The 70,150-nt window shown below is 45.2% G+C and overlaps 4 protein-coding genes, 1 long non-coding RNA gene and 1 pseudogene across 7 annotated transcripts in view; all 6 read left to right on the top strand.

Moving 5' to 3' along the window:
- The window catches only part of LOC110507277 (extracellular calcium-sensing receptor-like), a 5,207-nt gene extending 1,009 nt beyond the window's left edge, over window positions 1-4,198 (top strand). The window contains exons 3-6 of one of the 2 annotated variants that reach the window (XM_090223908.1): window positions 1-737; window positions 1,126-1,353; window positions 1,586-1,709; window positions 3,825-4,198. The exon at window positions 1-737 is cut by the window's left edge and continues 52 nt beyond it. In XM_090223908.1, coding sequence (XP_090080034.1) covers window positions 1-737; window positions 1,126-1,353; window positions 1,586-1,709; window positions 3,825-4,003 — 1,268 coding nt within the window. In that variant the 3' untranslated portion in view covers window positions 4,004-4,198. Of the gene's footprint in view, window positions 738-1,125; window positions 1,354-1,585; window positions 1,710-1,848 lie in introns of both variants that reach the window. The other variant, XM_021587161.3, reaches the window with a different exon arrangement.
- Window positions 4,199-9,257: 5,059 nt separating this feature from the next.
- Window positions 9,258-14,382, top strand: LOC110507276 (extracellular calcium-sensing receptor-like). Its single transcript, XM_090223933.1, has 5 exons — window positions 9,258-9,601; window positions 9,900-10,200; window positions 10,298-11,530; window positions 11,763-11,886; window positions 12,026-14,382. The coding sequence occupies exons 1-5, from the start codon at window positions 9,306-9,308 to the stop codon at window positions 12,940-12,942; spliced, it is 2,871 nt and encodes a 956-aa protein (XP_090080059.1). The 5' UTR covers window positions 9,258-9,305; the 3' UTR covers window positions 12,943-14,382.
- Window positions 14,383-23,538: 9,156 nt separating this feature from the next.
- On the top strand, window positions 23,539-31,053 carry LOC149971317 (uncharacterized). Its single transcript, XR_016492507.1, has 2 exons — window positions 23,539-24,451; window positions 26,550-31,053. It is a non-coding gene; the product is annotated as an uncharacterized LOC149971317 (long non-coding RNA).
- A 6,692-nt stretch (window positions 31,054-37,745) lies between these two features.
- Window positions 37,746-42,907, top strand: LOC110508047 (extracellular calcium-sensing receptor-like). The gene is made up of 6 exons (XM_021588494.3): window positions 37,746-37,963; window positions 38,261-38,561; window positions 38,659-39,447; window positions 39,704-39,931; window positions 40,164-40,287; window positions 40,427-42,907. The coding sequence occupies exons 1-6, from the start codon at window positions 37,746-37,748 to the stop codon at window positions 41,341-41,343; spliced, it is 2,577 nt and encodes an 858-aa protein (XP_021444169.3). The 3' UTR covers window positions 41,344-42,907.
- A 14,654-nt stretch (window positions 42,908-57,561) lies between these two features.
- Window positions 57,562-59,076, top strand: LOC110507228 (vomeronasal type-2 receptor 1). Its single transcript, XM_090223899.1, has 3 exons — window positions 57,562-58,395; window positions 58,551-58,770; window positions 59,054-59,076. Exons 1-3 carry the CDS (start codon window positions 57,562-57,564, stop codon window positions 59,074-59,076), a joined length of 1,077 nt encoding a protein of 358 aa, XP_090080025.1.
- A 336-nt stretch (window positions 59,077-59,412) lies between these two features.
- LOC149971316 (extracellular calcium-sensing receptor pseudogene) lies at window positions 59,413-60,433 on the top strand (annotated as a pseudogene). Its single transcript, XR_016492508.1, has one exon. The product of XR_016492508.1 is annotated as an extracellular calcium-sensing receptor pseudogene (transcript).
- Window positions 60,434-70,150: the final 9,717 nt, after the last annotated feature.

The raw sequence follows: 70,150 nt of genomic DNA, 5'->3' as shown, positions 1-70,150 counted from the left end.
CCTTCTTCAGAACCATCCCCAGTGACTTCTACCAGAGCAGAGCCCTGGCAAAGCTGGTCAAACACTTTGGATGGAACTGGGTGGGAGTGGTGAACAGCAACAATGACTATGGAAACAACGGCATGGCCACATTCTTGGAGGCATCGTGGCATGAAGGGGTCTGTGTAGAGTACCAAGAGTCCATCCACCGCACAGACCCCAGAGAGAAGCTCCTAGAAGTCGTCAAGGTCATCCGGAGGGCCACAGCCAGGGTGGTGGTACTGTTCTTGACCTTGGGGGAACTCATCCCCCTGATGAATGAGATGGCCCTGGAGGGAGACCCAGGGCTTCAGTGGGTGGGCAGCGAGGCCTGGATCACAGCCAGACTGCTGACGGAGAACAAGTCCTACGGCTTCCTGAGGGGGGCGGTGGGCTTTGCCATCAGGAATGCCAGGCTGGATGGTCTGGAGGGGTTCCTACAAAAGGTGCACCCCTTCCAGGCGCCAGACAACACCCTGCTCAGGGAGTTCTGGGAGACTGTGTTCCAGTGCTCCTTCGAGGGGGGCAGCAGCACACTGTGCACAGGAACAGAGAGCTTAGCAAAGCTGAAGAACCAATACACTGACATGTCAGAGCTGAGAATATCCAGTAAAGTGTACACAGCTGTATATGCGATTGCACACGCTCTACACAACCTACTGACAGACTTAAAGAATGACACAGACAGCGGCAGAAGACCAGTCTACACACCACAGCAGGTGAGCAAGCCACAGATACGACAAAACATAAATAACATATCATATGAATCATCCCACTCTCTGTGTCTCTCTCTGTGTCTCTCTCTGTGTCGCTCTGTCTCTCTGTCTCTGTCTAATTCTCTCTCTCACTGTCTCATTGTCTTTGTCTGTCTCTCTCTATCTCTTTCTGTGTCTCTCTCTCTCTCGCTCTCTCTCTCTCTCTCTCTGTCTCTTTCTAAGTCTCTCTCTGTGTCTCTCTCTCTGTCTCTCTCTCTCTGTCTCCCCCTGTCTCTCTATCTCTGTCTCTCTGTCTATGTCTCTCTGTGTCTCTGTCTCTCTGTGTCTCTGTCTGTGTCTCTCTCGTTCCCTCTCCCTCTCTCTCTCTCCCTCTCCCCATGTTGTTGAGCAGGTCCTACAGTACCTAAAGGAGGTGAGGTTTAGAGTAAAGACAGGAGAGGAGATCTGGTTTGATGATAATGGAGATGTGGTGGCATTCTACGACCTAGTGAACTGGCAGCAGGAGGAGGATGGGACCCTGCAGTTCCATGTTGTGGGGCTGTATGATTCCTCGATGCCCCCTGAACAGCGCATTACCTTCAACAAGGGAAAACTGGTCTGGGCAGGGGGCCAGGCAGAGGTAGGACTAAATACATGTTGAATATGTGGCAAAAGCATAACACATGCAAACCTCAAACCACTGCAAATGTAAAACATGCATTCTATAATGTATACATAATCCACATAGTCTATCTCAATTGTCTTCTTTTGCATTGGTAATATAACTTCTATAAGTAGTGACATTAAAACATTTCTGCACGTTTATTTATATAAAATACACCAATATTCAGACATCTTGTATTTCTCTACAGACACCTGCAGCAGTGTGCAGTGAGAGCTGTCCCACAGGCACTCGTAAGGCTGTACAGAAAGGAAAGCCTGTATGCTGTTATGACTGTGTACCATGTGCGGAGGGAGAGATCAGTAATATCACAGGTAATATATAATGCATTTATTGCTTCCTTCAATACTTTTAAGTTCTGTCACTGCCCAACAAGACTAATAGATATCAAAAAACACATGACACAGTGACACACTGATTCATGGAATGAATGACGTTCTAATCCTTTTACAGATTCTAACGGCTGCTATCGATGTGACTTGGAGTATTGGTCCAATGAAAAAAGGGACCTCTGTGTGTTGAAACCAGTTGAATTCCTCTCCTATGAAGAAATGATGGGCATAGTTCTGGTGTTTTTCTCCTTACTTGGGTCCGGTGTTACTACTCTGGTAGCTGTGGTGTTTTCAATTCATAAGGACACTCCCATCGTCAGGGCCAACAACTCTGAGCTGAGCTTCCTGCTGCTCTTCTTCTTGACTCTTTGTTTTCTGTGTTCTCTTACTTTCATTGGCCGGCCCTCTGAATGGTCCTGTATGCTGCGTCACACAGCGTTTGGGATCACCTTTGTCCTCTGCATCTCTTGTGTTCTGGGGAAAACGATAGTGGTGTTGATGGCCTTCAGGGCTACACTTCCAGCCAGTAATATCATGAAATGGTTTGGTCCTACACAGCAGAGACTCAGTGTTCTTGCTTTCACTCTCATACAGGTCCTGATCTGTGTTCTTTGGTTAACAGTCTCCCCTCCTTTCCCCTACAAGAACATGAAGACCTATAAGGAAAAGGTCATTCTAGAGTGTGATGTGGGTTCAGCTATTGGTTTCTGGGCTGTATTGGGGTATATAGGACTCCTAGCTCTCTTGTGCTTTGTGCTGGCTTTTCTGGCTCGAAAGCTTCCTGATAACTTCAATGAGGCCAAATTCATCACCTTCAGCATGCTCATATTCTGTGCAGTCTGGATTACCTTTATCCCAGCTTATGTCAGCTCTCCTGGGAAGTTCACTGTAGCTGTGGAGATATTTGCTATTCTGGCCTCCAGTTTTGGTTTACTATTCTGCATTTTTGCTCCTAAATGTTTCATTATATTGCTGAGGCCAGAGCAAAACACCAAGAAACATATCATGGGGAAGACATCCAATGACATACGATATTAAAGAAACATATTTTGGGAAAGACGTCAACCAAAGCCCTTTAGGATGAATACTGACCATTGGCCTATTCAAAGTCTTTCTATAATAAACACAGACACATCATACCTAAGTCAGTCATGGGTTAAACTCATCCACAGACACATCATATCTAAGTCAATCATGGGTTAAACTCATCCCCAGGCTCAATTGATACCAAAAAATAGAGCCTGGAAACACTGTGCAATGAAGTGTTACTTGAAAGGGGAAGGGTTCAAATCAAGGATAGAGAGAGCCTGCTACAGTTTGACTATGAAAACTACAGAAAACCTCACAATGATCATATGACTTTTAGGAAGCCCCAACTGATTCTGAGTTTGGGCATATTTCTTATTTTATTTATTTCACCTTTATTTAACCAGGTAGGCTAGTTGAGATGAAGTGCTCATTTACACATGCGACCTGTCCAAGATAAAGCAAAGCAGTGCGACACAAACAACAACACAGTTACACATGGAATAAACAAACATGGAGTCAATAATACAATACAGTGTTTGCAAATGAGGTAGGATAAGGGAGGTAAGGCAATAAATAGGCCATAGTAGATACATAATTACAATATAGAATATAAACACTGGCATGATAAGATGTGCAGAAGATGAGTGTGCAAGTAGAGATACTGGTGTACAAAAGGAGCAAAATAAGACATTTGCATGTGAGAGATGGACGTGAACTCACTTCCTTGTTTAGCCTAATTAGTTTGCAGAGGGCAGGTTATAAGGGTTTTGTTGGACGGTGAAGGATTGAGATATCAGCCAATGTAAATCCGCTCCTGCCATGGGCTCCATTCCGGTCTCTTCATGAGACATTGTAAGAGACGGTTCGAAAGAGAAAGAGCCGGCTGGTAGACGAGATCTGTCACAGGTACATGGATGTTAAATAAGTTCTGAACACACATCCAGCAGCACATTATGCCAAGCAGCCATATCTACATATCTAGGAAAGTCAAGACAATAATTTTGACATAGGCTATGTTTCTCACTGCTCTACCCCAGCAGTCACTGACAGCCTGCTGTGCTTCCACAGGCCCCCTCAGTGACCCCCTCAGTGACCCCCTCAGTGACTGCTTCCTTCCAGTCCAGGTCCAGATCAGGAGCCCACACACAAGCCCCTTACTGTGCCTCTGTCTCAAAGGCCTGCTCTGGACAAGCATGGCCTACTATCTCATCAAAAACAACATTGACTTCTTAAACCTCTCCTCATAGGCCTGTGGGCCACAACCCAATGTGTGTCAATACACCAATGGGCATGTGGCATTCATACCACCATCAACACATAGCAAGGCCTCAGTGAAATGTCTTATAAAGAATATATGTCTGTACTGCATGTATGGTGTAATATATTGGCTACCCTTCATGTAATATTACTGTTGTTGTCATAAACAATTCAGCTGTCTAATATCTCTAGATCTCCAGTCTTACTTGAATTTTCACAGCGCTAGAGAAAGACACAAATAAATGAAAATGCTAGAATGGTAATTTTTATTTAATCGATGTTTGTGATTTTGTGAAACCTGTGCTGGTTGAAAAATATGTATATGTGGGGCATGGTCTTCAGACAATCGCATGGAATCTTTCGCCGTAAAGCCTTATTGAAATCTGACAACGCAGTTAGACTAACAAGAAGTTACGCTTTTAAATGATGTAAGACGCTCATGTTACTCTTAGCATATGTTTGTTAATATTTAATATTCCGAATATTTATTTGAATTGCGAGCCCTCCAATTTCACCGGAAGTTGTCGGCTTGTTTTCCTCTAGTGGGACAGCTAGCCCTAATGAATTCTAAGCAAGTCAGTTAATTCCTTACGGATCATTGGGAAGCTAGCGTCCCACCTCGGTGAAATTGTAGAGCGCGAAATTCAAATGACAGAAATCGGAATATTAAACATTCATGAAAACTGAATTGTCATACATCATTTAAAAGCTTATCTTCTTGTTAATCCAGCCTCATTTCATCAGATTTCAAAAAGCATTTATGGCGAAAGCACACCATGCGATTATCTGAGAACTGAACCCCACACACAAGAGCATTGCATACATTTTCCAACCAAGCAGAGGCAGAAAGTCAGAAATAGAGATAAAATAAATCACTTCCCTTTGACGATCTTCATCTAGTTGCAATCACAAGGGACCCAGTGTCACAGCTGGCTAAAGGACTGGACCAAGGTGCAGCATGGTAAGCGTACATTTGCTTTTTATTAAAAATTACGTCGACAAAACAAAGAACAAAACCAAACCGTGAAGCTTTGGGCTTTGTGCCCTGAAAAAAGTTAACTTCCCACAAAACAGGTGGGGGAAAAGGGTACCTAAGTATTGTTCTCAATTAGAGACAACGATAGACAGCTGTCCCAGATTGAGAACCATACCAGGCCAAGACATAGAAATACAAAACATAGAAAAAAGGACATAGAATGCCCACCCTAGTCACACCCTGGCCTAACCAAAATAGAGAATAAAAAGCCTCTCTATGGCCAGCGCATGACACCCAGGTACATAACAAATGGTCTTTTTGTTTGAGTCCTTCTTTATAAGTCAAAAAAGTATGTTTCATTGGTGTTTCATTGGTGCGCTTGACTCAGTAATCCACCGGTTTCCATCATTCAAAATGCATTCAAAATGCATACAAATGAATCCTGTAAGTTACCAATAAACTTCTTCCAAACATATCAAACAACGTTCCTAATCAATCATCAGGTACCCTAATATGTAAATAAACAATACAATTTAAGACAGAGAATACCGGAGACCATTGCCGGAGATAAAAAACGAAGTGCACGCCCTCACTGGAACACGCAACTGTAACGGCTTTCTTCCTGGGAAGGAGAGGCCGACCAAAACGCAGCGTTGTTTGAGTTCATGTTAATTTAATAAGGTAACTCAAACATGAACAGGATACAAAACAATAAACGTGAAAACCGAAACAGTCCTAACTGGTGCATAAAACACAAAGACAGGAAACAACCACCCACAAATCCCAACACAAACCAGGCTACCTAAATATGGTTCCCAATCAGAGACAATGACTAACACCTGCCTCTGATTGAGAACCACATCAGGCCAAACATAGAAATAGACAAACCAGACACACAACATAGAATGCCCACCCAGCTCATGTCCTGATCAACACTAAAACAAGGAAAACACACAAGAACTATGGTCAGAACGTGACAGTACCCCCTCCCCAAGGTGCGGACTCCGACCGCACAACCTAAACCTGTAGGGGAGGGTCTGGGTGGGCATCTGTCCGCAGTGGCGGCTCTGGCGCTGGACATGGACCCCACTCCATAATTGTCTTAGTCCACCTCCTTAGCGTCCTTTGAGTGGCGACCCTCGCCGCTGACCTTGGCCTAGGAACCCTAACAAAGGGCTCCACTGAGGGGCAGCTCGGGATTGAGGTAGCTCAGGACCGAGGGGTAGCTCAGGACCGAGGGGCAGCTCAGGACCGAAGGGTAGCTCAGGACCGAGGGTAGCTCAGGACCGAGGGTTAGCTCAGGACCGAGAGGTAGCTCAGGACCGAGAGGTAGCTCAGGCTGACTGGCGGCTCTGGCAGATCCTGGCTGACTGGCGGCTCTGGCAGATACTGGCTGACTGGCGGCTCTGGCAGATCCTGGCTGACTGGCGGCTCTGGCAGATCCTGGCTGACTGATGGCTCTGGCAGATCCTGGCTGACTGGCGGCTCTGGAGGCTCCATGCTGACTGGCGGCTCTGGCGGCTCCATGCTGACTGGCGGTTCAAGCGGCTCTGGACAGACGGGAGACTTTAGCGGCTCTGGACAGACGGGAGACTCTAGCGGCTCTGGGCAGACGGGAGACTCTAGCGGCTCTGGACAGACAGGAGACTCTAGCGGCTCTGGACAGAGGGGATACTCTAGCAGCTCTGGACAGACGGGAGACTCTAGCTGCTCTGGACAGACGGGAGACTCTAGCAGCTCTGGACAGACGGGTGACTCTAGCAGCTCTGGACAGACGGGCAGCCCAGGCAGCGCAGGGCAGACGGGCAGCTCCGGCAACGCTGGAGAGGAGGAAAGCTCTGGCAGCGCTGAGCAGAGGAGCTCTGGCGCCTCTGGACTGAGTGGCTCTGGCGCCTGTGGACTATGGGGCTCTGGCACCTCTGGACTGAGGGGTGGAAGCTCTGGCAGCGCCGGACAGGCAGGAGACTCCAGCTGCGCTGGAGAGGAGGAAGGCTCTGGCAGTGCTGGACAGAGGGGCTCTGGCACCTCTGGACTGAGGGGCGGAAACTCTGGCAGCGACGGACAGGCGGGACGCACTATAGGCCTGATGCGTGGTGCCGGCAGTGGTGGTACTGGGCCGAGGACACCCACCTCAGGGCGAGTGCGGGGAGGAGAAACAGGGAGTACTGGGCTCTTGACACGCACAGGAAGACTGGTGCGGGGGGCTGTCACCGGAGGGCTGGTGCGTGTAGGTGGCAATGGATAGACCGGACCGTGCAGGTGCACTGGAGCTCTTGAGCACCGAGCCTGCCCAACCTTACCTGGCTCGATGCCCACACTAGCCCGGCCGATAAGAGGAGCTGGTATGTACCGCACCGGGCTATGCACCCGCACTGGAGACACCGTGTGCTCCACAGCATAACACGGTGCCTGCCCGGTCTCTCTCGCTCTCCGGTAAGCACAGGAAGTTGCCGCAGGTCTCCTACCTGGCTTCGCCATACTCCCCGTGTACCTCCCCAAAGAGATTTTTGGGGCTCTCTGGCTTCCTACCGCGCCGCCGTGCTCGCTTCGCCAACCTCATTCTCCTGTAACCTTCCTCGCACTGCTCCATCGAATCCCAGGCGTGCTCCGGCACTCTCCCAGGGTAGACCGCCCACCTTTCTATCTCTTCCCAAGTTGTATAGTCCAGATTCTGCTCCCATGTCCCGAAATCCTGACATCGCTGCTTCTCCTGCTCCTCGTAATGCCGCCTCTCTGCTTTCGCTGCCTCCAGCTCTGCTTTGCGGTGGCGATATTCCCCTGGCTCTGCCCAGGTTCCCTTTCCGTCCAACTGGTCCTCCCATGTCCATGAGTCTTCTGATGCTGGCTGCTTCTCCTGCTGCCGCTGCCTGTTATCACGCTGCTTGGTCCTGTTGTGGTGGGTGGTTCTGTAACGGCTTTCTTCCTCGGAAGGAGAGGCGGACCAAAACGCAGCGTTGTTAGAGTTCATGTTAATTTAATAAGGTAACTCAAACATGAACAGGATACAAAACAATAAATGTGAAAACCGAAACAGTCCTAACAGGTGCATAAAACACGAAGACAGGAAACAACCACCCACAAATCCCAACACAAAACAGGCTACCTAAATATGGTTCCCAATCAGAGACAATGACTAACACATGCCTCTGATTGAGAACCATATCAGGCCAGAGATAGAAATAGACAAACCAGACACACAACATAGAATGTCCACGCAGCTCACGTCCTGACCAACACTAAAACAAGGAAAACACACAAGAACTATGCTCAGAACGCGACAGCAACAAACACTACAGCCAAAATGGGAGCCAATTACTAATACTTCAAATTCTAGCTCATTTTTCAACTGAAACTCTTTCTAAAGACTGTTGACATCTATTGGAAGCCCTAGGAACTGCAATCTGAGAGGTCTTCCTTTTATATTCCCATTCCCAGCCATTGTATTCAGTGGTGAGCTCAAAAAATAAAATTCTGGATGGATTGTCCTCAGGTTTTCGCTTGCCATATTAGGTCTGTTATACTCACAGACATTACTGTATCAGTTTTGGAAACTTTAGAGTGCTTTCTATCTATATGCATATCCAAGCTTCTTGCATTGCCCAATGGGACTCCCAATGGGACTCATTGCCCAATGGGACTCCCAATCACAGCCAGATGTGATATAGCCTGGAATCAAACCAGGGACTATAGTGACACCTCCTGCTCTGTAACGCAGGGCCTTAGACTGCCGCGTGACTCAGGAGCCAAATAAACAACTGGCAAAGGTTGGCTACTTTGAAGAACCTCAAATATAAAATATATTGTTTAACACTTTTTTTGGTTACTACATGATTATGTGTAATTTCATAGTTTTGATGTCTTCAATATTATTAAAAAATGTAGAAAATATTAAAAATAAACAAAAAGCCTTGAATATGTAGTTGTGTCCAAACGTTTGAATGTTACAGTCTGTTGAAGTGTGTCAAATATGTTTGAGAACACTATGTTAAAAGCGCTGTGTGGGCTTGTCCCTAGGATTACCAAAAGACAAAGAGCTGGATCAGTGGTTCACCATTCAGGGCCTTATTTGCGACCATCAGGTTACGTACCCGGGACAAACCATGAGCTAGACAAAAACCTTGTCTATGATGAGAGAGGGAGTTGGGATACTGACAGAGGCTGCACTTATCTATCCACTGCTTGCTCAAATTAGCAGCGTAACCCAGCCTCTGTCACTATCCCACCTCCCTCTCTCATCCTGTACCCCGGGGACACAATAAACACTAGAACCACATCCCACTCGTTGAGAGGGAGTGTATGGGCAGTTCCAGCGTCTTATGGGGCACTTTCACCTCTATAAAAGAGGAACCCTTCGGTCTGCCCTCACAGACACAGCTGCCCTGCTGAAGGCTGGCATGGCACTGAGTACAGGAGTGGTTCTTCTGCTGCTGGTGGTGGTGATCAGGGGTATGGCTGCTCCTGCACCAATCTGCTCTCTGCTGGGCCAACCCGCTCTGCCTCTCCTGTCTGCCGAGGGGGACATCAACATTGGGGCAGTGTTCCCTCTACATAGGAATGCCCTCTTCAAGGTCCATTCATTCACCTCCAGACCAGAGAAAACACCCTGTATAAGGTATGTGTTGAAAAAAACTGTCTGTGGGAACTTTTAGCTGTTAGGGAATATTTCTCATCAAGATAGATTTTTTTTTGTATCTCACTGAAATTAGGCACAGTGCTTAATAACACTATTGTATATGATCTATGCATTTTTTTTTTTTAGACGAAACAAGTATACACATTTTTTCTGTTATACTAAACACAATACTCAACTCATCTCGAAAGAGTATATCAGTTTTGGTGGTATATGTGATTGTGGCATATGCGATTCCTGTCTTCAACTAGATTATTTTTGGTTTGTTACCGCTGTCTAGTTTCAACCAACGTGAGTTCCAGTTTGCACAGACCCTGATCTTTGCCCTGGAGGAGATCAACAACAGCAGTGATCTGCTCCCAGGGCTGTCTCTGGGTTACCAGGTCTATGACTCCTGTAGCTCTGCCCCTCTGGCCATCCACTCAGCCCTGGCCCTGATGAACAGCCCTGGGCCTGAGGACAGCCTGGGAGACCCTTCCTCCTGTTCCAGATCTCCAGCCGTGTTGGGTATTGTTGGGGAGTCAATATCCACATCCACCATCGGAATATCATCCCTGGTCGGACCATTCAACATCCCTGTGGTGAGACACCTTCTGGTTGTGGCTCTTTAGAGGTAGTTTCATCAATGTCAGCTATGTATGAAAGATCAATTCAAATCTTCCCGTTTCTTCCACACAGATCAGCCACTTTGCCACCTGTGCTTGTCTGAGTAATAAAAAGAAGTTCCCTTCCTTCTTCAGAACCATCCCCAGTGACTTCTACCAGAGCAGAGCCCTGGCAAAGCTGGTCAAACACTTTGGATGGAACTGGGTGGGAGTGGTGAACAGCAACAATGACTATGGAAACAACGGCATGGCCACATTCATGGAGGCAGCGTGGCATGAAGGGGTCTGTGTAGAGTACCAAGAGTCCATCCACCGCACAGACCCCAGAGAGAAGCTCCTGGAAGTCATCAAGGTCATCCGGAGGGCCACAGCCAGGGTGGTGGTACTGTTCGTGGGCTTGGGGGACATCGTCCCCCTGATGAATGAGATGGCCCTGGAGGGAGACCCAGGGCTGCAGTGGGTGGGCAGCGAGGCCTGGATCACAGCCAGACTGCTGACGGAGAACAAGTCCTACGGCTTCCTGAGGGGAGCGGTTGGCTTTGCCATCAGGAATGCCAGGCTGGATGGTCTGGAGCAGTTCCTAGACAAGGTGCACCCCTCCCAGGTGCCAGACAACACCCTGCTCAGGGAGTTCTGGGAGACTGTGTTCCAGTGCTCCTTCGAGGGGGGCAGCAGCAGGCTGTGCACAGGAGCAGAGAGCTTAGCAAAGCTGAACAACCAATACACTGACATGTCAGAGCTGAGAATACCCAATAAAGTATACACAGCTGTATATGCGATTGCACACGCTCTACACAACCTACTGACAGACTTAAAGAATGACACAGACAGCGGCAAAATACCAGTCTACACACCACAGCAGGTGAGCAAGCTCCAGATTCAACGAAACATAAATAACATATCTTACGAATCATTCCACTCTCTGTGTCTCTCCCTGCGTGTTTCCCTCTCTGTGTCTCTCTGTCTCTCTCTCTCTCTCTCTCTCTCTCTTTCTCTCTCTCTCTCTCTCTCTCTCTCTCTCTCTCTCTCTCCCTCTCCCTCTCTCTCTCTCTCTCCCTCTCCCCATGGTGTTGAGCAGGTGCTAAGGTACCTGAAGGAGGTGAGGTTTAGAGTAAAGACAGGAGAGGAGATCTGGTTTGATGATAACGGAGATGTGGTGGCGTGCTACGACCTAGTGAACTGGCAGCAGGAGGAGGATGGGACCATGCAGTTCCATGTTGTGGGGCTGTATGATTCCTCGATGCCCCCTGAACAGCGCATTACCTTCAACAAGGGAAAACTGGTCTGGGCAGGGGGCCAGGCAGAGGTAGTACTAAAGAAATGTTGAATATTTTGCAAAAGCATAGCACATGCAAACCTCAAACCACTGCAAATGTAAAACATGCATTCTATAATGTATACATAATCCACATAGTCCTTCTCAATTGTCTTCTTTTGCATTGGTAATATAACTTCCACAAGTAGTGACATTAAAACATTTCTGCAAGTTTATTTATATAAAATACACCAATATTCAGACATGTTGTATTTCTCTACAGGCACCTGCATCAGTGTGCAGTGAGAGCTGTCCCACAGGCACTCGTAAGGCTGTGCAGAAAGGAAAGCCTGTATGCTGTTATGACTGTGTACCATGTGCGGAGGGAGAGATCAGTAATATCACAGGTAATATATAATGCATTTAGGGCTACCTTCAATACTTTCAAGCTCTGTCACTGCCCAACAAGACTAATAGATATCAAAAAACACATGACACAGTGACACACTGATTCATGGAATGAATGACGTTCTAATCCTTTTACAGATTCTAACGGCTGCTATCGATGTGACTTGGAGTATTGGTCCAATGAAAAAAGGGACCTCTGTGTGTTGAAACCAGTTGAATTCCTCTCCTATGAAGAAATTATGGGCATAGTTCTGGTGTTTTTCTCCTTACTGGGGTCCGGTGTTACTACTCTGGTAGCTGTGGTGTTTTCAATTCATAAGGACACTCCCATCGTCAGGGCCAACAACTCTGAGCTGAGCTTCCTGCTGCTCTTCTTCTTGACTCTTTGTTTTCTGTGTTCTCTTACTTTCATTGGCCGGCCCTCTGAATGGTCCTGTATGCTGCGTCACACAGCGTTTGGGATCACCTTTGTCCTCTGCATCTCTTGTGTTCTGGGGAAAACAATAGTGGTGTTGATGGCCTTCAGGGCTACACTTCCAGCCAGTAATATCATGAAATGGTTTGGTCCTACACAGCAGAGACTTAGTGTTCTGGCTTTCACTCTCATACAGGTCCTGATCTGTGTACTTTGGTTAACAGTCTCCCCGCCTTTCCCCTACAAGAACATGAAGACCTATAAGGAAAAGATAATTCTAGAGTGTGATGTGGGTTCAGCTATTGGTTTCTGGGCTGTATTGGGGTATATAGGACTCCTAGCTCTCTTGTGCTTTGTGCTGGCTTTTCTGGCTCGAAAGCTTCCTGATAACTTCAATGAGGCCAAATTCATCACCTTCAGCATGCTCATATTCTGTGCAGTCTGGATTACCTTTCTCCCAGCTTATGTCAGCTCTCCTGGGAAGTTCACTGTAGCTGTGGAGATATTTGCTATTCTGGCCTCCAGTTTTGGTTTACTTTTCTGCATTTTTGCTCCTAAATGTTTCATCATATTGCTGAGGCCAGAGCAAAACACCAAGAAACATATCATGGGGAAGACATCCAATGACATACGATATTAAAGAAACATATTTTGGGAAAGGCGTCAACCAAAGCCCTTTAGGATGAATACTGACCATTGGCTTATTCAAAGTCGTTCTATAATAAACACAGACACATCATATCTAAGTCAGTCATGGCTTAACCTTATCCCCAGGCTCAATTGATACCAAAAAAAGAGCCTGGAAACATTGTGCAATGAAGTGTTACTTGAAAGGGGAAGGGTTCAAATCAAGGCAGGATAGAGAGAGCCTGCTACAGTTTGACTATGAAAACTGCAGAAAACCTCACAATGATCATATGACTTTTAGGAAGCCCCGACTGATTCTGAGTTTGGGCATATTTCTTATTTGATTTATTTCACCTTTATTTAACCAGGTAGGCTAGTTGAGATGAAGTGCTCATTTACAAATGCGACCTGGCCTAGATAAAGCAAAGCAGTGTGACACAAACAACAACACAGAGTTACACATGGAGTAAACAAACACGGAGTCAATAATACAATACAGTGTGTGCAAATGAGGTAGGATAAGGGAGGTAAAGGCAATAAATAGGCCATAGTGGAGAAATAATGACAATATAGCAATTAAACACTGGAGTGATAGATGTGCAGATGATGAATGTGCAAAGGAGCAAAATATGAAGTTTACATGTGAGAACTACGTGCATTCTTCCTGATTTCCCGAACTCACTTCCTTGTTTAGCCTAATTTGTTTGTAGAGGGCAGGTTCTAATGGTTTTGCTGGACGGTGATGGGCTGAGATATCAGCCAATGTAAATCCGCTCCTGCCATGGGCTCCATTCCTGTCTCTTCATGAGACATTGTGAGAGACGGTTCGAAAGAGAAAGAGCCGGCTGGTGGACAAGATCTTTCATGGGTACATAGATGTTCAATAAGTACAAAAAGTCCTGAACAAACATCCAACAGCACATTATGCCAAGCAGCCATATCTACATGGGTGTGGTCGCACATTATGAAAGTCAAGACAATAATGAAGCAGAAAGAAACTGTATTATTTTGACTGTTTCTCACTGCTCTACCCCAGCGGCCACTGACAGCCTGCTGTGCTTCTACAGGCCCCCTCAGTGACCCCCTCAGTGACCCCCTCAGTGACCCCCTCAGTGACTGCTGCTGTCCAGTCCAGGTCCAGATCAGGAGCCCACACACAAGCCCCTTACTGAGCCTCTGTCTCACAGGCCTGCTCTGGACAAGCATGGTCTACTATCTCATCAAAAACAACATTGACTTCTTAAACCTCTCCTCATAGGCCTGTGGGCCACAACCCAATGTGTGTCAATACACCAATGGGCATGTGGCATTCATACCACCATCAACACATAGCAAGGCCTCAGTGAAATGTCTTATAAGGAATATATGTGTATTTTCCATGTATGGTGTAATATATTGGCTACCCTTCATGTAATATTACTGTGGTTGTCATAAACAATTCAGCTGTCTAATATCTCTAGATCTCCAGTCTTACTTGAATTTTCACAGCGCTAGAGAAAGATACAAATAAATGAAAACGCTAGAGTGGTCATTTTCTATGAATTGTGTGACTCGCTTCAGCTGGCCAAATGTATGTAGTAGTAGTAGAATGAATAGTAATAGTAATTCAAATCAAATCAAATTTTAGTCACATGCGCTGAATTCAACTGGCCTGGACTTTACGATGAAATGCTTACTTTCAAGCCCCAAACCAACAATTCAGTTCTAAGAAATATGGATAAGAATAAGAAATAAAATTAACAAGTAATTAAAGAGCAGCAGTAAAATAACAATAGTGAGACTACATACAGGGGGGTACCAGTAAAGAGTCAACGTGCGGTGGCACCGTAAGTTTAGCTAATATGTACATGTAGGTAGAGTTATTAAAGTGACTATGCATAGATGATAACAACAGAGAGTGAGGTAATATGTACATGTAGGTAGAGTTATTAAAGTGACTATGCATAGATGATAACAACAGAGAGTAGCAGCGGTGGAAAATAAGGGTTCTCTTATGGAGTAGGTCAAAGAACAATTTTGGAACACCTGGGAACGGGAGGAGGAGAAGGAGGAGAAGTAGATGTAGTAGCTGTAGGCCTAGTGGTAGTAGTAGTGGTAGTAGTAGTGGTAGCAGTACTAGCAGTAGTAGGCCTAATATTAGTAGTAGTGGTAGTAGCCTTAGTGGTATTAGTTGTAGTAGTGTTAGTAGCCCTAGTGGTAGTATAGTTAGTAGTGGTAGTAGGCCTAGTGGTAGTAGTAGTAGTGGTGGTAGCCCTAATCGTAGTAGTGGTAGTAGGTCTAGTGGTAGTAATAGTGGTAGTAGTGGTAGTAGGAATAGTAGTGGTGGTAGCCCTAGTGGTAGTAGTGGTTTAGGCCTAGTGGTAGCAGTAGTAGTGGTAGTAGGCCTAGTGGTAGTAGTAGTAGTGGTAGTAGTGGTAGCGGACCTAGTGGTAGTAGTAGTAGTGGTAGTAGCCCTAGTGGTAGTAGTGGTAGTAGGCCTAGTAGCAGCAGTAGTAGTAGTAGTAGTGTTAGTAGGCCTAGTGGTAGTAGTAGTAGTGGTAGTAGTGGTAGTAGTGGTAGTTGGCCTAGTAGTAGTGGTAGTAGTATCCCTAGTGGTAGTAGTGGTAGTAGGCCTAGTAGTAGTAGTAGTGTTAGTAGTAGTAGTGGTAGTAGCACTAGTGGTAGTAGTGGTAATAGGCCTAGTAGTAGTAGTAGTGGTAGTGGGCCTAGCAGTAGTAGTAGTAGTGGTAGTGGTAGTAGTAGTGGTAGTGGGCCTAGTAGTAGTAGTAGTAGTAGTAGTAGTGGTAGTAGTAGTAGTGGTAGTAGCCCTAGCTGTAGTAGTGGTAGTAGGCCTAGTAGTAGTAGTAGTAGTAGTAGCCCTAGTGGTAGTATCCCTAGTGGTAGTAACCCTAGTGGTAGTAGTAGTAGTAGTGGTAGTATTGGAGTGGTAGTAGCCCTAGTGGTAGTAGTAGTAGTAGGCCTAGTATTAGTAGTAGTAGTGGTAGCGGTAGTATGCCTAGTAGTAGTAGTAGTGGTAGCAGGCCTAGTGGTAGTAGTAGTACGTGTGGTAGTATTAGTAGTAGTACTAGTGATAGTGGTAGTGGTAGAAGTAGTAGTGGTAGTAGGCCTAGTCGTAGTAGTAGTAGTTTTAGTGGTAGTAGTAGTAGTAGTAGTGGTAGTAGTCATAGTGGTAGTAAAGGTAGTAGGCCTAGTGGTCGTGGTAGTAGTAGTGATAGTAGGCCTAGTGGTAGTAGTAATAGTAGTGGTAATAGCTATAATGGTAGTGGTTTAGGCCTAGTGGTAGTTGTGGTAGCAGGTCTAGTGATAGTAGTAGTGGTAGTAGGCCTAGTGGTAGTAGTAGTAGTAGTGGTAGTATCCATAGTGGTATTGTTTGTAGTTGTAGTATTTGAAGTAGTAGTGGTAGTGCTGGTAGTAGTTGTAGTATTAGGCCTAGTGGTATTAGTAGTAGTTGTGATAGTCGTTGTGGTAGTAGACCTAGTTGTAGTAGTAGTTGTGGTAGTAGCCCTAGTGGTATTAGCCCTAGTGGTATTAGTAGTTGTGGTGGTAGTAGTAGTTGCAGTATTAGCCCTACTGGTAGTAGCCCTAGTGGTAGTAGTAGTTGTGGTAGTAGCCCCAGTGGAAGTAGCCCTAGGTGTAGTTGCCCTAGTGGTAGTAGCCCTAGTGGTAGTTGTGGTGGTAGGCCTAGTGGTGGTAGTAGAAGTTGTGGTAGTAGCCGTAGTGGTAGTAGCCCTAGTGGTAGTAGCCCTAGTAGTAGTAGCCCTAGTAGTAGTTGTGGTAGTAGGCCTAGTGGTGGTAGTGGAAGTTGTGGTAGTAGGCCTAGTGGTGGTAGTTGTAGTAAGCCTAGTGGTAGTTTACCTAGTGGTAGTAGTAGTTTTAGTAGTAGTGTAAATTGTAGTTGTGGTAGTAGGGCAAGTGGAATTAGTAGTTGTGGTAGTATACCTAGTGGTGGTAGTGGTAGTAGGCTTTGTGGTAGTTTACCTAGTGGTAGTAGTAGTTGTTGTAGTAGTGGTAGTAGTAGTTATGGTAGTAGGGCAAGTGGAATTAGTAGTTGTGGTAGTATACCTAGTTGAAGTAGTAGAAGTAGTAGTAATTGTGGTAGTAGACCTAGTAGTAGTAGTAATAGTAGAGGTAGTTGGCCTGGTGGTAGTACACCTAGTGGTAGTAGTGGTAGTATGCTTTGTGGTAGTAGACCTAGTGGTAGTAGTAATAGTAGAGATAGTTGGCCTAGTGGTAGTAGACCTAGTGGTAGTAGTAATAGTAGAGATAGTTGGCCTAGTGGTAGTATACCTAGTTGAAGTAGTAGAGGTAGTAGTAGTTGTGGTAGTAGACCTAGTAGTAGTAGTAATAGTAGAGGTGGTTGACCTAGTGGTAGTTGTGGTAGTATGCTTTGTGGTAGTAGACCTAGTGGTAGTAGTAATAGTAGAGGTCGTTGGCCTAGTGGTAGTAGACCTAGTGGTAGTAGTGGTAGTATGCTTTGTGGTAGTAGACCTGGTGGTAGTAGTAATAGTAGAGATAGTTGGCCTAGTGGTAGTAGACCTAGTGGTAGTAGTGGTAGTATGCTTTGTGGTAGTAGACCTAGTGGTAGTAGTAATAGTAGAGATAGTTGGCCTAGTGGTAGTAGACCTAGTGGTAGTAGTAATAGTAGAGGTCGTTGGCCTAGTGGTAGTAGTACTGGTAGTGGTTTTAGGCCTAGTGGTAGTAGACCTAGTGGTAGTATTAATAGTAGTGGTAGTTATGGTGGTAGTAGGCCTATAGTGGTATTAGTTGTATTAGTGGTAGTGGTAATATTTGTAGTTGTAGTAGTCCTAGTGGTAGTAGTAGCAGTTGTAGTAGTGGACACAGGTCTGGTGGTAGTAGAGGTAGTGGTTGTAGGCCTAGTGGAATTAGTAGTAGTAGTGGTAGTAGGCCTAGTAGTAGTAGTAGTGGTAGTAGTTCTAGTAGTAGTAGTGGTAGTAGTTGTAGTAGTACTGGTAGTAGACATGGTGGTAGTGGAGTTAGTTGTTTTAGTAGGCCTAGTGGTGGTAGTAGTAGTGGTTGTAGTAGTAGTGGTAGTAGTAGATGTTGTAGTAGCCCTAGTGATATTAGTTGTAGTTGTGGTAGTAGGACTAGTTGTAGTGTTAGTAGTTGTGGTAATAGGCCTAGTGGTATTAGTAGAATTAGTGGAAGTGGTAGTATTTGTTGTGGTAATAGGCATAGTGGTAGTAGTGGTAGTAAGCCTAGTGGTAGTAGGCCTAGTGGTAGTAGGCCTAGTGGAATTAGTAGTAGTTGTGGTTGTAGGCCTAGTGTTATTAGTAGTAGCTGTGGTTTTGGTATTTGCCTAGTTGTGGTAGTTGTAGTGGTAGTTGGCCAAGTGGTAGTGGTAGTAGTGGTAGTTGGCCTAGTGGTAGTTGGCCAAGTGGTAGTGGTAGTAGTAGTAGTAGGCCTAGTGGTAGCATTAGTAGTGGTAGTTTGCATAGTTGTAGTAGTAGTAGTGGTAGTTGTAGTGGTAGTAGGCCTAGTGATAGTAGTGGTAGTAGACCTAGTGCTAGTTGACCTAGTAGTAGTAGGCTTGGAAGTAGTAGGCCTGGTGGTAGTAGGCCTAGTGGTAGTAGTGGTAGTAGACCTAGTGCTAGTTGACCTAGCGCTAGTTGACCTAGTAGTAGTAGGACTAGTAGTAGTAGGCCTAGTGGTAGTAGTGGTAGTAGACCTAGTGCTAGTTGACCTAGTGGTAGTAGTTGTTGTGGTAGTAGGCCTAGTGGTAGTTGGCCTAATGGTAGAAGTGGTAGTGGACCTAGTGGAAGTAGGCCTAGTTGTAGTAGTGGTACCCGAAGGAGGATGGCGATGTGGAGTGAGTTACTGTGGGTCTCTATGATGCCTCGTTACCGGCAGACAGGCAACATACTATCAACAACAGCTCCTTAGAATGGACACAGAATTTTGTAAATGCATGCTAGGTGTTGTCGGCTGTCATTTATAACAGTATACAGTGTAAATGATTGTGTCACATTGGTCCCTAATGTAAACAACCCGTTAATCATTGCAGGTGCCAGTGGATATAGGACTCCTGGCTGTCTTGTGCTTCATGTTGCTTTTCTGGCTCGAAAGCTGCCTGATAACTTCAGTGAGGCCAAATTCATCACCTTCAGCATGCTCATATTCTGTGCATTCTGGATCCCCTTTATCCCAGCTTGTCTCAGCTCTCCTGGGAAGTTCACTATAGCTGTGCAGATATTTGCTATTCTGGCCTCCAGTTTTGGTTACTGTTCTACGTATTTGCTCCTAAATGTTTCATTTAGCCGGAGCAAAACACCAAGAAACATATCATGGGGAAGACAACATTATAATGTTTTTAACATATTTTAGAAAATGCCTACTATCTGAGACAGTATTTCTCAAATGTTCTGTAATTATCTATGAGGACAACAGCTGCTGCATGTTTCCACCTTAATAAACAAATGTCACTTGTGTGTTTTTAGTGTTGTGTACATTTAAATACATCACAGTCAACAAGAGAATTGATTATTACCTTTGGTCAAATAATGGATTTTCAAACATGAACATGAGGACGTTGTCGAAGATGGTCAGGCTATCTCAAGATGTCAAAGTGTAAACAAAATCACAGGGCAGGATGACAAACAGACAGACAGACAAACAGGAAGACAGACTACCTGCTGCAGACATGCAGGACCTTAAACAAACACACACACACACCAACAAACACACACACACACAGTAGGATGACTCTCTACAGGTACAGAGGAGCTGCTGCTAATACCACAGAGTTCAGCCCCAGTGGAGGCAACACCTCAAGGCCCCTATCTCATCCTCTAACACAACAATAACAGTAGCAGCTTCCCTTCCAGGGACACAGTATCATATACAGATACCGTCAAATATTGGCCATCTTTGCATGACTCACTATTTATTCTAAAGTAAGTTGAAGTTGAAATAGAAACATTTGGTGTTTACATTTGATTTAAAAGTGCACAGGACCAACAGCAAAGGACCTTGTGAAGAGGCTGGAGGAAACAGGTACAAAAGTATCTATACTCGAAGTAAAACGAGTCCTCTATCGACATAACCTGAAAGGCCGCTCAGCCACTGCTCCACAACCGCCATAAAAAAAGCCAGACTACGGTTTGCAACTGCACATGGGACAAAGATTGTACTTTTTGGAGAAATGTCCTCTGGTCTGATGAAACAGAAATAGAACTATTTGGCAATAATGACTATCGTTATGTTTGGAGGAAAAAAGGGGAGGCTTGCAAGCCGAAGAACACCATCCCAACCGTGAAGCACGGGGTGGCAGCATCATGTTGTTGGGGTGCTTTGCTGCGGGAGGGACCGGTGCACTTCAAAAAATAGATGGCATCATGAGGTAGGAAAATGATGTGGATATATTGAAGCAACATCGCAAGACATCAGTCAGAAAGTTAAAGCTGGGTTGTAAATGGGAATGTATTGAAATAAATAAAAGCTGAATAAATCATTCCCTCTACTATTATTCTGACATTTCACTTTCAGAAAAAAGTGGTGATCCTAACTGATGAAAGACAGGGAATTGTGAAAGAAATGAGTTTAAATGTATTTTGCTAGGTGTATGTGAACTTCAGACTTCACCTGTACCTTAGCAGTCAAAAGTTTGGACACACCTACTCATTTAAGGGTTTTAATTTATTTTTACTATTTTCTACATTGTAGAATAATAGTGAAGGCATCAAAACTATGAAGTAACACATTTAGAATCATGTAGTAACTAAAAAAAGTGTTAAAAAAATCTAAATATATTTTATATTTGTGATTCTTCAAAATAGCCACCCTTTGCCTTGATGACAGCTTTGAACACTGTTGGTATTCTCTCAACCAGCTTCATGAAGTAGTCACCTGGAATGCATTTTAATTAACATGTTTTCCTTGTTAAAATTGTATTGTGGAATTGATTTCCTTCTTTATTCATTTGAGACAATCAGTTAAATCGTGACAAGGTAGGGGTGGAATACAGAAGATAGCCCTAGACCAAGTCCATATCATGACAAGAACAGCTCAAATAAGCAAAGAGAACAACAGTCCATAATTACTTTAAGACATGAATTTTAGTCAATACGGAACATTTGCAACAACCATTAAGCGCAATGATGAAACTGGCTCTCATGAGGCCCACCACAGGAAAGGAAGACCCAGAGTTACCTCTGCTGCAGAGGATAAATTGTTGGGGATTAATCAGAATTAGTTGGGTAACATAGAGAGGATGTTTTTTTTTCATGATATGCTTATGAGTTATTTCTCATAAGAATGTATGTTGTTGTATTATGGTGGTGGCCATTGGCAGTTATCTGTTCTCTGTCAGGACTAAGTTGCTTGGTCCGCAGAGAGGGGAGAGGTCAAGGTGTCATCATGTGTAAACATATATTTTAAACCATGTGAAGAGATGATTAATGGGAAACCAAATATCTTTTGCTCCACTGTGTCTGTGTGCCAGTCACTCCCTACTTTTCCCATCGGGGAGAGGAGGATGGCAGTGTCTGGAATCATTCTATGCTCCCTCTCTTGTTGCCCCTATCTTGACCTAGAGCCTCACGTTCCTCTCCGTGAGTTTGTCCAGGATTGGTTGTATTTAGAATTGGTTGTATCTAAATGACAATTGGATATATATCATAGGGTGGGGGTAATGTCTTGGTACCATTTTGTACCAAGGACGAGATAAGAGCTTTGTTTAGGAGACCAAACTGAACGATAATTTATAGCCAACTCTGTCTGGCTAGGGGATATTCCTCTCTGAAGTAAAGTCTTTCTTTGTGTAAGTTCCTAAGACCTGTGGTTTGTCATGTCGTCTAGGGGGGGTGGATCTTTGCTATAAAGGATCCCACTTGCCATTATGTTGACCACTCTCAACTTTTCATTAGAGATACTGAACTGTTGAAAGTCAAAATGCTATTGCTCTCTCATCATTTGGTAATTAAGGAAATTTCCACGACATTTGGCAATGGGGATGGGATGTGAATCTTCACTCGGTGACCGCTCCTGACGACCTAGGTAATCGTGCACAAGGGATCCCTCAAACTCGGGATCTCAGGGAGACCACACTTCGGGAACGGAGCAGATGGACCAACCTAAGATCGGAGAGGCAGCGAGCCGAGTGGATACCACATCCCGAACATAGTAAAAAAAAGAAGAAAAAAAAGAGGTGAGATGAGCAAACCACACTTGAAGTTGAGTTGGATAGGACTTAGAGCTTGTAGAAGCCCTAGTGGAAGAAGGACCTCATTCTGTGTGTCTGTGTGATTGTCTAAGTGACCCTCAGAGGTGGTAAATTCCAATTATTTTAAATGTGCTAGCCAGGTATGCCCTGGGTTACTCTGTGTGAGTATTTTGTAGGAGCGTTCTGTGTGGGCGTGGTAGGTTGACTCTGTGTGGGTTACCTTTTTATGTTCTGATGTTCTGTGTGGACATCTGACCAGTTCTGTGTGAGCATCTGACCAATCCTGTGTGGGTGATCAGTAAAATTCTGTATGAAGTACTTAAGGAATTCCTGTTGTAACTGTTTTCTCTCCCTGTGTGTGTGTGTGTGTGTGTGTGTGTGTGTGTGTGTGTGTGTGTGTGTGTGTGTGTGTGTGTGTGTGAGAGTGGGAGTGAGATTGTGTGTGTGTGGTGAGACTAAGGAGCCATGGGCACGCGCGAGTGCAAAGAACCAGGCATTCCGGACCCTCCTACTGGAGCCTTGAAGGTTATGGTAGATAAATGGGGTAGGGATATTCTGGAACAGGTACTTCTATGGCATAGAGAGGGTGGTTTTCCTTTGACAGGGACCTAAGTGTGACGCTGTTAGACGAGATAAGACAGAGATTGGTAGAGAAGGAAGGTAAACTAGGAAAAAAGGATCAAATTGACTGGGTGAAATTCAGGAAATGGGAAAGGGAAGCTGACAAATGGAAGAAATGACAGGACACATTTCAGGGAAAACCCTGTCAGAATATGGTAGTTCAGACTGAGGAAGGAGAAAAGAAGGGGAAAGATGAAACAGTGAGAAGGAATAGGAAGGATGATGATGACAGAGACTGTCCCCCTCCCTGCCTGGCTGAAGTCCTGACAGGGTCAGGAGCGACTCCGGCCAGTCTCACTGGAGGCGCAGTGGGGGGAGCACGCCAGAAGGGAAAAAAATCAACAATCCTTTTCTCAAGGCTCCTCCACTCAGCTCCATTGAGGAAACTGAGGACGGAGGGGCACCCCAGCTGACTCCCCCATTGAAGGACCGTCTACGGGCCAGGACGGAGAGGCATGTCTCTACCCCCTTCCCATACGACCCAGCATCAGACATGTATCATCAATACCCTCTGATGGCCTGTCCTAACCCTCAGCCTCGACCTGATGATGCTAATGCTGCTGCCGCCGCAGCATGGAACCCCATTGTGTATCTCCAGAGGACGTGGAGACATGATGAAATCAAAGACATTGTAGAGGACCTATCAGACCCATGTAAGGACGCTGAGAAATATTCAGCAGAGATGAGCGTATTGGTGGGTCAGTACAAACCATCTGCTGCTGAGATAGCCCATATCTGTAAAAAAGAAACTGGGACTCAGGTGGGCGGATGTACAGGGACAGATTGATTGCAACTACCTGTGGGCTGAGAATGGCGCATATCAGGACCAGATAACGGCGCTGCTGGCCAGGATTGTGGAGATGTATCCAACTAAGACTGACTGGACTGCTATCAGAGAATGCACTATGAAGAAAGATGAGGGCCTGGAGGCTTTCAGAAAGAGACTTGAGACCTGTTTCAGGCTACACAGTGGTATCAGACCAAACGAACATGCATATGGGGATATGCTGAAAGACGCCCTGGTGAGGGGTCTGACACCGGGCCTGGAGAAAGCTGTGAGGACTACCTGCATCAGTTGGGAGACTGAGCCATTAGCAACGGTGGTACAGCACTGCAAGCATGCTGAGAGACAACAAAGTACTCAGAAGGAAGAAAAAACAAAGGAAGAAAAAGTAAAGACACAGAAACTACAGGCTGCTCAGATGGCGTTTTACCAGGGAGCAGCCCCAGCAGGGACAGGACGAGGGGGTGGAGTGCGCAGGTGCTACAACTGTGGGACGCCGGGTCATTTTGCTGCTGACTGCTCTGAGCCAACGAATCCACAGAGGAACAAAGATAGGGGCGGGACCGAGAAGAGGGGCCCGAGAGGAGGGGGCAAGAAGAGGAGGAAAAGGAGCACATGCATGGACAGCCCCATTCCAACAACAGCCGTGGCAGCCACCTCCCAACCAATGGCAGGTCGGGCCACCTCACGGGGTCCAGCAACAGCAACAGTGGGGACCACAAGGAGTCCCTCCAGGCAGAGGACAAACTGGAGCCTGGCAGACGGGGCCTCCGGCACAGACGACCCTGTACAATCCAGGACAGGGACAGGAGGAGGACTATTGACATGATGAGAAGACAGGGACAGGTGTGCTAAAATCCTCAGAGCAACAAGAGCATTTGTTTTTAAAGTGTCACACCCTTCCGAGAGTAGAGCCAACAGTGGAGGCTTGCGTCAATGGTGAGTCATTCATATTTCTTGTTGATACTGGGGCTGCTATGTCTGTCATTAACTGCAAGGGTGTGATAAAACCTCCCATGTCTAATGAAATAGTCAAAACTATAGGGGCTTCAGGCCTCCCACTCAGAGAGCAGGTAACTATGCCTCTGCCTGTCTCCTTTTGTGAGGAGAAGTGTCAACATCAATTTCTCTACTCTGACCACTGTCCTGTCAATCTGATGGGCAGGGACCTCCTGTGTAAACTTGGCATCAACATAACATGTGGCCGAACCGGTTAAACTGTTATTCATGAGGAAGTGGGGGAGCAATTGATGTTAATGTCTGAGTGTTGTGACTGGTATTATGCATGGGATGTTGATGATGAGGTGCCCAATATTGCTCGTGTTTTATCAATTGCCAAAACCCATTGGAGCAACGAGGGCAGTTTCATGTCTGAAGCAGGCTTACATTGCAACTCCCATTTTTCACCATTGACAAGAGATCTCCATTATGAGAAACAATGGCTGTGTGATACATTACAGAATGAGTCAGTGCAGTGTGAGGGTTTATACTGTAGCAGTGATTTCTGTGCTTTAGGGGTTAATCTGACCCCTGCACAGAAAGAGCTCTACCTGTTTGAGGATAGCGCACCACATGTGTCCCTGGCAAAATCAGACAGAGTAGAATGGGTGGATACTGGAATTTGGATGAAATGCTTAGATGATGCTACAGACTGGGAGATGCGCCCTGATGGGTCAACTTATTCATCCAGCACACTGACAAGTTGTTACCCACTCAGTTGGGGAACACCAACTGAGAGGGGTGTGCATGGTGTTGATCAGGTTTCTTTTTCTACCAATATCATGTTGTTGAGTGAAGACTCACCCCTCCTGAGAGGGGTCCCTGAATGCCTATGGGCAAGGGACAAGTATGATTTTAGGAGAATAAAGGGAGCTGAGCCAATGGTAGTCACTCCTAAAGATACCAGGCGCCCGTCTAGAGCACAGTATCCACTCAGTGAGGAGGCAATAGCAGGTATTACACCTGTTTATGCATCCTTGTTAGAATCACCCTGTAACACCCCTATCTTGCCTGTTAGAAAACCTTCAGGTGATTGGAGATTTGTCCAGGACTTTAAGGCCTGTGAACGATGCAGTTTTTGCCCGTGCCCCGGTGGTTCCTAATGTTACTACACTGTTGGGGGCGGTACCAACCACAGCAGAGTGGTACTCTGTGATTGATTTGACAAATGCATTTTTCAGTATTCCAGTGGCACCAGAATCTCAGTTCTGGTTTGCTTTCACGTTTCTAGGAAAGCGATTTACTTGGACCGTGGCTCCAATGGGTTACGTGGAATCCTCCGCAATTTTTTCAGCGGCTTTAGCACAAAATCTGGAGGGTTTTATACCCCCTGAGGGCAGCACTCTGATTCAGTATGTGGATGATTTGTTGTTGTGCTCCAGCTCAATGGAAACTTGTGAAACTGATACTCGGGCTCTGTTGATATTTCTCGCTGAGAATGGCCACAAAGTTTCAAAGAAGTAGTTACAGTTGGTTTCACAGGCAGTGAGGTATTTGGGTCATGACATCTCTCCCAATGGCAGGCAGCTGGGTAAAGAGAGGATACAGGCTATTCTCTCTGTCCCACAGCCGGTTACTAAACGACACATGATGTCATTGACTGGTATGGCAGGGTATTGTAGGGCGTGGTTACCTGACTATGCTGAGGTGGTGCAGCTGCTTCCTGACCTTATTTATGGCCACAAAATGGCTATGAGTGACAAAATTAAGTGGACACCAGAGGGACCGACTGCTCTGACCAGACTGAAACAACTCATGACTACTTCTCCCTGTTTGGGGCTCCCTGACCATTCTAAACCTTTTAACCTTTTTGTTTGTGCATGGTTTTATGTCATCTGTTTTAACACAGGAACATGGAGGAAAGCAGCGCCCAGTTGGGTATTGTTCCAAACAGCTGGACAGTGTGGCCAGAGGTCTGGTTTGTTGTTTGAGAGCTGTGGCTGCTGCTACTGAAGCTGTGTTGGCTTGTGCAGATATTGTTGCCATGTGTGAACTCACTGTACACGTTCCTCATGCTGTACATGCTCTTATTTCACAGGCAAAGACGGCCCATCTAACACCAGCTCGACTGCTCCATTATCAGAATGTTCTTCTGACAATGTGTCATGTGACCCTGAAGAGGTGCACTGTGTTAAATCCTGCTACTTTATTGCCCACCGAGGATGATGGAGAGCCACACGACTGTGCTGAACTGTTGGAACTTGTCTCTAAACCAAGGTCGGATTTAACTGATGTCCCTTTGCAAAATGCACATTTGGAACTGTTTGTAGATGGCTCTGCTCAGCGTTCTGAGAAAGGAGAACCATTGGTTGCGTATGCGGTTACTACTGCCTCAACCACACTGGAAAGTGCTAAATTACCCTCCCACCTTTCTGCTCAAGCAGCAGAACTCTTTGCACTCACTAGAGCTTGCATATTAGCTAAAGGCCAGTCTGCTACAATCTATACAGATAGCAGATATGCCTTTGGTGTGGTACATGATTTTGGTACTCTGTGGAAACAGCGCGGCTTCCTGACCTCCAAAGGCATATCTGCTTCCTGACCTCCTCTGGTAAGGCGATCTCTCATTCAAAACTTGTTGATAACTTGCTAAAAGCTATATTGCTCCCTTCTGAAATTGCTGTTTGTATGCCTTGCTCATGCTAACTCTTCCGACCCTGTCTCCAAAGGTAATGCTATGGCTGACTTGGCAGCTAAGGCAGCAGCTGTCTCCTTGGAGGCCCCTGTGTTACAGATGGGTTTACTTCCTGATAGTAACCTCTTCTCTCCCACTGATATCTCTGACTTGCAACCCTCTGTAGGTCCTGTTGAGTTGAGGAAGTGGAAACGACTATGTACATATGACCAGGTGCAGAAACTCTGGCTGGGCCCGGCTGGGCTACCAGTCTTACCACGTTCATGTTTCCCCTACTTAGCTAAGTTGTCACATGGAAGAAATCATATGTCAAAGGGGGGAGTTGTTGATTTTGTAAATACATTTTGATTTGCACCTGGGTTTTCTGTGTTTGCTGAACAATTTTGTGCAAAATGTGTGATTTGTATGACTAACAACATGGGAAGAGGTATTCCCATGCCACTGTCGGCTCATCCGACCCCTGAAGGACCATTTGAACACATAATGATGGATTTTATTGAACTCTCTCCTTGTCAAGGTTACAAATATTGTCTGGTGATAGTGGATGCCTTCTCCAAGTGGGTAGAGGCATTCCCATGTCGACATTCCACTGCTATGGCAGTAGCCAAGAATCTCCTTAGGGAGATCATCCCAAGGTGGGGGTTACCATCTAAATTAACCAACGACAATGGCTCCCACTTTGTAAACCTGGTGATACAGAACTTGTCTGAGAGTTTGCAGATAGACCTCAGGACCCATTGTAGCTATAGGCCGCAATCCGGTGGTTTAATTGAATGCGCTAATCAAACGCTGAAATCTAAGATGGTGAAGCTTATGGCAGAGACGGGGCTTTCTTGGGTCACTGTGATCCCCCTGGCTCTGGTGTACATGCGAGGGAGGCCCCACAGAACCACTGGATTGGCTCCTCATGAGGTTCTGACAGGTAGACCAATGAGGATGATTAATTCTCCCTTCCCACAGAACAAGCTGACACTGATGGGCTGTGACGATGACATGGTAAGTTATTGTACTGCTCTAAACAATGTTCTGAAGGCTATTTTCCCCAGGGTGAAAGTGGCTCTACCCAAGCCACTGGTGGTGATCCTGCACAAACTGCAACCAAGTGACTGGGTGGTGGTGAAAGACCTGAGACGAAAGCATTGGAACCAGCAGAGGTGGACTGGACCATACCAGGCGATGCTGATTACCCCCACTGCTGTTCGCGTAGCTGAGAGGTCTACTTGGATCCACGCCAATCACTGCAGGAAGGTGCCATACTGCCCACCAGACCCTGAGGATGGAGGACCAGAGACGCCGGAAGTCACCGACTAGATGGGACGATCAGGCCCAGACTCTACGCATCATGTTTCTTGCTCTGGTCTTGAGCCTTCTCATTACAGTTGCCATATGGACAGTGACTCAAGGACAACCGGTCCTGGAAAGACAACATGGTACGGACTCGACTGATAACCATTCAGTCCCACTGCGGGACTTATATAACAGCCACTCCAGCTCGAGCCAACGGCAGGCTCAGGACAGGAGTCCAGCAAACAATAGCCTCTCCCATATCGAAAGAAGAAGAAGGTCAATGCATCCACTGGATGAGCATCACAGTAGGAATCACGAGGGAAACACTTGGTGGTCACTGCTTAACTATACAGTAAAGACTGAACTGATGTTAGGAAATACCTCCTGTTATGTATGTAGCTTGTTTCCACATTCAGCGATCTCCCCATTCTTACAGTATTCAGTAGAGGTCAGCATTAAAGACACTCTATGTGCACTAGAGGCACTCTTGTCCAATGAGAACACAGGGGGTCAACCTTCACTAGGTAGAACACTGAGGGATAAATGCATTAATGGTAATTTGTCATCAACAAAAGATTTACGGGGGGGATTTGATTGTTCACATTGGTTGTTCACATTTACTGATCATTATTGGATTTGTGGTGATAAAGCTTATCTCTACCTACCCACAAATTGGACAGGGTGCTGTATTTTTGGTAAACTAAACATCTCCCTTGTGGTATTGCATAAAACTAATTCCTCTATTCCAAGCAGGTTAAGACTAATTAAGAGGGACATCTCGCAATACAATAATGTCCCTAGTGACTCTCGACGATCCTCGAAATTGGAAAAGTTCTGCCGTGGTTTAATCCCCTGGTATGGGGCATCGGAGAATGCACATGAGTTGGATAGGCTAGGATATCATTTGGAATCCCTGGTAAATTTGACCACTGCAGGGTTTTCTATGATAAGACCAGAATTACAAGCCACTCAACTCATGGCAACACAAAATAGGGTGGCACTTGACATGTTGCTAGCACGTGAAGGAGGGGTGTGTCAAGTTATAGGAGATCACTGTTGTACATTTATACCCCAGGGAGATGACAATTTGACTATTGTAGTGGAACATTTGAAAGAGCTTAGGGGTGTTCTCGAAAGGGAACACCAGCCTGACATCAACTGGAATCCGTTAGGATGGGTTCAGTCAGTGTTTGATGCTTGGGCTGCGACCATTTTCCACTGGTTCATCTGTGGTCTAATATTACTGATTGCTCTGTTGCTAATTATCATTTGTGTGAAGAAATTGTTTAATAAAGTGGTTGATGTTGTTCTTACTATGCCCTTGCTTGCAAATTAAGTAGGTGTAGATGAGGAATCTGAGATTGATGGACAACAATCAGGTGAACACAGTGAAATATTCTCACTGGACAGTGTAGATAGAGAGGGTTCACTGTACATGAATGATTTCCCTGACCCATTCCCTATTCCTGACTATATCTCTGATAGTGAGGAACCCAATTCTAAGCATGATTATTTAGAGGGATGACTGTCCTATAGGATGTATTGAGGCCTGTGTTTAGACACTGGGTTCTCTTGTAATTTTGGGAGCATTTATATGTTTTGTTATTTTTATTTTTTACTCAACAAATGTATTATTCTGAATGTTTAAACAGGTGCAAGTCTGTATTATGGTATAAACATTGTAAACTCAGTTTCTGAAGGGTGAATACTTACATTGAAGGGATTTGATTCTTTATTATCTTTAAATTTTGATTATGGATTTTAAAATTGTATTATATACTCTGCAAATACTGTTAGTAAGGTGCCATGTTACTATTCTGATTCTTCAGAAGGGACTGAGTCCCTTGAGAGGGGCATGTTGGGGATTAATCAGAATTAGTTGGATAACATAGATAGGATGTTTTATTTTCATGATATGCTTATGAGTTATTTCTCATAAGAATGTATTTTGTTGTACTATGGTGGTGGCCATTGGCAGTTATCTGTTCTCTGTCAGGACTAAGTTGCTTGGGCCGCAGAGAGGGGAGAGGTCAAGGTGTCATCATGTGTAAATATATATTTTAAACCATGTGAAAAGATGATTAATGAGAAACCAATTATATTTTGCTCCACTGTGTCTGTGTGCCAGTCACTCTCTACTTTTCCCATCGGGGAGAGGAGGATGGCAGTGTCTGGAATCATTCTATGCTCCCTCTCTTGTTGCCCCTATCTTGACCTAGAGCCTCACGTTCCTCTCTGTGAGTTTGTCCAGGATTGGTTGTATTTAGAATTGGTTGTATCTAAATGACAATTGGATATATATCATAGGGTGGGGGTAATGTCTTGGTACCATTTTGTACCAAGGACGAGATAAGAGCTTTGTTTAGGAGACCAAACTGAACGATAATTTATAGCCAACTCTGTCTGGCTAGGGGATATTCCTCTCTGAAGTAAAGTCTTTCTTTGTGTAAGTTCCTAAGACCTGTGGTTTGTCATGTCGTCTAGGGGGGGTGGATCTTTGCTATAAAGGATCCCACTTGCCATTATGTTGACCACTCTCAACTTTTCATTAGAGATACTGAACTGTTGAAAGTCAAAATGCTATTGCAAAAGCTTAATTATTATTAAAGGTGAAGATTAAAATCATAACTCTGACTGGTGTGTGATTTGCTCTCTCATCATTTGGTAATTAAGGAAATTTCAACGACAAAGTTCATTAGAATTACCAGCCTCAGAAATTGCAGCCAAATAAATGCTTCATGGAGTTCACTCACGTAACAGACACATCTCAACATCAACTGTTCAGAGTAGACCGTGTGAATCAGGCCTTCATGGTCGAATTGCTGCTAGAACTAAAGGACACAAACAAGATTAATAGACTTGCTTAGGCCAAGAAGCACGAGCAATGGACATTAGACCGGTGGAAATCTGTCATTTGGTCTGATGAGTCCAAATTTGAGATTTTTGGTTCCAACAACTGTCTTTTTGAGATGCAGAGTAGGTGAATGAATGATCTCTACCTGTGTGATTCCCTCCGTGAAGCATTGATACCCCATCCCAGTGATACTCCATCCCATCTGGTTGGCACTTAGTGGGTCTATCATTTGTTTTTCACCAGGACAATAACCCAAAACAGTCTGTGTAAGGGCTATTTGACCAAGGAGAGTGATGGAGTGCTGCATTAGATGACCTGACCTCCACAATCACCCCACAACCCAATTGAGATGGTTTGGGATGAGTTCGAATGCAGCGTGAAGGATAAGCAGCCAACACGTGCTCAACATATTTGGGAACTCCTTCAAGACTGTTGGAAAAGCTCATGAAGATGGATGAGAGAATGACAAGAGTGGGAAAAAGCTGTCAAGGCCATTTAAAACACATTTGTTTTATTTTTAAAACCTCTCTGAGATAGCGTCTAGTTTCCTGAATTTCCGCCTGATTGACGTGCCCAAAGTAAACTGCCTGTTACTCAGGCCCAGAAGCCAGGATATGCATATAATTGGTAGCATTGGATAGAAAACACTTTGAAGTTTCCAAAAATATTGAAAAATGTCTGAGACTTAAACAAAATTGATATGTCAGGCAAAAATCTGAAGAAAATCTGAATTTTTATTTTTTGAGCTCCCAGGCTCCTATTATTTAAACCTACTGTTTCTATGTGTATCCGTCTCCCAGATTGCAATAGATATGGCTTCCACTAGATGTCAACAGTCTTTATTCAAGGTTTCAGGCTCCTTTTCTGAAAAACAAACAAGTATTTTGAGTTTTTCTTAGGATACCACCTGAAGTAAATTCGGCTAGCGAGGGAGAGGGAGTGCGCTTACGAATTTTCCTTTCCTGTTGAACATACTACTTTCCGTATGACATATTTTATTTACGTTTTAAGTACCTGAGGATGAATAGAAATGTCGTTTGACTTGTTTGGACGAAGTTTAGCTTTAACTTTGTCTGCATGTTGAACGTGTGGATTACTGAAATCAGTGGCGCCAACTAAACTGACTTTTTGGGATATAAAGAAGCATTTTATCGAGCAAAACAACCTTTCATGTTGTAGCTGGGACCCTTGGGATTGCAAACAGAGGATGATCTTCAAATGTAAGTGATTTATTTAATCGCTATTTGTGATTTTGTGAAACCTGTGCTGGTTGAAAAATATGTTGATGTGGGGCACTGTCTTCAGACAATCGCATGGATACTTTCGCCATAAAGCCTTATTGAAATCTGACAACGCAGTTAGATCAACAAGAAGTTACGCTTTTAAATGATGTAAGACACTTGTATGTTCGTTAATATTTAATATTACAAATATTTATTTGAATTGCGAGCCCTCCAATTTCACCGGAAGTTGTCGGCTTGTGTTCCCCTAGCGGGACAGCTAGCCCTAATTAACTCTAAGCAAGTCAGTTAATTCCTTACGGATCATTGGGAAGCTAGCGTCCCACCTCGGTGAAATTGCAGAGCGCGAAATTCCAATGACAGAAATCTGAATATTAAACATTCATGAAAACTGAAGTGTCATACATCATTTAAAAGCGTATCTTCTTGTTAATCCAGCCTCATTTCATCAGATTTCAAAAAGCATTTATGGCGAAAGCACACCATGCGATTTTCTGAGAACTGCGCCCCGCACACAAGAGCATTACATACATTTTCCTACCAAACAGAGGCGTCATGAAAGTCAGAAATAGAGATAAAATAAATCACTTCCCTTTGACGATCTTCATGTAGTTGCAATCACAAGGACCCAGTGTCACAGCTGACTAAAGGACTGGACCAAGGTGCAACATTTGTTTTTTATAAAAAGTTACGCCGACAAAACAAAGAACAAAACCAAACCGTGAAGCTTTGGGCTTTGTGCCCTGAAAAAAGTTAACTTCCCACAAAACAGGTGGGGTAAAGGGTACCTAAGTATTGTTCTCAATTAGAGACAATGATAGACAGCTGTCCCAGATTGAGAACCATACCAGGCCAAGACATAGAAATACAAAACATAGAAAAAAGCACATAGAATGCCCACCCTAGTCACACCCTGGCCTAACCAAAATAGAGAATAAAAAGCCTCTCTATGGCCAGCGCATGACACCCAGGTACATAACAAATGGTCCTTTTGTTCGAGTCCTTCTTTATAACTCAAAAAAGTATGTTTCAGTGGTGTTTCATTGGTGCGCTTGACTCAGTAATCCACCGGTTTCCATCATTCAAAATGCATACAAATGAATCCCGTAAGTTACCAATAAACTTCTTCCAAACATATCAAACAACATTCCTAATCAATCATCAGGTACCCTAATATGTAAATAAACAATACAATTTAAGACAGAGAATACCGGAGACCATTGTCGGAGATAAAAAACGAAGTGCACGCCCTCACCGGAACATGCAACTGTAACGGATTTCTTCCTGGGAAGGAGAGGCCGACCAAAACGCAGCGTTGTTTGAGTTCATGTTAATTTAATAAGGTAACTCAAACATGAACAGGATACAAAACAATAAACGTGAAAACCGAAACAGTCCTAACTGGTGCATAAAACACAAAGACAGGAAACAACCACCCACAAATCCCAACACAAAACAGGCTACCTAAATATGGTTCCCAATCAGAGACAATGAATAACATCTACCTCTGATTGAGAACCATATCAGGCCAAACATAGAAATAGACAAACCAGACACACAACATAGAATGCCCACCCAGCTCACGTCCTGACCAACACTAAAACAAGGAAAACACACAAGAACTATGGTCAGAACGTGACAGTACCCCCTCCCCAAGGTTCGGACTCCGACCGCACAACCTAAACCTATAGGGAAGGGTCTGGGTGGGCATCTGTCCGTGCTGGTGGCTCTGGCGCTGGACATGGACCCTCCCCTATAGGGTCTTAGTGGACTAAGACGTGTCTTAGTCCACCTCCTTAGCGTCCTTTGAGTGGCGACCCTCGCCGCTGACCTTGGCCTAGTAACCCTAACAAAGGGCTCCACTGGACTGAGGGGCAGCTCCGGACTGAGGGGCAGCTCGGGATTGAGGTAGATCAGGTCCGAGGGGTAGCTCAGGACCGAGGGGCAGCTCAGGACCGAAGGGTAGCTCAGGACCGAGGGGTAGCTCAGGACCGAGGGGTAGCCCAGGACCGAGGGGTAGCTCAGGACCGAGGGGTAGCTCAGGACCGAGAGGTAGCTCAGGCTGACTGGCGGCCCTGGCAGATCCTGGCTGACTGGCGGCTCTGGCAGATCCTGGCTGACTGGCGGCCCTGGCAGATCCTGGCTGACTGGCGGCTCTTGCAGATCCTGGCTGACTTGCGGCTCTGGCAGATCCTGGCTGACTGGCGGCTCTGGAGGCTCCATGCTGACTGGCGGCTCTGGCGGCTCCATGCTGACTGGCGGCTCAAGCAGCTCTGGACAGACGGGAGACACTAGCGGCTCTGGACTGACGGGAGACTCTAGCGGCTCTGGACAGACGAGAGACTCTAGCGGCTCTGGACAGACGGGACACTCTAGCGGCTCTGGACAGACGGGAGACTCTAGCGGCTCTGGACAGACGGGAGACTCTAGCGGCTCTGGACAGACGGGAGACTCTAGCGGCTCTGGACAGACGGGAGACTCTAGCTGCTCTGGACAGACGGGAGACTCTAGCAGCTCTGGACAGACGGGAGACCCTAGCAGCTCTGGACAGACGGGCAGCCCAGGCAGACGGGCAGCTCCGGCAATGCTGGAGAGGAGGAAGGCTCTTGCGCCACTGGACTGAGTGGCTCTGGGTCCTCTGGACTGAGGGGCTCTGGCGCCTCTGGACTGAGGGGCGGAAACTCTGGCAGTGCCGGACAGGCGGGACTTACTATAGGCCTGATGCGTGGTGCCGGCACTGGTGGTACTGTGCCGAGGACACCCACCTCAGGGCGAGTGCGGGGAGGAGAAACAGGGAGTACTAGGCTCTGGACACGCACAGGAAGCCTGGTGCGGGGGGCTGTCACCGGAGGGCTGGTGCGTGTAGGTGGCACTGGATAGACAGGACAATGCAGGTGCACTGGAGGTCTTGAGCACCGAGCCTGCCCAACCTTACCTGGCTCGATGCACACTCTAGCCCGGCCAATAATTTTTATTTTTATTTTTTTATTTTATCTTTATTTTACTAGGCAAGTCAGTTAAGAACAAATTCTTATTTTCAATGACGGCCTAGGAACAGTGGGTTAACTGCCTGTTCAGGGGCAGAACGACAGATTTGTACCTTGTCAGCTCGGGGATTTGAACTTGCAACCTTCCGGTCCAACGCTCTAACCACTAGGCTACCCTGCCGCCCCGATAAGAGGAGCTGGTATGTACCGCACCGGGCTATGCACCCGCACTGGAGACACCGTGCGCTCCACAGCATAACACGGTGCCTGCCCGGTCTCTCTCGCTCTCTGGTAAGCACAGGAAGTTGGCGCAGGTCTCCTACCTTGCTTCGCCATACTCCCTGTGTGCCTCCCCCAATAAATGTTTGGGGCTGACTCTCTGGCTTCCTACCGCGCCGCCGTGCTCGCTTAGCCAACCTCAATCTCCTGTAACCTTCCTCGCACTGCTCCATCGAATCCCAGGCGGGCTCCGGCACTCTCCCAGGGTAGACCGCCCACCTGTCTATCTCTCCCAAGTTGTATAGTCCAGATTCTGCTCCCATGTCCCGAAATCCTGACATCGCTGCCTCTCCTGCTCCTCGTAATGCCGCCTCTCTGCTTTCGCTGCCTCCAGCTCTGCTTTGGGGCAGCTATATTCCCCTGGCTCTGCCCAGGTTCCCTTTCCGTCCAACTCGTCCTCCCATGTCCATGAGTCTTCTGATGCTGCCTGCTTCTCCTGCTGCCGCTGCCTTTTACCACGCTGCTTGGTCCTGTTGTGGCGGGTGGTTCGGTTACGGCTTTCTTCCTGGGAAGGAGAGGCGGACCAAAACGCAGCGTGGTTAGAGTTCATGTTAATTTAATAAGGTAACTCAAACATGAACAGGATACAAAACAATAAACGTGAAAACCGAAACAGTCCTAACTGGTGCATAAAACACAAAGACAGGAAACAACCACCCACAAATCCCAACACAAAACAGGCTACCTAAATATGGTTCCCAATCAGAGACAATGACTAACACCTGCCTCTGATTGAGAACCATATCAGGCCAAACATAGAAATAGACAAACCAGACACACAACATAGAATGCCCACGCAGCTCACGTCCTGACCAACACTAAAACAAGGAAAACACACAAGAACTATGGTCAGAACGTGACAGCAACAAACACTACAGCCAAAATGGGAGCCAATTACTAATACTTCAAATTCTAGCTCATTTTTCAACTGAAAATCTTTCTAAAGACTGTTGACATCTAGTGGAAGCACTAGGAACTGCAATCTGAGAGGTCTTCCTTTTATATTCCCATTCCCAGCCATTGTATTCATTGGTGAGCTCAAAAAATAAAATTCTGGATGGATTGTCCTCAGGTTTTCGCTTGCCATATTAGGTCTGTTTTACTCACAGACATTATTGTATCAGTTTTGGAAACTTTAGAGGGCTTTCTATCTATATGCATATCCAAGCTTCTTGCATTGCCCAATGGGACTCTCAATCACAGCCAGATGTGATATAGCCTGGAATCAAACCAGGGACTGTAGTGACACCTCCTGCTCTGCAATGCAGGGCCTTAGACCGCTGCGCCACTCAGGAGCCAAATAAACAACTGGCAAAGGTTGGCTACTTTGAAGAACCTCAAATATAAAATATATTGTTTAACACTTTTTTTGGTTACTACATGATTCCGTATGTGTAATTTCATAGTTTTGATGTCTTCAATATTATTCAAAAATGTAGAAAATATTAAAAATAAACAAAAAGCCTTGAATATGTAGTTGTGTCCAAACGTTTGAATGGTACAGTCTGTTGAAGTGTGTCAAATATGTTTGAAAACAATATGTTAAAAGCACTGTGTGGGCTTGTCCCTAGGATTACCAAAAGACAATGAGCTGGATCAGTGGTTCACCAATCAGGGCCTTCTTTGCGACCATCAGGTTACGTACCCGGGACAAACCATGAGCTAGACAAAAACCTTGTCTATGATGAGAGAGGGAGTTGGGATACTGACAGAGGCTGCACTTATCTATCCACTGCTTGCTCAAATTAGCAACGTAACCCAGCCTCTGTCACTATCCCACCTCCCTCTCTCATCCTGTACCCCGGGGACACAATAAACACTAGAACCACATCCCACTCGTTGAGAGGGAGTGTATGGGCAGTTCCAGCGTCTTATGAGGCACTTTCACCTCTATAAAAGAGGAACCCTTCTGTCTGCCCTCACAGACACAGCTGCCCTGCTGAAGGCTGGCATGGCACTGAGTACAGGAGTGGTTCTCCGGCTGCTTGTGGTGGTGATCAGGGGTATGGCTGCTCCTGCACCAATCTGCTCTCTGCTGGGCCAACCCGCTCTGCCTCTCCTGTCTGCCGAGGGGGACATCAACATTGGGGCAGTGTTCCCTCTACATAGGAATGCCCTCTTCAAGGTCCATTCATTCACCTCCAGACCAGAGAAAACACCCTGTATCAGGTATGTGTTGAAAAAAAACTATATGTGGGAACTTTTAGCTGTTAGGGAATATTACTCATCAAGATAGGTTTTTTTTCTATCTCACTGAAATTAGGCACAGTGCTTAATAACACTATTGTAAATGATATGTGCATATATTTTTGGAAAAAACAAGTATACACATATTTTTCTGTGATACTAAACACAATACTCAACTCATCTCGAACGAGTATATCAGTTTTGCTGGCGTATGTGATTTATGGCATTTGCGATTCCTGGCTTCAACTAACTTATTTTTGGTTTGTTACCGCTGTCTAGTATCAACCAACGTGAGTTCCAGTTTGCACAGACCCTGATCTTTGCCCTGGAGGAAATCAACAACAGCAGTGATCTGCTCCCAGGGCTGTCTCTGGGTTACCAGGTCTATGACTCCTGTAGCTATGCCCCCCTGGCCATCCACTCAGCCCTAGCCCTGATGAACAGCCCTGGGCCTGAGGACAGCCTGGGAAACCCTTCCTCCTGTTCCAGATCTCCAGCCGTGTTGGGTATTGTAGGGGAGTCAAGCTCCACATCCACCATTGGAATATCATCCCTGGTCGGACCATTCAACATCCCTGTGGTGAGACACCTTCTGGTTGTGGCTCTTTAGAGGTAGTTTCATCAATGTCAGCTATGTATGAAAGATCAATTCAAATCTTCCCGTTTCTTCCACACAGATCAGCCACTTTGCCACCTGTGCTTGTCTGAGTAACAAAAAAAAGTTCCCCTCCTTCTTCAGAACCATCCCCAGTGACTTCTACCAGAGCAGAGCCCTGGCAAAGCTGGTCAAACACTTTGGATGGAACTGGGTGGGAGTGGTGAACAGCAACAATGACTATGGAAACAACGGCATGGCCACATTCGTGGAGGCAGCGTGGCATGAAGGGGTCTGTGTAGAGTACCAAGAGTCCATCCACCGCACAGACCCCAGAGAGAAGCTCCTGGAAGTCGTCAAGGTCATCCGGAGGGCCACAGCCAGGGTGGTGGTACTGTTCATGGGCTTGGGGGACATCGTCCCCCTGATGAATGAGATGGCCCTGGAGGAAGACCCAGGGCTTCAGTGGGTGGGCAGCGAGTCCTGGATCACAGCCAGACTGCTGGCGGAGAACAAGGCCTACGGCTTCCTGAGGGGAGCGGTTGGCTTTGCCATCAGGAATGCCAGGCTGGATGGTCTGGAGGGGTTCCTAGACAAGGTGCACCCCTCCCAGGCTCCAGACAACACCCTGCTCAGGGAGTTCTGGGAGACTGTGTTCCAGTGCTCCTTCGAGGGGGGCAGCAGCACGCTTTGCACAGGAACAGAGAGCTTAGCAAAGCTGAAGAACCAATACACTGACATGTCAGAGCTGAGAATACCCAATAAAGTATACACAGCTGTATATGCGATTGCACACGCTCTGCATAATCTACTGACAGACTTAAAGAATGACACAGACAGCGGCAAAAGACCAGTCTACACACCACAGCAGGTGAGCAAGCTCCAGATACGACAAAACATAAATAACATATCTTGTGAATCATTCCACTCTCTGTGTCTCTCCCTGCGTGTTTCCCTCTCTATGTCTCTCTCCCTGTGTGTTTCCCTCTCTGTGTCTCTCTGTATCTCTCTGTCTCTCTCTCTCTCTCTCTCTCTCTCTCTCTCTCTCTCTCTCTCTCTCTCTCTCTCCCTCTCCCTCTCCCTTTCTATCTCCCTCTCTCTCTCCATCTCCCCATGTTGTTGAGCAGGTGCTACAGTACCTGAAGGAGGTGAGGTTTAGAGTAAAGACAGGAGAGGAGATCTGGTTTGATGATAATGGAGATGTGGTGGCGTGCTACGACCTAGTGAACTGGCAGCAGGAGGAGGATGGGACCCTGCAGTTCCATGTTGTGGGGCTGTATGATTCCTCGATGCCCCCTGAACAGCGCATTACCTTCAACAAGGGAAAACTGGTCTGGGCAGGGGGCCAGGCAGAGGTAGGACTAAATACATGTTGAATATGTGGCAAAAGCATAGCACATGCAAACCTCAAACCACTGCAAATGTAAAACATACATTCTTTAATGTATACATAATCCACATAGTCCTTCTCAATTGTCTTGTTTTGCATTGGTAATATAACTTCCACAAGTAGTGACATTAAAACATTTCTGCACGTTTATTTATATAAAATACACCAATATTCAGACATCTTGTATTTCTCTACAGGCACCTGCATCAGTGTGCAGTGCGAGCTGTCCCACAGGCACTCGTAAGGCTGTGCAGAAAGGAAAGCCTGTATGCTGTTATGACTGTGTACCATGTGCGGAGGGAGAGATCAGTAATATCACAGGTAATATATAATGCATTTAGGGCTACCTTCAATACTTTTAAGTTCTGTCACTGCCCAACAAGACTAATAGATATCAAAAAACACATGACACAGTGACACACTGATTCATGGAATGAATGACGTTCTAATCCTTTTACAGATTCTAACGGCTGCTATCGATGTGACTTGGAGTATTGGTCCAATGAAAAAAGGGACCTCTGTGTGTTGAAACCAGTTGAATTCCTCTCCTATGAAGAAATGATGGGCATAGTTCTGGTGTTTTTCTCCTTACTGGGGTCCGGTGTTACTACTCTGGTAGCTGTTGTGTTTTCAATTCATAAGGACACCCCCATCGTCAGGGCCAACAACTCTGAGCTGAGCTTCCTGCTGCTCTTCTTCTTGACTCTGTGTTTTCTGTGTTCTCTTACTTTCATTGGCCGGCCCTCTGAGTGGTCCTGTTCACTGCGCCACACAGCGTTTGGGATCACCTTCGTCCTCTGCATGTCTTGTGTTCTGGGGAAAACAATAGTGGTGTTGATGGCCTTCAGGGCTACACTTCCAGCCAGTAATATCATGAAATGGTTTGGTCCTCCACAGCAGAGACTCAGTGTTCTGGCTTTCACTCTAATACAGGTCCTGATCTGTGTTCTTTGGTTAACAGTCTCCCCTCCTTTCCCCTACAAGAACATGAAGACCTATAAGGAAAAGGTCATTCTAGAGTGTGATGTGGGTTCAGCTATTGGTTTCTGGGCTGTGTTGGGGTATATAGGACTGCTGGCTCTCTTGTGCTTTGTGCTGGCTTTTCTGGCTCGAAAGCTTCCTGATAATTTCAATGAGGCCAAATTCATCACCTTCAGCATGCTCATATTCTGTGCAGTCTGGATCACCTTTATCCCAGCTTATGTCAGCTCTCCTGGGAAGTTCACTGTAGCTGTGGAGATATTTGCTATTTTGGCCTCCAGTTTTGGTTTACTTTTCTGCATTTTTGCTCCTAAATGTTTCATTATATTGCTGAGGCCAGAGCAAAACACCAAGAAACATATGATGGGGAAGACATCCAATGATACACGATATTAAAGGAACACATTATGGGGAAGACATTCAATGATATACGATATTAAAGAAACACATTATGGGGAAGACATTCAATGATATACGATATTAAAGAAACAAATTATGGGGAAGGCATTCAATGATATACGATATTAAAGAAACATATTTTGGGAAAGGCGTCAACCAAAGCATTTTAGGATGAATACTGACCATTGGCTTATTCAAAGTCATTCTATAATAATCACAGACACATCATATCTAAGTCAGTCATGGCTTAACCTCATCCCCAGGCTCAATTGATACCAAAAAATAGAGCCTGGAAATACTGTGCAATGAAGTGTTACTTGAAAGGGGAAGGGTTCAAATCAAGGCAGGATAGAGAGAGCCTGCTACAGTTTGACTATGAAAACTGCAGAAAACCTCACAATGATCATATGACTTTTAGGAAGCCCCAACTGATTCTGAGTTTGGGCATATTTCTTATTTTATTTATTTCACCTTTATTTAACCAGGTAGGCTAGTTGAGATGAAGTGCTCATTTACAAATGCGACCTGGCCAAGATAAAGCAAAGCAGTGCGACACAAACAACAACACAGAGTTACACATGGAATAAACAAACATGGAGTCAATAATACAATACAGTGAGTGCAAATGAGGTAGGATAAGGGACGTAAGGCAATAAATAGGCCATAGTAGATACATAATTACAATATAGCAATTAAACACTGGAGTGCTAGATGTGCAGATGATGACTGTGCAAAGGAGCAAAATATGAAGTTTACATGTGAGAACTACGTGCATTCTTCCTGATTTCCCGAACTCACTTCCTTGTTTAGCCTAATTTGTTTATAGAGGGCAGGTTCTAAGGTTTTTGGTGGACGGTGAAGGATTGAGATATCAGCCAATGTAAATCCGCTCCTGCCATGGGCTCCATTCCCGTCTTTTCATGAGACATTGTGAGAGACGGTTCGAAAGAGAAAGAGCTGGCTGGTGGACAAGATCTTTCATGGGTACATAGATGTTCAATAAGTACAAAAAGTCCTGAACAAACATCCAACAGCACATTATGCCAAGCAGCTATATCTACATGGGTGTGGTCGCACATTATGAAAGTCAAGACAATAATGAATCAGAAAGAAAATGTATTATTTTGACTATGTTTCTCACTGCTCTACCCCAGCGGCCACTGACAGCCTGCTGTGCTTCCACAGGCCCCCTCAGTGACCCCCTCAGTGACCCCCTCAGTGACTGCTTCCTTCCAGTCCAGGTCCAGATCAGGAGCCCACACACAAGCCCCTTACTGAGCCTCTGTCTCAAAGGCCTGCTCTGGACAAGCATGGTCTACTATCTCATCAAAAACAACATTGACTTCTTAAACCTCTCCTCATAGGCCTGTGGGCCACAACCCAATGTGTGTCAATATACACCAATGGGCATTTGGCATTCATACCACCATCAATATAAAGCAAGGTCTCAATGAAATGTGTTATAATGAATATATGTCTGTACTGCATATATGGTGTAATATATTGGCTACCCTTCATGTAATGTTACAGTGCTTGTCATAAACCATTCAGCTGTCTAATATCTCTAGATCTCCAGTCTTACTTGAATTATCACAGCGCTAGAGAAAGACAAATAAATGAAAACACTAGAGTGGTCATTTTCTATGAATTTTGTGACTCTCTTCAGCTGGCCAAATGTATCTGTATGTAGTAGTAGAAACAATGGTAATAGTAAATCAAATCAAATCAAATTGTATTAGTCACATGCGCTGAATTCAACTGGTCTGGGGTACAGGTACAGGTACAGAGTCAATGTGTATTATATTACCTCAATGTGTGAGGTAATATGTACATGTAGGTAGAGTTATTAAAGTGACTATGCATAGATGATAACAACAGAGAGTGAGGTAATATGTACATGTAGGTAGAGTTATTAAAGTGACTATGCATAGATGATAACAACAGAGAGTGAGGTAATATGTACATGTAGGTAGAGTTATTAAAGTGACTATGCATAGATGATAACAACAGAGAGTGAGGTAATATGTACATGTAGGTAGAGTTATTAAAGTGACTATACATAGATGATAACAACAGAGAGTGAGGTAATATGTACATGTAGGTAGAGTTATTAAAGTGACTATACATAGATGATAACAACAGAGAGTGAGGTAATATGTACATGTAGGTAGAGTTATTAAAGTGACTATGCATAGATGATAACAACAGAGAGTAGCAGCGGTGTAAAATAGGGTTCTCTTATGGAGACAGTCAAAGAATATGTATTCATGGGAGGGGGAGAAGGAAGAGGAGGAGGAGTAGCAGTGGTAGTAGTAGTAGTGGTAGTAGGCCTAATGGTAGTAGTGGTAGTAGTGGTAGTAGTAGTAGTGGTAGTAGGCCTAGTGGTAGTAGTGGTAGAAAAAGTAGTTATAGTGGTAGTAGGCCTAGCGATAGTAGTAGTGGTAGTAGGCCTAGTGATATTAGTAGTGGTAGTAGGCCTAGCGGTAGTAGTAGTGGTAGTAGGCCTAGTGGTAGTAGTAGTGGTAGTAGGCCTAGTGGTCGTAGTAGGGGTTGTAGGCCTAGTGGTCGTAGTGGTAGTAGAAGTAGTTGTAGTGGTAGTAGTAGTAGTAGTGATAGTAGGCCGAGTAGTAGTAGTAGTAGTGGTAGTAGTGGTAGCGGTAATAGTCCTAGTGGTAGTAGTCCTAGTGGTAGTAGTAGAAGTAGTAGTAGTATTAGTGGTAGTAGGCCTAGTGGTAGTAGTGGTAGTAGTGGTAGTAGTAGTGGTAGTAGGCCTAGTAGTAGTAGTAGTAGTAGTAGTAGTGGTCGTAGGCCTAGTGGTCGTAGTGGTAGAGGTAGTAGTATTAGTGTTAGTAGGCCTAGTGGTAGTAGTAGTAGTAGTAGTGGTAGGAGTAGTGGTAGTCGTAGTGGTCGTAGGCCTAGTGGTCGTAGTAGTAGTAGTAGTGGTAGTATACCTAGTAGCAGTAGTAGTAGTAGTATAGGTAGTTGTATTAGTGGTAGTAGTAGTAGTAGTAGTGGTAGAAATGGTAGTAGTGGTAGTAGTCCTCATGGTAGTAGTAGTGGTAGTAGTAGTAGTATTGGTAGTAGAACTAATGCTAGTAGTGGTAGTAGTATTAGTAGTGGTAGTAGTGGAAGTAGTTGTAGTAGTAGTGTCTGTAGTACTAGTGGTAGTAATAGTAGTAGTGGTAGTAGTAGTTGTAGTAGTTGTTGTTGTGGTAGACGTAGTAGTAGTGGTCGTTTTACTAGTGGTAGTAGTACTAGTGGTAGTACTGGTAGTAGTGGTAGTAGTCCTTGTGGTAGTAGTAGTGGTAGTAGTAGTAGTAGTAGTAGTAGTGGTAGTAGTAGTAGTAGTGGTAGTAGCCCTAGTGATATTAGTAGTAGTAGTGGTAGTAGAAGTAGTAGTAGTAGTGGTAATAGTAGTAGTGGTATGATCCCTAGTGATATTAGTAGTAGTAGTGGTAGTAGAAGTAGTAGTAGTAGTGGTAGTAGTAGTAGTGGTAGTAGTTGTAGTGGTAGTAGTTGGCTTAGTGGTAGTAGTAGTAGTGGTAATAGCCCTAATGGTAGTAGTGGTAGTAGAGGTCTTAGGCCTAGTGGTAGTAGTAGTAGTAGTGTTAGTAGCCATAGCGGTAGTAGTAGTATTGGTAGTAGAACTAATGCTAGTAGTGGTAGTAGTATTAGTAGTGGTAGTAGTGGAAGTAGTTGTAGTAGATGTGGCTGTAGTACTAGTGGTAGTAATAGCAGTAGTGGTAGTAGTAGTTGTAGTAGTTGTAGTTGTGGTAGACGTAGTAGTAGTGGTCGTTTTACTAGTGGTAGTAGTAGTAGTAGTAGTGGTAGTACTGGTAGTAGTGGTAGTAGTCCTTGTGGTAGTAGTGGTGGTAGTAGTAGTAGTAGTAGTTGTAGTGGTAGTAGTAGTAGTAGTGGTAGTAGCCCTAGTGATATTAGTAGTAGTAGTGGTAGTAGAAGTAGTAGTAGTAGTGGTAATAGTAGTAGTGGTATGATCCCTAGTGATATTAGTAGTAGTAGTGGTAGTAGAAGTAGTAGTAGTAGTGGTAGTAGTTGTAGTGGTAGTAGTTGGCTTAGTGGTAGTAGTAGTAGTGGTAGTAGCCCTAATGGTAGTAGTGGTAGTAGAGGTCTTAGGCCTAGTGGTAGTAGTAGTAGTAGTGTTAGTAGCCATAGCGGTAGTAGTAGTATTAGTGGTAGTAGTAGCAGAAGTAGTGGTAGTAGCCTTAGTAGTAGCAGTCATGGTAGTAGTAGTAGTAGTAGTAGTAGAAATAGTAGTAGTGGAAGTAGGCCTAGTAGTGGTAGTGGTAGTAGTAGTGGTAGTAGTAGTAGTAGTAGTGGCGGTAGTAGTAGTAGTATTAGTGGTAGTAGTAGTAGTTGTGGTAGTTGGCCTAGTAGTAGTAATTTTAGTAGTAGTAGTAGTAGTAGTAGTAGTAGTAGTGGTAGTGGTAGTAGTAGTAGTAGTGGTAGAAGTAGTAGTAGTGGTAGTAGCCCTAGTAGTAGTAGTAGTACTAGTAGTAGTGGTAGTAGTTGTACTAAGCCTAGAAGTAGTATTAGTAGTAGTACTAGTGGTAGTAGTAGTAGTAGTAGTAGTAGTAGTAGTAGTAGTAGTAGTAGTAGTCGTAGTGGTAGTAGGCCTAGCAGTAGTAGTAGTACTAGTGGTAACACTAGCAGTAGTATTAGTCATAGTAGTGGTAGTAGTAGTAGTAGTAGTAGTAGTAGTAGTAGTAGTAGTAGTAGTAGTAGTAGTGGTAGTAGGCCTAGCAGTAGTAGTAGTGGTACTATTGGTGGTAGTTGTAAGACTAGTGGTGGTAGTAGGCCTAGTGGTAGTATCCCTAGTGGAAGTAGTAGTAGTGGAAGGATTAGTAGTGGTAGTAGTAGTAGTGGTAGTAGGTCTAGTGGTGGTAGTAGTATTAGTAGTAATGATAGTAGACTTAGTGGTAGTAGTAGTAGTATTAGTGTTAGTAGGCCTATTGGTAGTAGACCTAGTGGTAGTAGTAGAAGTTGTTGGCCTTGTGGTAGTGGTATTAGTGGTGGTAGTGGTACTCGTGGTAGTAGTTGTAGTAGTAGTGGTAGTGGTATTAGTGGTGGTAGTAGTACTCGTGGTAGTAGTTGTAGTAGTAGTGGTAGTAGTAGTAGTCGTGGTAGTAGTACTCGTGGTAGTAGTTGTAGTAGTAGTGGTAGTGATATTAGTGGTGGTAGTAGTACTCGTGGTAGTAGTTGTAGTAGTAGTTGTAGTAGTAGTAGTCGTGGTTGTGGTACTCGTGGTAGTAGTTGTAGTAGTAGTGGTAGTAGGCCTTGTGGTAGTTGTATTAGTGGTGGTAGTTGTACTCGTGGTAGTAGTTGTAGTAGTAGTGGTAGTAGGCCTAGTGGTTGTGGTAGTATTCTCAAGCTTATGAAAAAAGTGTTTCAAGACAAAGGAGGGTGAGGAAGTATATTTCAATGAGAATTTGGACGTGACTGCCAAGTGTAACATTGTCAACTGGCAGCCGAAGGAGGATGGAAGTGTGGAGTGAGTTACTGTTGGTCTCTTTGATGCCTCGCTACCTGCAGACAGGCAACATACTATCAACAACAGCTCCTTTGTATTGACAAAGAATTTTGTAAATGCATGCTAGTTGTTGTCGGCTGTCATTTATAACAGTATACATTTTAGTTGATTGTGTCACATTGGTCCCTAATGTAAACAACCCACGCTTCATTGCAGGTGCCTGTGGATATAGGACTCGTGGCTCTCTTGTGCTTTGTGCTGGCTTTTATGGCTCGAAAGCTGCCTGATAACTTCAATGATGCCAAATTCATCACCTTCAGCATGCTCATATTCTGTGAATTCTGGATCACCTTTATCCCAGCTTGTCTCAGCTCTGCTGGGAAGTTCACTATAGCTGTGGAGATATTTGCCATTCTGGCCTCCAGTGTTGGTTTATTGTTCTGCATATTTGCTCCTAAATGTTTCATTATATTTCTGAGGCCAGAGCAAAACAACAAGAAACATATCATGGGGAAGACATCCAATGAAATCCAATTATAATGTTTTTAACATATTTTAGAAAATGCCTAATATCTGAGACAGACAGACAGACATACAGACAGACAGACAGACAGAGACCGACAGGCAGGCAGGCAGGCAGACAGACAGACAGACAGACAGACAGACAGACAGACAGACAGACAGACAGACAGAGAGAGAGAGACAGACAGACAGACAGACAGACAGACAGACAGACAGACAGACAGACAGACAGACAGACAGACAGACAGACAGACAGACAGACAGAGACCGACAGGCAGGCAGGCAGACAGACAGACAGACAGACAGTAGGATGACTCTCTACAGGTACAGAGGAGCTGCTGCTAATACCACAGAGTTCAGCCCCAGAGGAGGAAACACCTCAAGGCCCCCATCTCATCCTCTAACACAACAACAACAGTAGCAGCTTCCCTTCCAGGGACACAGTATCATATACAGATACCGTCAAATATTGGCCATCTTTGCATGATTCACTATTTATTCCAAAGTAAGTTGAAGTTGAAATAGAAACATTTGGTGTTTACATTTGATTTAAAAGTGCACAGGGCCAATACAAATTAAAAAGTCCAAATTAATTTGGTTGAAGCAATGATTCTCGTTTACTGTGTAATTTAACTCACCTGGGGTTAGTTGCACGTGCGTACAGGGTAAAACATTCTGCTCCATCGCTCCATTGTATAGTGCAAGGATACCAAGTACAGTTGAAGTCGGAAGTTTACATACCTTAATGGAACATTTTGAAATTTGACATATGGTTAGTGAGAAAGTCCACATTGCAAATGTACGGTCCCTTACTAGACGTGAAATTTGCGGACGGCGTCGGGCCGTGCAGTAGGGCCGGATCTTCCAGGAAGTCATCAAACGAACTCTCTCGGACAATCGGTTCCCGTTTTATAACATTTTCAAATTTTTGTCATTTTTCCGCTCTCCCGGTAAATCCCACAAGAGGGCGAATGGAATCATATTGCATACGTCACCAATCATACGTCACCAATCACGACGTGACCTTATCTCCTAAACGTAAAAGATTTTGAAGACGAAACTTGGTGAGCATAGGTTTGGCATAATGGGCAGTTGGCCCCGAACAAGATGGCGTCTAGACCTCAACGGTTTTGAGTTTTTTTAAAGGTCAAAAATTAAAATAGAGCAATAATTTTTCCGCTTCACATCAAAGTAAATGAACCTACGGTGTCAATAAAAAAAGAACCAGCCATTTATCTATCGTCATTTAAAAGAAATCGTACAATGTCAAATTGGTGATTTTCAAAAATAGTTGTTTTTTTTAAAAGTTACAGATCCAGTTACATTGTGTTCATACATCTTTTTAAAGTGTGCTTCGGAGCTCTGCGAGATTTCTGTGACTTCTGTGAATTTCTGAAATAACACACACTCACTAAACCCTCCGTAAATAAGTCAGTTCATAACGTAAAGACTTAAAACTCAATATTCTATAAGTGCCTACCCAAGGAGGATATGTGTTCACTTACAGCTTCCTGTTTTAACCGGAAGTGCCTTAAAATGGTGTCATAGGGGCTGTTTTGAAGGGTTAAAAAGGTCAGATATTTTCAAAACTTCATATGTGTGATTAGGCAACCCCCATGAACTGTAATTCAGTCATTTCTCCCAACAGATGTCAAAGAAAAGCTCTCTCACGCACACACACACACACACACACACACACACACACAGCAAGGATGGAGTGACAAAGTGCGGTGCTTAAAGACACACAGAGCCTGCAATGGCATTTCCATATTCTCAAGGCCGTGCCGAGTTCAACAAGATGCCCCGCTTGACCGTAGCTCGCTCTGAGTGCAGCGGCCGTGAAAAAAGTAGGCCCAAAATGAAGCCTGGCCCTAAATTTCATTTGCTTTTGGGTGACAGTGGGAGAACCTTTAGGGTGAGAAGCACAATTTGACCTCAGGAACATTCCTGAGGTCCTCCCGATCTGTGCAAGCATAACCTTGACCGTGTGGCATTAACCCTTTACAGTTAAAAGAAGGTGTTTACATCAAATAGTTTTCAATGACTTCTCTCCATATAGGAATACATTTCCTGCACCCTTAAATTCAAACTGAAATAAATATCTTATGAACCTGTCTTCGATGACAATCCATCAGGCCACTATGACGTCTACCTGTGTCGATTCTAAGCTTCCTGAAGCAACCGGAAGTGGTTAAAATCACCCTAAAAGTGTTTTTCCTTACCCAACCAGCAGTTTGTGATAAATAGTGCATTCAACCCTGTGTAAATTGTTCAGTTCTTAAGGTAAACACTTAAAATTCAGGATTCTGTAAAGGCTTACCCCAGTCAGGATATGTGTTTACTTATAGCTTCCTCTGCCAACCGGAAGTGCCTTAAATGGTGTCATAGGGGCTGTTTTGAAGGGTTAAAAAGGTCAGATATTTTCAAAACTTCATATGTGTGATTAGGCAACCCCCATGAACTGTAAATCAGTCATGTCTCCCATAAAATTTCCAAGAAAAAAATCACACACACACAGCTAGGACAGAGGGACAGAGTGTGGTGCGTAGACACAGACAGTGCCTGTAATAGTTACCTTTGTTCGAACTAAAAAAGAACCGTCAGACCTACAGTTCTGAAACTTTAGAAACCTGTTCTAGACCTCAGGTCGATAGTACGTGGTGAGATATGTGGCTCTAGAAGGTTCTCGGACCGAGAAACAGCCTCGTACATTTGCAATGACTTCAATTCATTTTGACCATTACGTAAATGGCGACATTTAGAAAAGTCCCAGAGTCGCAAGACTAGGTGCATTGAAACCAGCTCGGCCCATAGAGACGGACCCCAACGTTTCTGTCCGATAGCTCATTCAAGGACCCCGTAGCAAGGCATGGAAAAAAGTGGATTTTCAGCACCCGTTAAGGTCTTGCTCGGGCACCGAATGACCTATCGAGCCGAAACTCGGGATTCGGGGTCGCCTCACATAGGCCTACACATAATGTCAGAACTGGACCCACAGCTAGAACGTAACTATGTGTTTTACGTTTTTATTATGTTTTAAACTGAAGGCGCTGTGAATTATGGGCCTGCTCTGAACTTGTCTGTCCGGTTGGATAACCTGTTGGCCTTCCGCAGACATTCGGATCGGGGTCCGTCCGTTCCATTTCCCAGCACTTTGGATCCAACACCGATGGAGTTGGGAGGGCTGCTATGAGGGGGGCCGGAGGGGGGACCATTCCCTGCACCAGCTGTGGCTGCAGAGGGCACACTGCTGGTCGGTGCTGGGGTGGTTCTCCAGGAAGTTGAGGTAGCAGGCGGAGCACTGGTGTGTCATCCCAGGTGAGTAGGCACACAACTCACCCAGAGCCCCCTGTTGCACACATGTGGTTACCTATAGAATTTCCTGAGTTCTCCCCACATTCCCAGCATAAGGCGCCAGTAGATTCAGGTGCAGCTGGGAACTTTATTGACCGCTCCTTGTCACATAGATTAGGGATCCCTATTATTCATGTTGATGTTCCCTTCCCTGTACATACCTTAGATAGTCGTCCTTTGGGGTGCTATGACAACGCAGGGGGGTAACGAGGAGAGAATTAGTCTCTTCCTGATCGACTCTCCTGCGTTTCCTGTTGTGTTGGGCCTTCCCTGGTTGGCCTCTCATGATCCTATTATTTTGTGGCAACAGAGGGCTATCAAGGGATGGTCCTGTCAGTGTTCAGGGAAGTGTGTAGGTGTTTCCTTAGGTGCCACTATGGTGGAAAGTCCAAACCAGGTTTCCACCAAGCACATTCCCCCCGAAAATGTCGATTTGGCACTCACCTTCTGTAAAAAGAGGGTGACTCAATTACCACCCCATCGACAGGGGGATTGTGCAATAAGGCGGTGCACTTCCCAGGAGTCACGTGTATCTTCTGTCACAGGAAGAGACGGCGGCTCTTCCTGTGAAGAGTTACCGAAACTCTGGGACAGGGATACATTCGGCCTTCCACTTCACCTGTCTCCTCGAGTTTCTTTTTTGTGAAGAAGAAGAATGGAGGTTTACGCCCGTGTATTAAGTATCGAGGTTTAAATCAGATTATTGTAAAATACAGTTACCCGCTACCTCTCATCGCCAGTATGACGGAGTCATTGCACGGGGCGCGCTTCTTCACAAAATTGGAACTCAGGAGAGCTTACAACCGGGTGCATATCTGTGGGGGGATGAGTGGAAGACGGCATTTAGTACCACTTCTGGGCACTATGAGTACCTCGTCATGCCGTATGGGTTAATGAATGCTCCATCAGTCTTCCAATCCTTTGTGGATGAGATTTTCAGGGACCTGCACGGACAGGGTGTAGTGGTGTATATACGTAGATGACCTTCTAATATACTCCACTACTCGTGCCGAGCATGTGTCCCTTGTGCGCAGGGTGCTTGGTCGACTGTTGGAACATGACCTATACGTCAAGGTGGAAAAATGTCTGTTCTTCCAACAGTCCGTCTCCTTCCTAGGGTACCACTTTTCTGCGTCAGGTGTGGAGATGGAAAATGACGGTATTTCAGCCGTGCGTAATTGGCCGACTCCAACCACGGTAAAGGAGGTGCAGCGGTTCTTAGGGTTTGCCAACTGCTACCAGAGGTTTATCTGTGGTTTTGGTCAGGTAGCGGCTCCCATTACCTCCTTGCTGAAGGGGGGACCGGTGCGACTGCAGTGGTCAGCTGGGGCGGACAGGGCTTTTGGTCACCTGAAGGCTCTGTTTACCTCGTCCGAGGCTGGGATAGGAGCTGTGCTGTCTCAGCGCTCGGGTACGCCACCGAGCAAAACTATGATGTGGGGGACCGGGAACTGTTGGCTGTGGTCAAGGCTCTGAAGGTGTGGATGCATTGGCTTGAGGGGGCTAAGCACCCTTTCCTCATTTGGACTGACCACCGCAATCTGGAGTACATCCGGGCGGCGAGGAGAATGAACCCTCGGCAGGCAAGGTGGGCCATGTTTTTCACCCGTTTTGTTTTCACCCTTTCCTTACAAACCAGGTTTACAGAACGTTAAGACAGATGCACTGTCCCGGCTGTATGATACAGAGGAGCGGTCCACGGATCCCACTCCCATAATTCCAGCTTCTCGCCTGGTGGCACCGGTGGTATGGGAGGTGGACGTGGACATCGAGCGGGCGTCACGTGCAGAGCCCACTCCCCCTAAGTGTCCAGCTGGGCGGCTGTACGTTCCGTTTGATGTCTGCGATCGTTTGATCTGTTGGGCTCACACGTCACCCTCCTCTGGTCATCCTGGCATCGGTCGGACGGTGCGCTGCCTCGCTGGGAAGTACTGGTGGCCCACTTTAGCTAAGGACGTGAGGGTTTATGTTTCCTCCTGTTCGGTATGCGCACTGTGCCAGGCACCTGCCCAGAGGGAAATTACAACCCCTTCCCGTTCCACAACGACCGCGGTCACACCTATCGGTGGATTTCGTGACGGATCTTCCCCCGTCGCGGGGTAACACAACGATCCTGGTCATTGTGGATTGGTTTTCTATGTCCTGCCGTCTCCTTCCTTTGCCCGGTCTCCCTACGGCTCTACAAACTGTGGAGGCCCTGTTCACCCACGTATTCTGGCACTACGGGGTGCCTGAGGATATAGTTTCTGATCGGGATCCCTAATTCACGTCTAGAGTCTGGAGGGCGTTTATGGAACGCCTGGGGGTCTCGGTCAACCTTACCTCAGGTTTCCACCCCGAGAGTAACGGGCAGGTGGAAAGAGTCAACCAGGATGTGGGTAGGTTTCTGCGGTCCTATTGCCAGGACCGGCCGGGGGAGTGGGCGGTTTACATCCCCTGGGCGGAGATGACTCAAAACTCCCTCCGCCACTCCTCTACCAACCTATCACCGTTTCAGTGTGTGCTAGGTTATCAGCCGGTCCTGGCACCATGGCATCAGAGCAAGATCAAGGCTCCTGTGGTGGATGAACGGTTTCGGCACTCGGAGGAGACATGGAACGCTGCCCATGTACGGCTACAACGGGCCGTCAGGAGGCAAAAGGCGAGTGCCGACCGCCACCGCAGTGAGGCCCCGGTGTATGCACGGGGGGATTGGGTCTGGCTCTCGTCCCGAAACCTGCCCCTTCTCCTGCCCTGCCGGAAGCTGGGTCCGCGGTTTGTGGGGCCATTTAAAGATCTGAGGAGACTGAACGAGGTTTGTTATAGGTTACGACTCCCAACTGATTATCGTATTAACCCCTCGTTCCATGTGTCTCTCCTCAGGCCGGTGGTGGCTGGCCCGCTCCAGCAGTCTGAGGTGTGGGAGGTTCCTCCGCAGACTCTGGACATCGAGGGGGTCCCGGCGTATACCGTACGAGCCATCATGGACTCAAGGCGTCGGGCGAGGGGCCTTCAGTACCTCGTGGAGAGGGGTACGGCCCGGAGGAGAGATTCTGGGTACCGGTGGAGGACATCCTAGATCCTTCATTGCTACAGGTGTTTCACCGTCTCCACCCGGATCACCCTGCTTCCCGTCCTCCGGGTCGTCCCCGAGGCCCGAGGCCGGGGGGGGGGGGGGGTTGCTGTCACAACTTCCGCCAAAGTCGGCCCCTCTGCTTGTTCTCGGGTGGTGTTCGTCGGTCGACGTCACCAGCTTTCTAGTCACCACCGATCCGTTTCGGTTTAGTTTTGTTTTGTCTGTATTAATCAAACCTGCTTTCAATTCCCATATCATGTTCCTTATTTAACCCTCTGGCATACATTTCTGTTCTGTCCTTGATTGTTGGTGTCTTAGTGGTTGTTGTAGGTGTTAGTGTGTATGTATTTTCCTATGTGGTATCTTGCTTGACTTTTGTGAGTAAACTCCTTTGTGTTGCTCAAACCTGTGCCCTTGCGCCTGACTCCACTACATCTCTGCACCCAATCGCTGACATATACTATCAAATAAACCATGAGCCCAGATGTCAGCCTTTATCCCACCCATTGTAATACAAAGGTACCTACTGGATAACTTGGTTTGGACAGGTGTCTATAAAGCCCATGGTGGTGCCTCATCCTAAACTGGTTGCTGATAAAGCTCTTCTAAAAGTATAGTTGATCTTAAACACTGAAAGCCTCAACAACCCCAGCTGGTGAAAAAGAGGGATCTAGTTATGGGTACACATTTATATTCTCAATGAGTCCAGTTTCATGTATTGCAACAGTTCGACAAGTACGGTCAATAGTTTGGTAACAAGGTCAATAGTTTGGTACCAAGGTCAATAGTTTGGTACCAAGGTCAATAGTTTGGTACCAAGGTCAATAATTTAGTAGTAAGGTCAATAGTTTGGATGTAAGGTCACTAGTTCTGTAGTAAGGTCAATAGTTCTGTAGTAAGGTCAATAGTTTGGTAGGTAAGGTCAATAGTTCGGTAATAAGGTCAATAGTTCTGTAGTAAGGTCAGTAGTTTGGTAATAAGGTCAATAGTTCGGTAATAAGGTCAATAGTACTGTAATAAGGTCAATAGTTTGGTAGTAAGGTCAATAGTTTGGCAGTAAGGTCAATAGTATGGTTGTAAAGTCACTAGTTCTGTAGTAAGGTCAATAGTTCTGTAGTAAGGTCAATAGTTTGGTAGGTAAGGTTAACAGTTCTGTAGTAAGGTCAATAGTTCGGTACCAAGGTCAATAGTTCAGTAGTAAGGTCAATAGTTTGGTTGTAAGGTCACTAGTTCTGTTTTAAGGTCAATAGTTCTGTAGTAAGGTCAATAGTTTGGTAGGTATGGTCAATAGTTCTGTAGTAAGGTCAATAGTACTGTAATAAGGTCAATAGTTTGGTAGCAAGGTCAATAGTTCAGTAGTAAGGTCAATAGTATGGTTGTAAAGTCACTAGTTCTGTAGTAAGGTCAATAGTTCTGTAGTAAGGTCAATAGTTTGGTAGGTAAGGTCAACAGTTCTGTAGTAAGGTCAATAGTTTGGTTGTAAGGTCACTAGTTCTGTTTTAAGGTCAATAGTTCTGTAGTAAGGTCAATAGTTTGGTAGGTACGGTCAATAGTTCTGTAGTAAGGTCAATAGTTCGGTGCCAAGGTCGATAGTTCGGTACCAAGGTCAATAGTTTGGTAATGAGATCAATAGTTCCGTAGTAAGGTCAATAGTTCGGTAATAAGGTCAATAGTTCAGTTGTAAGGTCAATAGTTTGGTTGTAAGGTCACTAGTTCTGTATTAAGGTCAATAGTTTGGTAATGAGATCAATAGTTCTGTAGTAAGGTCAATAGTTCGGTAATAAGGTCAATAGTTCAGTTGTAAGGTCAATAGTTTGGTAATAAGGTCAATAGTTCTGTAGTAAGGTCAATACTTCGGTAATAAGGTCAATAGTTCTGTAATAAGGTCAATAGTTTGGTAGCAAGGTCAATAGTTCAGTTGTAAGGTCAATTGTTTGGTTGTAAGGTCACTCGTTCTGTAGTAAGGTAAATAGTTCTGTAGTAAGTTAAACAGTTCTGTAATAAGGTCAATAGTTCTGTAATAAGGTCAATAGTTCTGTAGTAAGGTCAATAGTTATGTTGTAAGGTCAATAGTTAAACCACTGATATATTTCTGTACACGTAGCTGCCACAGAGTTTAAGCAGTCAAAGAGCAGCCACGTGCCCTGACAGAGTACATAATGTGCCACATGTTGAAAGTGTTACGTTACACTCTGAACAGCAGGGCACTACCTACAGTACTGTAGTTAAAGACCTACAGGCTAAATCATGCTTGGCGCATGCGTCCTCACTGTTAGGACTTGGGTTGCCTGCACCAGGCGTGTTCTCCTATTCTCTCTTAAGACCCCTACGTCATCCTCTCGATACCTCAGAGACCTGTCACACCTCCTACATGCCAGGTTGAAGGGGGTGTGGGCAGGATGTGGACGGGGACAGGAACAGGGACTGGAGCACCAGCAGACAGGGCCTCTGTGGTAAGGCTCTGAGACAGACACAGGGTTCTGAGAGTATAAAGAGAGGAGCTGTGAGGGGCCACAGAGCCACAGAGCCAGCCCTAGCTCTAGACTGCACTACAGAGCCAGACCTAGCTCTAGACTGCACTATGGAGCCAGGAGCCATGCCACTGCTGGAGCTTGTCCTGTTGGTGCTGCTGTTGGTGATAGGGGAGGGAGAACCTGTGTGCAGGCTGCAGGGCAGGGCAGAGCTGCCAGAGCTGGCCAAGGACGGGGACCTTGTCATCGGAGGCATCTTCACCTTCCAGACGGAGTACGACGGCAGGGTACCCAACTTCCAGAGTTTACCAGACCCACCAAGGTGTAAGAAGTGAGTATCCTCTCTCAGTTTTTTCAAATATGGGACTTTCACTGTTTTCAATGTTATGAGTTATTTTTTAATCTACTGTCCATCTGAGGTTAATCTCTTAGGGTTTTAAACTACTGTCCATCTGAGGTTTATCTCATAGGGTTTTAATCTACTGTCCATCTACGGTTCATATCCTAGGCTTTTAATTTACTGTCCATCTGAGGTTTATCTCTTAGGGTTTTAATCTACTGTCCATCTGAGGTTTATCTCTTAGGGTTTTAATCTACTGTCCATCTGAGGTTAATCTCTTAGGCTTTTAATCTAATGTCCATCTGAGGTTTATCTCTTAGGGTTTTAATCTACTGTCCATCTGAGGTTTATCTCTTAGGGTTTTAATCTACTGTCCATCTACGGTTCATATCCTAGGCTTTTAATCTAATGTCCATCTGAGGTTCACCTCGTAGGGTTTTGGGTTGTGTGTAAGACTGGTGAGATATATTTTGCCTTCTTTAATGGCAGGTCTTTTACATATATATATATATTTATCTCTTTTCAGTATGAATTTCAGAGAATTCCAATTTGCACAAACACTTATATTTGCAATTGAAGAAATCAATCGAAATCCGGCAATTCTCCCAAACCATACTCTGGGCTACAACATCTACAATGCGTGTGGATACGACAACATCTTGAAGTCTGGTTTGGCTTTAGCCAGTGGCCAGGAGAAATTTATCGATGAAGGGAACTGCACCAAGACAGACATGGCTCAGGCTGTCTTAGGCCACTCTGCTTCGACACCAACAATCGGATTGGCCCGAATCATCGGAAGGTTTCGTATACCAGTAGTAAGATGTTCTATTCACTTTTCTATGCACTCATACAATATAATATACACTTTTATACTGCCACTATACAAAATGTCTTATTTTTGTGGATCAATGTCTTTTAAGATAACAAAACTTAGCTCATGGTGTCAAAACTACTGTACAGTATGTCATGTCAAGTTTCCAATAAAATGCTGTTATTTCACACACAGATCAGCCACTTTGCCACCTGTGCTTGTCTGAGTAACAGAAAGGAGTTCCCCTCCTTCTTCAGAACCATCCCCAGTGACTTCTACCAGAGTAGAGCCCTGGCAAAGCTGGTCAAACACTTTGGCTGGAGCTGGGTGGGGGCTATAAGCAGTGATAATGACTATGGGAATAGAGGCATAGCCACCTTTATGATATCTGCACAGGAGGAGGGAGTGTGTATAGAATACTCTGAGGCATTTGAGCAGACAGGTCCCCGCCATGAGCTTCTCAGGATAGTGGAGATTATTAAACAGTCCAGTTCAAAGGTCATCATGGCCTTCATGACCCACAGGGAGATCAAGGTTCTGGCGAGTGAGCTCTACAGGCACAATATCACAGGACTACAGTGGCTCGGCAGTGATGCCTGGATCACAGACCCTTCTCTCACTGCCATCGAGGGTCACAGCGCCCTTGTGGGCGCCATAGGCTTCACGATGACCAGGGCTCACATCCCTGGGCTTGGAAAGCATCTGAGGGATGTCCACCCCTCTCACTTCCCCAACAGCATGTTTCTCAGGGATTTCTGGGAGATTGTGTTTGACTGCTCTCTCAATGTGACCACAGAACCTAAGAGGAAGCCATGCAACGGGTCAGAGAGTTTAAGAGACGTGCAGAACACATTCACAGATGTGTCCAAGCTGACATTCACTAATAACGTGTATAAGTCTGTGTATGCTGTAGCTCACGCCCTCCACAACCTGTTGACATGTGAGGAGAGTCAGGGCCCCTTCTCTAATGGGAGCTGTGCTCAACCTACACGCATCCAGCCATGGCAGGTGAGCAAGAATATACCTCTAAAAAAGTGACCTTTGTCTATTTCAAATCAGTTCAAGTAAAATGTATTATTTCACTGTAGACTGATAATAACAGAATGATGATGCAAAGCTACATAGAAAACACATTTTCTTTCTTGACCATTTCTCCTCTCTAGCTGTTGCACTATCTGCAGTCTGTCAATTTCACAACGGGAGAGGACGAGAGAGTCTTTTTTGACAGCAATGGAGATTCCCCAGCCAGATATGAACTTGTTAATTTACAAAGTGCCACATCGGGAACCATGGAAGTGGCCACAGTCGGTTTCTATGCCTCGTCTTTGACTGGAGACCACCAGTTCACTATGAACAACGTTAGCGTTGTATGGGGAGGAAATAGTGAGACGGTACATTTACATGTTGTCTTGTTCTCATATCTCTGGCTGGGAAGTCAGTATGCTATCCTGCATGGTATTCTTTAACACAACAATTACACTTATCCTCAGCCACTCAGCCCCTGTTGGTAGGTACAGTATTGAGACAAGTCAAATCACACACTCTACAGTGCACAAACATTGGTGATTTAGAATTAACAGCATAGATGTGTGTACAATACATGAGTGAACATGAATACTCAAACTCTCCTAGGTCCCCTATGTGAGTCTGTTTGTGTGTGTTCCAGGTACCTGTGTCAGTGTGCAGTGAGAGCTGTCCCCCAGGCACTCGTAAGGCTGTACAGAAAGGAAAACCTGTATGCTGTTATGACTGTGTCCCATGTTCAGGTGGCGAGATCAGCAACACTACAGGTACATTACACTCGGCCATCAAAAAAACAGTTGGTGAGGTGAATACATGCTGGATTAAATACTGAACATCACGTTCTATTCTGACGTGTGCTGGCCTTCACAAATCCCTTAAACGTCTTAACTGAAAATGTGTAGAACCAACACAGCATATACTATGTCAAATGTTCTGCATGCTTTCCTGAATCATTAACATTGTGTTTTTTTTCTGGGGGGGTTTTCTTTCTCTAAACAGATTCAGTCAAGTGCATGAAGTGCCCGGTCCAATACTGGTCCAATGGGAGAGGGGATAGATGTGTCATAAAAGAGATTGAATTCCTGTCCTACACTGAGCTCATGGGGGTCATTTTACTTCTGTTTTGTTTGATTGGAGTTTGTTTAACTATTATTATAGCAACAATTTTTTTCCAATTCCGGGACACCCCCATCGTCAGGGCCAACAACTCCGAGCTGAGCTTCCTGCTGCTCTTCTCCTTGACTCTGTGTTTTCTGTGTTCTCTTACTTTCATCGACCGGCCCTCTGAGTGGTCCTGTATGCTGCGTCACACAGCGTTTGGGATCACCTTCGTCCTCTGCATCTCTTGTGTTCTGGGGAAAACAATAGTGGTGTTGATGGCCTTCAGGGCTACACTTCCAGCCAGTAATGTCATGAAATGGTTTGGTCCTACACAGCAGAGACTCAGTGTTCTGGCTTTCACTCTCATACAGGTCCTGATCTGTGTACTTTGGTTAACAGTCTCCCCCCCTTTCCCCTACAAGAACATGAAGACCTATAAGGAAAAGATCATTCTAGAGTGTGATGTGGGTTCAGCTATTGGTTTCTGGGCTGTGTTGGGGTATATAGGACTGCTGGCTCTCTTGTGCTTTGTGCTGGCTTTTCTGGCTCGAAAGCTGCCTGATAACTTCAATGAGGCCAAATTTATCACATTCAGCATGCTCATATTCTGTGCAGTCTGGATCACCTTTATCCCAGCTTATGTCAGCTCTCCTGGGAAGTTCACAGTAGCTGTGGAGATCTTTGCTATTCTGGCCTCTAGTTATGGAATGCTATTTTGTATCTTTCTTCCTAAATGTTTCATTATATTGCTGAGACCAAAGGAAAACACCAAAAAACATATGATGGGGAAGACCAACGATATACGTTACTAACCTAAATACATAAACAATTACATGTAAAATGTCAATGTGTTATTTTTTGACGTGTTGATTTTAAACTGGAAATTGTCACTCAATCTTATTAAATAAAGTTAGTTAAAAACTATTCTGTGTGTTTTCTACATTTGAAGTTTTATTAGGATTCATTCAACTGTACCCATCTGGCCCATATACTGTTAAGTAAATATCCAACTGTGTAGTAGCATCTTTGCATATCTAACAGTGTATTTTTTTTCTTCAGAAAACTAAAATAGTAACAGCTCAGCTCACCGAAGACAATGTACTTTACACTGACAATCATGAAGAGTTGACAAAGAAAACAATCCGCCCTCTAGTGGATATAAACTAAAGTACAACCTCATCTCATGTATTGACATCTACACAGTCTACAGACAAGCCTTGGCTGAATTAGATGTTTCTCTCTGTGTCCAGATCTGATGCATCCGTCTGATACAGATCTCACACAGATCTCACACAGATCTCTTCATCAAATGTGAAAGAGACGTATCCAAAGACATTAATTCAAAAATATAGATTTTGAAACGCATATATAAAAACAATATTCTAATTCACAATAAAACATATTACATGTCCTTGAAATAGAATAAAACTTGAATCGTTAGTTGCTACATCCTTTTGGACTTAAAATTCAAAATGATAAAATCATATACAGTACCCATTGATTCTTGGGAAATATTACTTATAAATTAATTATATATACCCATTGATTTTCGGGAAATATAGCTTATAAATTAAGGATATATTAAACCCATTGATTCTAGAATATTATAGCTTATGAATGCCTCATGAGCATAGTTCAACTGGCGTACCCCATCAGAACCAAACATGTAAGCTTGTTTTACTCCAATGTTTGTAAACAACGCAAACTAACACTGTATAGCTTCAAAACATGGATATAACTATACTTTTCATATCATGGATGATCAGTACTTGCATCCATAGCTCTGTCCATGAATTTGAGTGTAACGGTTTTCTTGATGAGAAGGAGAGTCGGACCAAAATGCAGCGTGTAGATTACGATCCATGTTTATTGTGACTATAGCAACACGAATCTAAATACAAACAGTGTAAAATAATAAACGTAATGAAAACCGAAACAGCCTAAACTGGTGCAAACGGACACTAAGGACACTAAGGACAATAAGGACAATCACCCACGACAAACTCAAAGAATATGGCTGCCTAAATATGGTTCCCAATCAGAGACAACGATAAACACCTGCCTCTGATTGAGAACCACTTCAGACAGCCATAGACTTAGCTAGAACACCCCACTAGCTACAATCCCCATAAATACACACCACATACAAAAACCCATGCCACACCCTGGCCTGACCAAATAAATAAAGATAAACACAAAATACTTTGACCAGGGTGTGACAGAACCCCCCCCCCTAAGGTGCGGACTCCCGAACGCACCTCAAAACAATAGGGAGGGTCCGGGTGGGCGTCTGTCCATGGTGGCGGCTCCGGCGCGGGACGTGGACCCCACTCAATCAATGTCTTAGTCCCTTCTCCTCGCGTCCCTGGATAGTCCACCCTCGCCGCCGACCATGGCCTAGTAGTCCTCACCCAGAACCCCACTGGACTGAGGGGCAGCTCGGGACTGAGGCAGCTCGGGACTGAGGGGAAGCTCAGGAGTGAGAGGAAGCTCAGGAGTGAGAGGAAGCTCAGGAGTGAGAGGAAGCTCAGGCAGGTTGATGAATCTACCAGATCCAGGCTGGCTGGTGGTTTCGGCAGATCCTGGCTGACTGGCAGATCTGGAAGAGTCTGGTCGACTGGCAGATCTGGAAGAGTCTGGTCGACTGGCAGATCTGGAAGAGTCTGGTCGACTGGCAGATCTGGAAGAGTCTGGTCGACTGGCAGATCTGGAAGAGTCTGGTCGACTGGCAGATCTGGAAGAGTCTGGTCGACTGGCAGATCTGGAAGAGTCTGGTCGACTGGCAGATCTGGAAGAGTCTGGTCGACTGGCAGATCTGGAAGAGTCTGGTCGACTGGCAGATCTGGAAGAGTCTGGTCGACTGGCAGATCTGGAAGAGTCTGGTCGACTGGCAGATCTGGAAGAGTCTGGTCGACTGGCAGATCTGGAAGAGTCTGGTCGACTGGCAGATCTGGAAGCTCCATGCTGACTGGCTGCTCCATGCTGACTGGCAGCTCTGGCTGCTCCATGCTGACTGGCTGCTCCATGCTGACTGGCAGCTCTGGCTGCTCCATGCTGACTGGCTGCTCCATGCTGACTGGCTGCTCCATGCTGACTGGCGGCCCTGGCTGCTCCATGCTGACTGGCGGCCCTGGCTGCTCCATGCTAACTGGCAGCTCTGGCGGCTCCTTGCAGACTGGCAGCTCTGGCGGCTCCTTGCAGACTGGCAGCTCTGGCGGCTCCTTGCAGACTGGCAGCTCTATGCAGACTGGCAGCTCCATGCAGACTGGCAGCTCCTTGCAGACTGGCAGCTCCTTGCAGACTGGCAGCTCTATGCTAACTGGCAGCTCTATGCTAACTGGCAGCTCTATGCTAACTGGCAGCTCTATGCTAACTGGCAGCTCTATGCTAACTGGCAGTTCTGAACAGGCGGGAGACTCCGGCAGCGCTGTAGAGAAGGAAGGCTCTAACAGCGCTAAACAGGCGGGAGACTCCAACAGCGCTGAAGAGGAGGAAGGCTCTGGCAGCGCTGAACAGGTGAGGAGCACTGTAGGCCTGATGCGTGGTGCTGGCACTGGTGGTACTGGGCCGAGGACACGCACAGGAAGCCTAGTGCGGGGAGCTGCTACCGGAGGGCTGGGGTGTGGAGGTGGCACAGGATGGGTTAGACCGTGAAGGCGTACTGGAGATCTTGAGAGCGGTGTTGGCACAGGACATGCAAGGCTAGGGAGGTACACAGGAGTCCTGGTGCGTGAGACTGGCACTGTCTTCACCAGCTGACTAGCACGCACCTCAGGACGAGTAGAGAGCACTGACCCAGGTGCCAATAAATCCCCGACACGCTCCTTCGGGCGAATATCATATTTAAAGCACCAACACAGCAACTCCCTCATTTCACTCTCCTCCAATTTCCCCATTAACTCCTTCACAGTCTCTGCTTCGCTTACCTCCAACACCGGTTCTGGTCTCCTCCTTGGCTCCTCACGATAAACAGGGGGAGTTGGCTCAGGTCTGCGACCTGGCGTAGCCATACTCCCTGTTAGCCCCCCCCCAAGAAATTTTTGAGGCTTACTCTCGGGCTTCCATCCGCTCCGTCGTGCTACTTTCTCATATTTGCGCCTCTCAGCTTTCGCCGCCTCCAGTTCTTCCTTGGGACGGCGATATTCTCCCGGTTGAGCCCATGGTCCACCATTATCTAATTCATACTCCCATGACGCTCTCTCCCACTGCGGCTGCTGCTGCTCCTGCTGCCTCTGTTCCTTCTTCGGCTGCACCTTGGTGCGGCTATACTCCCCAGGTTTAGCCCCGGGTCCTCTCCCGTCGAGGATTTCCTCCCATGTCCAGAAATCCTTACAACGTAACTCCTCTTTTTGCTGCTGCTGCTGCCTGTTGACACGCCGCTTGGTCCGTTGGGTGTGGGTGATTCTGTAATGAGTTTCGTCTTCATACGAAGGAGAGTCGGACCAAAATGCAGCGTGTAGATTACGATCCATGTTTATTGTGACTATAGCAACACGAATCTAAATACAAACAGTGTAAAATAATAAACGTAATGAAAACCGAAACAGCCTAAACTGGTGCAAACTAACACTAAGGACAATAAGGACAATCACCCACGACAAACTCAAAGAATATGGCTGCCTAAATATGGTTCCCAATCAGAGACAACGATAAACACCTGCCTCTGATTGAGAACCACTTCAGACAGCCATAGACTTAGCTAGAACACCCCACTAGCTACAATCCCCATAAATACACACCACATACAAAAACCCATGCCACACCCTGGCCTGACCAAATAAATAAAGATAAACACAAAATACTTTGACCAGGGTGTGACATTGAGAGTGGTTATATTTCTCAAAGCCCCTCCCTCAGCTTTTTTTTTTGGACCAAAACAGAGCTGGGGATTCTGCTTTGTCATTGTTTAAATTAAGGATTCTAGCTTTAAGTATTCAGACTTCTGTATAAGGACCATTGGTGTCAAGAGCATTTTAATGTCCAGCCTCTCACTGGCACAGCTGTGAGTTTTCTGTAACAAACAACTGATGTGTCATCCTCATTATGATGAATTGCCTCCACATTGCAGCAACAGCCTCTACAGTATACTGATTCCCAGCAGTATCCCCTCGGCTCATTGAAGGTGCCAGTGTGATGTCACACTCTGGAGGATGTGGCACTGAGCCAGGCAGTAGGCCTTGCTATCTCCCACCACAGGCCTAAAGTGTTATTTAAGTTTAGGCCTCAAGGCCTGGCGCCTAGGCCCTCCCCCTCCAGGACCACAGAGGACAACCAAACTGGACCTGAGACCTCCAACACCAGATACCTCCAGACAGAACACTGATAACAAAGAGGAAGCAAGCTAGGCCAGTTATACGATGTCATATACTCAAGTTGTGCACGTGTCATAACATGGTAGATAGAATCAAGGCCTATTTTTGCAGCTGATGTGCTCGGCTTTGTGAATGATATCTATCTGTAATTGTAAACCAGTGCAACCCATTTCAAATAGATGTTGCAATAAATTAAAGGTCAGGTAATACCAAATTACTTGTAAAGAGATACACAGTAATTGTAACTGTGTGGCCTAATATAACATCCTTTTCCATTCCAGTGTACAGGAAGTGTTATTATACACTACCGTTCAAAAGTTTGGGGTCACTTAGAAATGTCCTTGTTTTTTGAAAGAAAAGCATATTTTTTGTCCATTAAAATAACATCAAATTGATCAGAAAATCAGTGTAGACATTGTTAATGTTGTAAATGACTACTCTAGCTGGAATATCTACATAGGCATAAAGAGGCACATTATCAGCAACCATCACTCCTGTGTTCCAATGGCACGTTGTGTTAGCTAATCCAAGTTTATCATTTTCAAAGGCTAACTAATCATTAGAAAACCCCTTTGCAATTATGTTAGCACAGCTGAAAACTCTTGTGCTGAATAAAGAATCAATTAAACTGGCCTTCTTTAGACTAGTTGAGTATCTGGAGCATCAGCATTTGTGGGTACGATTACAGGCTCAAAATAGCAGGAAATAAATAACTTTCTTCTGAAACTCGTAAGTCTATTCTTGTTCTGAGAAATGAAAGCTATTCCATAAGAGAAATTGCCAAGAAACTGAAAGTCACGTACAAGACTAGGTACTACTCCCTTCACTGAACAGCGCAAACTGTCCCTAACAAGAATATAAAGAGGAGTGGGAGGCGCCGGTGCACAACTGAGCAAAATGACAAGTACATTAGAGTGTCTAGTTTGAGAAACAGATGCCTCACAAGTCCTCAACTGGCAGCTTCATTAAATAGTACCAGCAAAACACCAATCTCAATTAGTCCCAAAAGCCGCAAACCAAATGGGATGGTGCATTGCTGCAGAATGTTAAAGTGAAGTGTGCTTTGAATTCTAAATATATCACAGACAGTGTCACTAGCAAAGCACCCCACACCATCACACCTCCTCCTCCATGCTTCACGGTGGGAACCACACATGCAGAGATCATCCGTTCACCTACTCTGTCTCACAAAGGTATGGCGGTTGGAATCAAAAATCTCACATTTGGACTCATCAGACCAAAGGACAGATTTCCACAGGTCTCATGCCATGGCTCATGTTTCTTGGCCCAAACAAGTATATTTTTCATTTTGGTGTCCTTTAGTATTGGTTTCTTTGCAGCAATTCGACCATGAAGGCCTGATTCACATAGTCTCGTCTGAACAATTGATGTTGAGATGTGTCTGTTACTTGAAATCTGTGAAGCCTTTATTTGGCCTGCAATCTGAGGTGCAATTAAATCTAATTAACTTATCCTCTGCAGCAGCGATAATTCTAGGTCTTCCTTTCCTGTGGTGGTACTCATGAGAGCCAGTTTCATCATAGCTCATGATGGTTTTTGCGACTGCATTTGAAATTTTTCGGATTGACTGACCTTCATGTCTTAAGGTAATGATGGACTGTCGTTTCGCTTTGTTTATTTACACTGTTCTTGACATAATGTGGACTTGGTCTTTTACCAAATAGAGCTATCTTCTGTATAACACCACTACCTTGTCACAACATAACTGATTGGCTCAAACACATTCATTAAACAAATTAACTTTTAACAAGGCACACCTGTTAATTGAAATGCATTCCAGGTGACTAACTCATGAAGCTGGTTGAGAGAATGCCGACAGTGTGCAAAGCTGTCATTAAGGCAAAGGGTGGTTACTTTGAAGAATATCAAATATACTCTGATTTGTTTAGTACTTTTTTGATTACTGCATGATTCCATACAGTATGTGTTATTTAATAGTTTTGATGTTTTCACTATTTTTCTACAATGTAGAAAAAAGTAATAAGAAAGAAAAATCCTGGAATGTGTCACGACTTCCGCCAAAGTTGGTCCCTCTCCTTGTTCGGGTGGCGTTTGGTGGTCGAAGTCACAGTCGCTGATCCTCTTTTCATTTTCCTTTGGTTTTGTCTTGTCTTGTATCACACCTGGTTCCAATCCCATTCATTACATGTTGTGTATTTAACCCTCTGTTCCCCCTCATTGTCCTTGTCGGTGTCACGCCCTGGCCATAGAGAGGCTTTTTATTCTCTATTTTGGTTAGGCCAGGGTGTGACTAGGGTGAGCATTCTATGTTCTTTTTTCTATGTTTTTGTATTTCATTGTTGTTGGCCGGGTATGATTCTCAATCAGGGACAGCTGTCTGTCGTTGTCTCTGATTGACAGCCATACTTAGGTAGCCTTTTCCCACCTGTGTGTTGTGGGTAATTATTTTTCCGTGTGTGTTTGTGTGCACCTCGGTTGCGTCAACGTCTTTGCTGTTTACCTGTTTGTTTTTTGGTTGTTTCGGTTTCACTTTCATTAAAAGATGTTACATGCCTTGGTCGACTTATGACAGGGAGTTTGAGGATAGCGAGCGTGACAGTCGGTGATTGTTTGTTTGTAAACTTTGTGATATGATATAAGATATGTTCTGGTGTGCGACGGGTTTTGTACCCACTTGTATTATTTTGTATATTTTGGTTTTCTGAGTTTTTGAGCACTTATTAAACTTCTCCGTTTTATACCAAGTTCGATCTCCTGCGCCTGACTTCTCTACCACCTGCACGCACCCTTACAGAATGAGTAGGTGTGTCCAATCTTTTAATTGGTTCTGTAAAGAGTAGGTGTGTCCAATATTTTAATCGGTACTGTAATGAGTAGGTGTGTCCAATCTTTTAATTGGTACTGTAATGAGTAGGTGTGTCCAACATTTTAATTGGTACTGTAATGAGTAGGTGTGTTCAATTCCATTTCTTTTTGGTACTGTACATTTTTACAGATCCGATCATCTACTTTCAGCACTAACAATTTCTCTCTTTAGGAACATTATATTTAGGAATCATTGATGCAATTCTTTAGTTTATTTTTTGTCTGTATAACACAACTTATTATTATTATATTATAAACTGGGTGGTTTGAGCCCTGAATTCTGATTGGCTGAAAGCTGCGGTATATTAGACCGTATACCACGGTTATGACAAAACATTTATTTGTACTGCTCTAATTACGGTGGTAACCAGTTTATAATAGCAATAAGGTACCTCAGGGGTTTGTGGTATATGGCCAATATACCACGGCTAAGGGCTGTGTCCTGGCACTCCATGATGCGTTGTGATTAAGAACAGCCTTTAGCCTTTGGTATATTGCCCATATACCACACCACCTCGTGCCTTATTGTTTAAACATATTATATTGTAGGATTTGGAGGATAGAAGTGTTACTCTTGTTTGTTTAATCAGCACTGCGTTTGTAATTGTTTTCATTCTCTCAGTGAGAAACTGAGATCAAATGATTCTACTCTAAATTACATATCAAGGAACATCTAAAAAGGCAATTAAACAACCTGATGAGAAACTCCAGAGGATGCCAGAGAAATGTACTAGTTTCTACTGAAGTCACTGCAGATATCTCTCTCTCACTGCATTGATGACTAAATGTATACGTGCAAATAGACTGCACTCAGCTTGAATTCTTATTGGCAGGATACATCTTTATTAAATGTATTTTAAATCCATTCCTCACCACAACATATGGATCCATTTCTTAGGGTAAAACTGTCTTCAACATGGTGCCTTTCAAATTGTTCAAAAGATTTTGATGTTATTTTTTTATATTTATTTTACCTTTATTTAACTAGGCAAGTCAGTTAAGAACAAATTCTTATTTTCAATGACGGCCTAGTTATGTTAGTGGGTTAACTGCCTGTTCAGGGGCAGAATGACAGATTTGTACCTTGTCAGCTCGGGGGTTTGAACTTGCAACCTTCCGGTTACTACTCCAACACTCTAACCACTAGGTTACCCTGCCGCCCCATGCTATGTTATGCTATGTTATGCTATGTTATGCATGTTATGCTATGTTATGCTATGTTATGCATGTTATGTTATGCTATGTTATGCTATGTTATGCATGTTATGCTATGTTATGCATGTTATGCTATGTTATGCATGTTATGCTATGTTATGCATGTTATGCATGTTAAGCATGTTATGCTATGTTATGCATGTTATGCTATGTTATGCTATGTTATGCTATGTTATGCATGTTATGCTATGTATTTCTCTAGCACAATTCAAGAGGACTTGATAGTGATATTCACTGTGGAGGAGATCAACAGAAACCCTGATATTCTACCAGGTGTGACTGCAAGCCGTTCTGGAGGCTTTGAATGGAGGGGAGCAGGGAGAGCTGACAGGACTGCACAGATAGCTGACAGGAATACAGCAGAGAGCTGACAGGAATATAGAGAGAGCTGACAGGAATACAGAGAGAGCTGACAGAAATACAGAGAGAGCTGACAGGAATACAGCAGAGAGCTGACAGGAATACCGAGAGAGCTGACAGGAATACAGAGAGAGCTGACAGGACTACAGAGAGAGTTGACAGGAATACAGAGAGAGCTGACAGGACTACAGAGAGAGCAGACAGGACTGCAGAGAGAGCTGACAAGACTGCAGAGAGAGCTGACAGGAATACAGAGAGCACTGACAGGAATACAGAGATAGCTGACAGGACTGCAGAGAGAGCTGACAGGAATACAGCAGCGAGCTGACAGGACTGCAGAGAGAGCTGACAGGAATACAGCAGAGAGCTGACAGGACTACAGAGAGAGCTGACAGGAATACAGAGATAGCTGACAGGACTGCAGAGAGAGCTGACAGGAATACAGCAGAGAGCTGACAGGACTACAGAGAGAGCTGACAGGAATACAGCAGAGAGCTGATAGGACTACAGAGAGAGCTGACAGGAATACAGCAGAGAGCTGACAGGACTACAGAGAGAGCTGACAGGAATACAGCAGAGAGCTGACAGGACTGCAGAGAGAGCTGACAGGAATACAGAGAGAGCTGACAGGACTGCAGAGAGAGCTGACAGGACTACAGCAGAGAGCTGACCGGGCTGCAGAGAGAGATCACTGGAATGCGGAGTTGCAGCCACAGCAGACTGCTGACACTGGTTGGACACTCCTCCTCTGGACCCAGCAGCCCCTCTCACTGGCTACAGGTGAGACTGTCAGGGAGTGTGATACTCAGCAGTACACATTGTGACCCTGGAGCCATTCTCCTCAGAGCAGAGTCCAGTCACTATACCCAGATCCTAGCCCTGCTGCTGCCACTGACATGCTGGAG

This window comes from Oncorhynchus mykiss, chromosome 27, assembly GCF_057628025.1.
Source record: "Oncorhynchus mykiss isolate SJ-2025 chromosome 27, ASM5762802v1, whole genome shotgun sequence".
Taxonomy (NCBI): Eukaryota; Metazoa; Chordata; class Actinopteri; order Salmoniformes; family Salmonidae; genus Oncorhynchus; species Oncorhynchus mykiss.
The sequence above is the reverse complement of the archived record's forward strand: the minus strand, read 5'-3'. Positions and strand labels throughout refer to the sequence as shown.

Excerpts from the sequence above, each read along its gene's own strand:
- LOC110507276 (XM_090223933.1), top strand. The coding sequence starts at position 9,306 with ATGGGGCACTTTCACCTCTATAAAAGAGGAACCCTTCGGTCTGCCCTC. Across the intron at positions 11,531-11,762 it reads GGGCAGGGGGCCAGGCAGAG|GCACCTGCATCAGTGTGCAG; the intron begins GTAGTACTAAAG and ends ATTTCTCTACAG. Across the intron at positions 11,887-12,025 it reads AGAGATCAGTAATATCACAG|ATTCTAACGGCTGCTATCGA; the intron begins GTAATATATAAT and ends ATCCTTTTACAG.
- LOC110508047 (XM_021588494.3), top strand. The coding sequence starts at position 37,746 with ATGGCACTGAGTACAGGAGTGGTTCTCCGGCTGCTTGTGGTGGTGATC. Across the intron at positions 38,562-38,658 it reads GACCATTCAACATCCCTGTG|ATCAGCCACTTTGCCACCTG; the intron begins GTGAGACACCTT and ends TCTTCCACACAG. Across the intron at positions 40,288-40,426 it reads AGAGATCAGTAATATCACAG|ATTCTAACGGCTGCTATCGA; the intron begins GTAATATATAAT and ends ATCCTTTTACAG.
- LOC110507228 (XM_090223899.1), top strand. The coding sequence starts at position 57,562 with ATGCTGTTATTTCACACACAGATCAGCCACTTTGCCACCTGTGCTTGT. Across the intron at positions 58,396-58,550 it reads CACGCATCCAGCCATGGCAG|CTGTTGCACTATCTGCAGTC; the intron begins GTGAGCAAGAAT and ends TCTCCTCTCTAG. Across the intron at positions 58,771-59,053 it reads CGTTGTATGGGGAGGAAATA|GTACCTGTGTCAGTGTGCAG; the intron begins GTGAGACGGTAC and ends TGTGTGTTCCAG.